Source organism: Nelumbo lutea, chromosome 1 (genome assembly GCF_056320005.1).
Source record: "Nelumbo lutea isolate HS-2025 chromosome 1, American lotus-T2T, whole genome shotgun sequence".
Classification (NCBI taxonomy): domain Eukaryota; kingdom Viridiplantae; phylum Streptophyta; class Magnoliopsida; order Proteales; family Nelumbonaceae; genus Nelumbo; species Nelumbo lutea.
In genome coordinates, this window is record NC_142684.1 from 197,658,011 (window position 1) to 197,730,099 (window position 72,089).

At 38.8% G+C, this 72,089-nt stretch overlaps 3 protein-coding genes across 3 annotated transcripts; 1 reads left to right on the top strand and 2 right to left on the bottom strand.

Moving 5' to 3' along the window:
* Positions 1 to 512: 512 nt before the first annotated feature.
* Positions 513 to 3,203, bottom strand: LOC148880238 (Tetratricopeptide repeat (TPR)-like superfamily protein). Its single transcript, XM_088962102.1, has one exon. The coding sequence runs from the start codon at positions 2,863 to 2,865 to the stop codon at positions 1,144 to 1,146; it is 1,722 nt and encodes a 573-aa protein (XP_088818228.1). The 5' UTR covers positions 2,866 to 3,203; the 3' UTR covers positions 513 to 1,143.
* An 8,343-nt stretch (positions 3,204 to 11,546) lies between these two features.
* LOC148880239 (methylsterol monooxygenase 1-1-like) lies at positions 11,547 to 19,487 on the top strand. Its single transcript, XM_088962104.1, has 6 exons — positions 11,547 to 12,267; positions 12,375 to 12,697; positions 18,005 to 18,152; positions 18,243 to 18,275; positions 19,043 to 19,121; positions 19,299 to 19,487. The coding sequence occupies exons 1-5, from the start codon at positions 11,938 to 11,940 to the stop codon at positions 19,100 to 19,102; spliced, it is 894 nt and encodes a 297-aa protein (XP_088818230.1). The 5' UTR covers positions 11,547 to 11,937; the 3' UTR covers positions 19,103 to 19,121; positions 19,299 to 19,487.
* A 44-nt stretch (positions 19,488 to 19,531) lies between these two features.
* LOC148880240 (protein RESPONSE TO ABA AND SALT 1-like) lies at positions 19,532 to 22,154 on the bottom strand. Its single transcript, XM_088962105.1, has 2 exons — positions 20,982 to 22,154; positions 19,532 to 19,753 (listed from the first exon to the last, which is right to left on the bottom strand). Exons 1-2 carry the CDS (start codon positions 21,689 to 21,691, stop codon positions 19,729 to 19,731), a joined length of 735 nt encoding a protein of 244 aa, XP_088818231.1. The 5' UTR covers positions 21,692 to 22,154; the 3' UTR covers positions 19,532 to 19,728.
* Between the last annotated feature and the right edge of the window lie 49,935 nt (positions 22,155 to 72,089).

Genomic DNA, 72,089 nt, shown 5'->3' on the forward strand with positions numbered 1-72,089 from the left:
TGTTGGAAATTCACCAAAGCTTAAATTTTTTATCCTTTTCTTTCAAGAATCCGTTCAAAGGTATTTATGAAGAAAATGGTTTCCATTTCTAAAAATCCTTTTAAAAATAATCAATGATTTGTATTGGGAAGGGATAAATGCCGATGCCTACCTGGGGTGTAGTGTTAGTGTTAGTAGATTAGAAAGAATTCACTGCTGCTGGATTGGATCTTAAGCCCATTCCTACTAGTTTTATCTAGTAAAGCCGCACCCAGAGCTTTTGGCACCAGTACAATAGCATCGTTCTGAAAATGATGGATGATCAATAGACGAAAGATATGACTAGAGCAAAAATTAACAGGTTAGAGAATGATGGTAAGTAAATCAGATCCTGAAGAATCAAATGAAACTGTACGCATAGATTTTGATGGTTCAGTGAATGAGCTACCTCAACATTGGATGTTTATGGGTTAATTTTAACCACTGATAACGTCTAAATTTGAGCACAATATTATTTAGTGAAGCAACAGAGATCAGGCAATCAATGGTTGCACATTCAGGAATAGTTAAGTAGACTAAGTAGTCTTACAATTGAAATGTACATGGACCAGTATTTGAGCAGCGAGCAGACGAGCAAACCCTGCTTCTAATGCCACGAATAAATAAATTGAGCCTTGTGGTTAGTTTCTTTCAGTTAGCACGTTCTTGATGGAGGTTGGACAAGGGTTATGTTACACGTGACTGCACAATTAATTGCTTCAGATGGTTCGAGGTATTCGCCATGTCACCCACTTCCAATGTGATTTCTAGATGCAGATGCTACTGTGGAGAAACTCCTATTTCTAGGGGGCCAACAAAACAGAATGATGAATTAACTTCTATACTTCAATAGTGCCCCAAGCTGACAAGAATACCTTGTTTAATATGCCAAAATACCAACTCTTACATTGAATCTTATTGCAGTTTCACCGCTGAGACATAGATTTAGCAGAGCTTCTCCCATAAAGATTGGTGTTCATACAACCAAATCTAAGGAGATACTATCAGCAGAAACAAAGGGAGCATTTTAGGGCCAGGGCATGCCACCTTGGTCCCAGTTTTACATGACTGAAACCTGAACTTTCTCAATTTAATCTGTACCACAGATTCTTGTTTCCTGTATAGTCAAGATGATTCTGTCCAACTGCATCCAGGTATCTTGGTCAATCTCTTCTCCTCCATCACCTTTCTCAATCTCTTGGCATCATCCCACCTCCCAACAGAAGCATATATATTTGCTAGAAGAGAGTAGTATCCACTTGTATCAGGCTCCAGCTCAAAGCAATGTTGAGCTGCAATCTCCCCAAGTTCAATATTGCAATGTAACCCGCAAGCTAGAAGCAATGCTCCCCACACCCCTGCATGTGGTTGCATAGGCATACTACTTATTATCAAAAGTGCCTCTTGCAATCGTCCTGCCCGTCCAAGAAGATCAACCATAATTCCATAGTGATCAGATGATGGTAAAATTCCATGCTCACTTGTCATGGAGTTGAAACACTGATAGCCTTCCTCTACTAAGCCAGCATGGTTGTAAGCAGTTAGAAGTCCAGTGAATGTGACTGCATTTGGATGGATATTATCAGCCAACATCTCTTTAAACAACCTAATTGCTTCAGGGGCTCTCCCATTAATGCCACAGCCTAAAATCATCGCACTATAAGCAACCAAATCCTTCTTCCTCAAGCTACAAAACAGTTTATATGCCTTGTCAATGCTACCACACTTTGCATACAAGTCAATAAGAGCTGTAAGAAGATGATCGTCTGGTTTAATCCCAAGCTTTCTCATATATGATTCAATCCACAACCCAAACCTCAAGTCCCCCAACTGAGAACAAGCAGATATAACGCTAGCCAATGTCATCTCATCAGGCTGTACACCTACATTGGATTTCCGCATCTTATTAAATAAATGAAGGGCCTCTTTTGGTTGGCTGTTTTGAGCATAGCAAGAAATCATGGCATTCCATGAGGGCAGATCCTTGTCACCCATCTGATCAAAGAGATAACGAGCAGAATCAACGTCTCCACATTTTGAGTAGCCAGCAATCATGGTAATCCATGAAACATTGCTTCTTTGGGGCATGTCATTGAAAAATCTCCGTGCAGCTTCGATGTTCCCGCAATCCACATAGCCACCAATCATTGCATTCCAAGAAGCAGAGTTTCTCTCTGGCATCTGCTGAAACAAAGAAGTTGCGTTCTCCATATCCCCTGCTTTTGCGTACCCGGAAACCATTGAGTTCCAAGAAACAACATCTTTCATTGGAATCTCATCGAAAATCCTCCGAGCCATAGTTAATTCCCCAGCTTTCAAATATCCAGATAGAATAGAGTTCCACGATACCACGTTTCTTTCCGCCATATTATCAAACAGTAATTGTGCCATCCTCATATCACCCAACTTGGAATAGATATCAACAAGGGCAGTTTGTACGTAAACATCATTGCTGTATCCATATTTGTGAACCTGCGCATGAATTGCGGTCCCTCCCATAGTATGCGCAATCCGAGCACATGCCTTGAGAGCCGATGAAACAGCAAAGGTGCTCGGACATGGCACCAGTCTGTGCATTCGGACATAGAGAGCAATGGCGTCTTTGAACCGGCCATGCTGGGAGAAGTAGCGAATGGTAAAGGCCCACGAGAAGACATCTGGGTTAGGCAAATGAAATAGGATTAATTTGACGTACTCAGTGAAATCGCAGGCTGAGAGGAGAATTTGATGAAGCAGGAGTGGGTGGAGTTGGTAAAGACCGTTGGTGAGGATTTGAGCGTGGATTTGCTTTGCATGATTAGCGTTTTCGCATTTCTTTAACAAGGACGTCAGTTTGGAAGTAAGCATCAGGGGTCGCTGGTGAAGACTGAAGAGACTATCCCTATCCCTGTCGTTTGGTAGTTGAATCCGTTGGGCCTCCCGCCTCCTTGGATGTATCTTCAGATTTTCATGTGGAGCATATGATACTCTCTATTTTCTGTAATTGTGCTTCATAAATCGGTGCCTTGCATTATAGATGAATGCCATATTTCGTACAAAACTTTTAACTCTGTACTCGGCTGCGTTTGTTTTCGGTGTAAATGCGGTGCGGATCGACGTAAAACTTAATGGTTTGCGGGTATTTGTTAAAGAACAACAGATGTTCTCCATCCATGTGTGAGTGCAATGTTTGCACATATTTTATGATAAGCAGATCCAGATTCATGAAATTTACATACATATACCGTAGATCATGGTTTTTAAAAACGAACCGGTGAGAGATCCGGTTACTGGTTTGAACGGTCTGAACATTTGATCCGAATGGCTAATTCGTTCTAACAAAAAATTAAAAAATTAAAAAATTGAAAAACGGTTAAAACCGTTTGAATGGTTAATCAGCTGGTTCAACGGTTTACTGACCAAAATTATCGGTTTTGGGGAAAAAACAGTTTTGGAAGAAAACGGAACCGATCAATTGATCAGTTTCCAGTTTTTTTGGTCCAATTTTGAAAACATTGCGGTAGACATTCTCAATGTAGGATTGATGCCATGCTTTGAGACTAGAATTTTCTTATACTTTTTGGTGATAGTGATACCTAGGTTCTCAAACTTTTATTTGTCACATATAAATTAGGGAGAATACGCAGGGTCAAAATTTATAGGCACAAAGTAAAATTGGGGTAGTTGTGGGTTCGAAATTGATGCCAATAGGCCTGTCCGTAGTTCTCCCTATAAATTACCTTTTACTTTTTCCAGAACTTTGCTCCAGGTGTGAACATCTCATTAATTTTTACTTTTATGAGACCAGTTTGCCCTCCTCTTTCTAGTTACTTAACAATAATCCCACTTCTCTCTCTCTCCATTGTGCAGGAACTCCATTGAAAGTTTTTGGGAACTTCAACTTGTTTGTTGAGGTTCTTTGCCTAAACCCTGTAAAGTTTAGCTTGCCCCATCCAAACTATTGATGAGAGGAGTAAAACCAACCAAGAAAAAAAAAACAATTGTTTTTAGAAAATCATCTTTGAAGGGCTCGCTGTTTGAACTGATCTCCGCCATTACAATCGGATTTGGAGCCTTTGATTCCCGAGTTATTAGACGGGAATGCCGAGCAGTCTTCTCCGCCTCCCTACCCTTATCGTATACCGGTTCATCTTCAACTTCTCTCATTATGTGGACTCCTTACAATAATAGTGTAATGGTACTTTTTATGTTTTGATTATTCAATGGTGGAGAATAGGGGATGCCAATGATAGGTTTAGATATGGTGAAAAAAGACATATATGGCAAAATTGGATTTTCAAAATATTATAATAATCACGTGATATGACATGTGAATAGAATGTGATGGAGAACTAATTAATGAGAGGTGATCTGACCTTCCAATCATATAGCACTACATGGTAAGTCCTAACCGTTTAATAACACCTTGGTGCCATATAGAGGTAGGTCGCACTTGGTTAGATTGGCCCAAACTGACCAGCCTGACATGCATCTTGACTGATGTAAGACCAATGGGTTGCTCCACAGCATAACGAAGCACATCACCTTGGGAGAGCAAAGCCAATGACTTTGGATGCCAACTTGACCTTTCTGACCTGGGCAGCCAATGACTTGAGTAGCCAGCCAACCCCTCTATGTGGCGGGCTGTCATTATCTGGTTAATGCACCTATCAGTTCTGAAACAGACAGCGACACATTGTTCACCTGGCAGGGATGATCCTAGTTCCACACACTTTGAAGGGATTGGATGAGGATCATCACCAACGCCGATAGAACGTGCCCCAAAGATAATGGGCCGATAAGGCCTATTGCTCCCAGATATCTTGGACACAACTCTTGGACCCCGAGGCCTATAAAAAGGCACCTCCACGCCTTCATGATGTATGCACGATTTAATGTGTACAAGCTCTCTAGCTCTCTAAATCTCCCTTCGCTTTCTTGCTCGTTAAGGTCAACTAACATAAGCATCAAAGTGTCTAGCCCAAATCTAAACCCTCGGGTACTATGATCTATTGGTTCTTGTAGATTAGTCCACCGACCTCAACATTTGTTCATCTAAACTATCCTCCAACATGGAAGTTGAGCGATTCAGCCTCTATCAATACCAATGAGAGATATTTGTCCTATTCCCAAAAAAACTTAGATTGTTTTAAGTCATTGTTTTCAAAAAACTTAGAGGTAGTTTAAATTTTTAATCCTATGTTAAATGAATTAGATGTGCCACAAAGAGACTATAGTTCCATAAGACTAAACCTGATGCATGGCAATGGGATTCCTTACAAGTAAAAAACCCTACACACACTCCACAAGCATGGGGATCCACATTTGCAAACTAGATGAAAGTGAAGCCTAGTCTTTTTCTTTTCTCTTGCACAGTACACACACTTGCTATACATTGTTTGATGACGAGGTGCATGATTTCATGTAGCAATCTAGCAGGACCAGTACCTTCCCAGTTTCCCTGCTAATTTCAGTCTTCGCTTTCTTATTTGAAATTTCCAAAGTCCAAACCCCTAATTTCAATCATTGTTCTCACTTCTCCCATTAGATAGGGAAAAGTACGGAAACACATGATGCAGAATTCTGAATTCCAGCCCCCCTACAACTAGCCTTGTCCCCCCCTATAAATCACATCCTGCCCATGAATTTGGCATCAATTCACGGTCAAGATGCATTCCCCCTCTACTTTGGGCCTAGTAAATTCTGAGCTGGGCTGATTTGTACTTATCCCTAGATATTACCATATTAGTACCACCACCTCAATGTCAGTGCCGCCCCTTTGACCAATCCCCTTGTTTTTGTCTTAGTTTCTTTGTACCTGGTTTGGACAGCTATTCTATTGAATCTTTTTAGCTTCGATGAATTTCAATCCATGTTTCACAAAAAAGAAAAAAAAAATTCAAGACATATAAAGATAAAAACTACTTGTGGAAAATTAAAAAAAAAAAAAGCTAAAAAGCAATGTTTAGTAAACAATACCGATAGTCAAGTGATAGTTTACATTCAAGCTCTTCTTTTTTTTTTTAACCAAAAAAAAGACAATATTTTTCTTAAGCTTTTTTTAAGCCTACATTTAGACTATTTCCCAATGTTTTAAAAACCGATCCAGAGGTTGAACCATTTTTGCCTCCGGGTCACAGGTTACCGGTTTGACTAGTTGGGTTAAATAGTTCAGACCATTATACATACATATATATATATAGTGTGTGTGTGTGTGTGTGTGTGTGTGTGTGTGTGTGTGTGTGTGTGTGTGTGTGTGTGTGTGTATGTATAAATATATTTTATTAATAAATAATGTATAAAAATGTTTTACATATGTTATATGTATTTTTATATTTAATTTATATTTTAATTCTATTTTTAATTTTTATTTATAAAAAATATTAAAATTTGCAATTTGAGGCCAAAGAAGGGATTTTTTTACGAAAATAGCGGGGTAAGGCACCTACGGCTTCTTGGTACATATAGATCTTAAAAATTTACCCAAAATAAAAAGAAATACCCCAATTGGACATCGAAGTACAAAGTTATAGCTTTCGAAAATTTGCATATATACATTAAGTGTGCAACCCACGACCCTGTGATCAGGTTGAATGGGTCAACAGTTGAACCGACTGGGTCAAGTGGTTCTTGACCAAGCAATGGTTTTTGACCTCTAATGGGTCTTGACTAAACCAGACCTGAAATCTTGGTCAGATGACAGTTCGAATGGTTCAACAGGCCAAATCAACGGTAGGTTGGAAGCAATGCTATTTCCTAGTGTTTCTCCCCTTTAAAACATTTTTCATATAGGACATAAGTATTACTTTCATTCTTACTAAATGCAATTGCTCTAATGCCATTATTATTTTTTACTTGTAGGACCATTTTCCCCTTCTCACATTTTTGTATAATTGTATAAATTCATTATTTATGTTTCTTTCTTCCTCTTTTTTCGCTTAAATGGGCAGAAGGAGATCATATAAATTGTCATACCCATTTTCCTCATTTTGAAATGTCATCCTATCCATATGATTATGAGTCTTGAAAAGGTTTTATTTAAATTTGTGTGTATAGGAACAAAGCCCAGCCCGCCCAGCCTAGTCTGTGCAGACCTGGCCTTGAGCTATAGCCCTTGTTTAAGTGCTTAGCCCAGGCCATGATCACCCCTAACTGCCATTCCTTAACTCTCATCTTGCCATTGTGAAGCAGCTCAAGCCCTTGCTGATCTGCTAGTAACAAAACAACACCAGACACAATATCTTAATGTGCCAAGCATTCCTTTTGAACCCTTAAATAGTAGAATTATGCCCTTAACATTTTAAAAATCCGATCTATGGTCAAGAGAGTGCCTTACACCAAAAGTCTCAAGAGACTGCTTCTTAGTTTTTGAGAAGCTTTTGGGTCAAAAGATTAATTTTTCAAAATCTAAAGTCTCTTTTAATAAAAATAAAAGTAATTAGGGCTGTAAATGGATTGGATCCAGCTGCATCCGCATATGCATCCGATTTTATTATCTTGGATTTTGGATTGGATTTAGTTTAAATTTATAATCATCTTATTGTGTTTAAAATGACCAAAAAAATTAAAAAGTTAAAAGACTAATTATTTTTAAAGTGTATCTGTATAATAAACATTTATAAATATAAAATATTAAATTTATAAATTATAAATTTTATATAATTATACATAATATCTATATGAATGCATAATTATACTATATATACATAAAATAAGTTTTTTTATCAGACATGAATTTTAATCAGATCGAATAGGGGTTAAATCTATATATAATCCAATTATTAATCAAATGCAAGTTCTAACATCCAAATATGAAATAATCAAATTCAAAGTCGGAATAAGAAATAGACTTTTGGAGTTCATTTACATTTTACAGCCCTATATGGACATCATCAATGAATACTCTTGAGGAGTCCACATATTCCACTAATGAGCTGCCATGACATATTTTAAGGGCCAAATTGTTGATAAAACAAAACAATTCATCTTCTTATCATGACTTGCTTGAAAGCATTGGACTGAGAGTAAGCTCATAAACTCATGAAAGCTAATCTCAGAAGCAGGACTAAGGGTGCAAATGGATTAGATCATGATCCAATCCGATTTGATCTTATTTTGTCTGATTTAGATATATTCTTGTTGGATTTTTAGATCGGATAATAGGATCTGATTGAAAATCAAGTTGAATTCGAAGCACCCCATCCAATTCAAAAATATCTAATTCGATATGGTATTATATTATATTTATGTTGTTCATTTATTTATATATATTTATATTGCATTTTTGTAATTTTTATATTATTTATTTTTTATAAAATACATGTATATATAATAAATATAATTGAAGAAAATACTTGTATTTTTTGTTATTTATATAAACTGTTATATTTTTAATTTTTTTTTTCAGAAATTAAACCAAATAAGATCATATATGAATATCTGACATTATTAAAAGATTCAAATTCAAATCCATATTTATAAGATTCGATCGGATCTACTATTTGTACTATCAGCTTGGCCGAGTTAGCCCCATATGTAAATTAAGCCCCTCTTATACTAGATGCCAAGACCAAGGCCGGTCCTTGGTCACCCCAAATGCATGGAAGCATGTATGGTATTCTTGCTTTCCTACTTGATTGTTAAATAATTAATCAAGGGTATATTTGTCTCTATATAATTTGGCATGGCATAGTGAGAATGATTCTCATTACAATATTAGGGTAAATTTTTTAAATCATCATACTGTTTAGTTAACTGACTAATATAAAAGAAATTGTGAATGTGCGTTCTCGAATGCTCTTCTCATGGATTATATAGTAATCTGAATCTCAACCCTCAAAGGCATCACTGTCCTGCATTTATATATCATATAAATGCAGATACAGGAACTAGTTATATATATGTACGCAAATACGCACACATCAAGACAAAAGGGCACGACATTAGAGAGAGAGAGAGAAAGAGTTGTTCTTCACCTAGAAATTGAAAGTATAATTAGAAGAAAGTAAAGAAACCTGATAATCGTGGTGGGTACTCACTACTCACTACCATCCGAACAGACAAAAAACAACAGAGTACCATTACGTACATGTTGGATTTTAATCTCATAAGAGATTAAATCTAATGGGTTTGATTGGTTAATTACATGAGAAATTGCACCTATATACTTGTTTGGAAAATTAACTTTTCTTTTACAAAACCCAGTTTTGATACCACGTAACACGCGTGTGCGTGTGTGCGGCACAATGAGGCGCTTTAAAGGCGCACTTTGCTCGCACCCACGTGGCTTACGAATGACTATTTTGGTTTTGGTGTGATGCTGACCGTTGATCACTGTTGATGAGATCAATAGTCACGATTTAATCGGGTGTGATCAAGAGGCACAATTGAAAGTTAACAGTCATTAACTGTTAACTACCTTTTAAACAATCACAATGTTTGAAATTGTGAATATTCAAGGTGCATTCTCTGAACTAGCACCTACCTTTTCTTCATACCTCTTCATAAACTATTTAATGAGCATGAATCAGACATAAAAAACACATTTTCGAAATCCACTTTCTCTCTCTCAGTCAGGTCTGTTATAGTCTCACAAAAGGTTTCTTCGGAAATTCTTCAACTTTGCTGGTTGCAGATTCTCGCCCAAGGCTTTGTTGTATCTTGGGAACGAATTTGTCTATAACCCAACAACAAAATCAATGAAACTGAGTGGGAGCAAATAACATTCTAAATACAGTGTCTTCAAATGCTCCTCAGAGCTTGTGAAGGTAACTTTTGGTGGTCCCCAATAAAAAAAATAACCAAATGAAGTTATAGGCTTTCTGGTTCTGGATTAATCGATCATGCCCACCAATCAGCAGCAGGGTATCCATCAATCCCACTTCCATCTCATAATGTTGATACTCACCAACACCAATGCAACCTATAACCATCATACCCTGTAACTCTGTAATAAGAAAGTGGAAATCACAAGAGCAAAAAGTATTTACCCCCCCTCCCCCCCTTTCTGATCCAGACCTTTTCAACCATGCTTTGAACTTATTTCATCTATATATGAAACCCCATTAAAGATTGACCCCCCATTGTACTAATTAGTAGTTAATTACTGAGCATCGATAATGTGGTCACCCAGTCTCTCTCTCTCACTCACTCACACATACACTCAGAGGATAGAAGATAATTAAGTAATTAAGAAACATAAGAAATTAGGTAGTAGTGCAAGCAAGTAGAAGAGTCTCACTCCATGCTCTTCTGCGCATGCATGTTCAAGAGAAAAAGATATATAATCAGCCACTGCCACTGGTATGTTGAAAAGTCAAAACTGATTTTGAAACCAAATCAATATTGTTTATGGAAATCTATGGGCAAATTACCAGCAAAGTGCGTCGGTAGTTCATTCTTCAATGGAATAATTTTGATATACTTTATGTTTCATTAAGCAATTTGGCAGTTATGGATTAGAATATTGCTCCCACACACACAAAACTACATTATAATCTTTTGCAACGTGGCAAAAGGGGTAAATGAAGAAAACAAATCAGAGCTAGCTAGCTGCAAAGCCAGAGCATCACCCAGTTGGATTGTTGGGTAAAAATATAAGAACGAATCTCCCAAAGCCAAAACGAAGCAGGAGGGACACTTGAGTGATTGACACCAGTTAATTAGGATGCCCTATAAACTAGACCACGTAGAGCATTCTGCATTCCCCTCATCCTCATAGCATCAGCTATGAGCTATGTCCTATGTGCATGTGGCCAAAGCTTTTTTTTTTCTCATTCATTTGTCTGTCTTTGTTTCGGATTCCCCCACTCACATATAAATGATTTCTATACAGACCCAAAAAAATAATATGCCACTGTTAACAACCTTAAAAATGATGTCAATTTCAGCTTTATTAAAAGTTTATATATTTGAGTCAAAATTTGAGCTCGGTTCAGGACCATCCTTTGTGCATGCGTGTCCCATCTCTGGGTTTTTGTTTCTGTTTGGAGGATCCCAATGCATAGAATCTTTGCTTCAACGTCGAAAATGCAGCCATGAGACCACCAAATCACATTACTTATCAACAAAGGTCTTTACGACCAAAAAGAGGGGAATATACCTATGTATGCCCCGGTCCCATTGTTGAGATTTATCGTATCCTGCACATGCAATGCTTGATTTTCTTCTCCTCTTCTCTCCACCTGTAGGTCCCACCACCTTTCATTCTTTAATTAAAACAAAATTTATATAATGTTTATATATTATATTAGAAAAAAAAAAGGAAAGAAACCATGATATGATCCTTACCTGATTATCAAAGAAAGATACTGTCTCAAATTGTGAGACGACCCCCTGCGTGTGGGACCGGCGTATCATGGTAGGCCCATCTCAAACTGCTGATGACTGATGAGAGATGGACGGTGGATTTTTAATTTAACTGCTTTGCTTTTGCCCAGCTTTCTCGGCACTTTTCTAAGACCGATCAACCAGCGGCAAAACACGGATTTGGCTTGGTGGGACACGATACATAAGAAGATAAAATACTCCCCCAACTCCCAAGTCTGGATGTTACTCATGTCCATTGCCACGTACGGCATATATTGTTCACTCTTTTTTTTTTCTTTTAATTTATTTCAAAAAAAAAAAGAGAGAGACGGAACAAATCGTCTTCCTCCCCGTCCCCCCAAGCCCCCCAAGCAGCACACAGCCTGTTTTTACAACTAATTCTTTTATTTTTTTTGGTTTTATTCACATCCTATTTTCTTGGCCTAAATGGGGAATGCTCTGTTGGCCACCTTTTTTTTCTCTTCTCAATCGGTCCACTCTCTCTCTCTCTCTCTCTCTCTCTCTGTTAATTTAACCAAACCCTAACAAATCCAAATCACTAGTTCTTGTATTTGTTCATTGTGTAATCTTGATCTTCTGCTCTGCAACAGCAAGAGCGAGAGAGTTTGCCAGATGCTGCCGTACCAGAGCTTGCAAGAAGCAGAGTTGGCTCTCGGAAGGGAGCTGACTCTGGCCGAGAAACTCTGGTTCAATTACTCTGCGCAGAAGTCGGATTACTATCTCTACTGCCACAACCTTCTCTTCCTATTCTGTGTCTTCTCTTTCGTTCCTCTTCCCTTGGTTTTCATAGAGCTAAAACTATCTAAGAACATAAGCAAGTACAAGCTGCAGCCTAAGATCAGGTTGTCTTTCCAAGAGATGTTGAGATGCTATAAAGATGTAATGTGGATGTTTTTCGTCGTCGTTGGTCCTCTACAACTCGTTTCCTACCCCACTATCAAGGTAATGTTTCTTTTCTTTCTGTTACTATGTTGGGGCTTCCTACATGGAATTTACTCGTTCTTTTTGTAAAAGCATTTTTGTTGTTCTTATTTGTTGGCTCTTTGCAGTGGATTGGGATTCGGACGGGTCTGCCATTGCCATCCGCGTGGGAGATTGTTCTGCAGCTGTTCGTGTATTTTCTTGTTGAGGATTTCGGAAATTACTGGATCCATAGATTCCTGCATAACAAATGGGGATATGAGAAGATCCATCGTGTCCATCATGAGTATACGGCGCCGATTGGGTTCGCAGCTCCATACGCTCACTGGGCTGAGATTTTGATCCTTGGTATTCCGTCCTTTCTTGGACCCGCGATGGTCCCCGGGCATATGATCACCTTCTGGTTGTGGATCATTCTTCGTCAGGTCGAGGCTATTGAGACACATAGCGGGTACTGTTTTTCTCTCCTCGTCTCTCTATTTTCCTTTTACTTTGAGTTAAATTCAGTTCAGCGGTAGACGTCTAGTGATGGGTCAGTATGGATATCTTTATTTTTGGTTTTTTATTGGTTGGGTAGGTGAGCGCTAAGGATGCCAATGTATTAAGATGTTAAGCTAACAGTAAAATGGACTGAGTCATGTTAATATCCATCACTTGATGCACTTAGAGCAGTTCGCGTCACTAGCAATGCATTTTTGACATGTCTTGCCACAATCTCTATGCTATAAACTCTTTTATTTATGGATCTTTGGATTTTGGATTTATAATTATTGTTGAATACTGAATTAGTGGTTTTACTCTATACAGAAACAGAATGACATGTTTGAGAGACAAAGATTTAAAAATTACCATGAACCTTCCCACTAGGAAAACTTACAAGTACCCTTTCTACATTGTTGTTATAGTTAGAAACATGGTTGTCAAAGCAACGCCTAGACGCCTAGGTGACAAGGTGCCCTTGGAGGCTTGCCTCACCTAATCGCAAGCATTTTTGTACATTGTGTTATAAAATGCTTTATATTCTTAATTTTTTGACATTATAATTATAAAATAGACATTATTTAACTAAAGTATTCTTTTTGTCTGTTTATATACTAATTCCTTTTTATTATTTTCTTATTTGTTAAGGTTTAATCAACACAAACATTGCTAAATGCTGCATTTTCTTCTTCTTCTTTCCTAATACAAAATAGGGGTTCAGCCCCCATATTTTTTGAATTTTAACATGAAGTTTATACTTTTCTTATGAAAATTATGGATAATTATTAGGGAAAATTGTTTTTACTTGAAAAAACCCATAACCTAGTTCAGAGCCTAGGTGACTAGGAGACAAGGTGCTCCCCTGTCACCTAACCTCGCTTTTGTGCCTTGAAAACTATGGTTAGAAATAAATTTTATGTAGCTTTCACTACCTTTGGCTTGTGGTGCTTGCATGTCATTTGTGCTTGTCACCAATTTTTCTGTTCAATGGTTTTTTTAATGTGCAACTTAATAGTATAGCTTGGTTCCTCTTAGCGGCACTTGGAAAATTAAGTAGCGTTATCATTAGCTAGAGATGGTATTTGGTCATGGTTTTTACGAAACTTGATCAGTCTAGCATGGTTACCAATGGATTTCCTAGTTAATTGAAGGTGGCCAATTTTCCTTTCAGTTGGTTTATTTCAATTTCCTTGGACATTGCATTGATTTTAACATGTACATATGCATTTCATGCAAATAAGATTCTATTACTATAAACTTCTATGCTAAGGTAAAAATGTGGTGACAATTTTGGTTTATTTGACAAAAATGGATTTATCTTAATCGTAATTGATTACATTGTTCATTGTCCAACTCAAAATGCTTTGATGGGTTTTAAATTTCAATTTGTCAACAAAGATAGAGAAATAGGGTCCATTTGGTTCATGGTATTGGAATACAAATTATTTAGATGAGCCTACAGAAATAGGAAGAAGTTGAACCCCAATTCTAATTCTTTTCATTTGGATGCCTACATTACAATTCATTGATTTCCACATTCTTGTTAGGAGAAAACTGAAATTGATATAAGGAATTCAATCGCTAGAACTTCAGATCATCATCCATGTGCAACTCGTCTTGGATAAGAATTTTATGCTATGGTGGCATCTAATTAGATGATTAGATTGGGGAACACTGATGTATATTGATAACATAGTAAACTTTGCAGACTCAATTTTTGTAAAGAACCCTTACAAAAACCATTAAATAAAGAATTGGTAGAATTTTGTGGCAAGGTCTAGAATAGATTTGCACGAGTGTCAAGATCCCTTTGTTCTTTTCTTTTATTTCTTCCTTTTTCTTCTGAATTGCCCAACTTCAAAGTTATATACAATGTGGCATGTCAGTATGAGGTTGAGATGGGCCAATTGTGGAGTTTGGTGAACCTTGCAAGCCATTGAGACATGAGTGATCGGAAATACCATGCTTAATCACAATAATGTACATTAAAATAGTATAGATTATCATGACATTATATTGCTGATAATAAATAGTCATGTTTGTTATGTGATCATTTCTTTTCTTTATTCAAGAAGCAGCAATGGGTTACTCCACCCAACATAGCAGTGCTGTTATCTTCTTGGAGATGGGGGTTTTCTGCTCATGGTAAAATCTTGCGGAATCTTTTGCCTTTAGCTGGGTGTTGGGCTTTTTGAAAGTCTCTCTCTCTCTCTCTCTCTCTCTCTCTCTCTCTCTCTCTCTCTCAGCCAAAGCTTCTTCATCTATTCAGATTATGGGTAGATAGAATGGACCCTTTGGAGGTGGGTGGGTGTGTTTAAGATTTTTGAGGGCATCATGGACAGTATGTTTATAAATCATTGGGATATCATTATATATGGAGGCTGCTAACTTTTTGTGGATATCGTGTACATGTCATAGTTACAGATACTTCTTTTTGTAAGTACTTCATGAGGGAACCTATCCGTCTTTTTGTATTAATTCAAATTTGTTTCCATTAGCCTATAAAAAACAGTATCATTTGGTCTGAACTTTTAGCTGTCCTCTGTAAATATGGCAAAGGGATGTATCATCATCCAGATTAAAGAAAAGTAGCTGTTCTTTGCATAATTACTGTGACTTGTTATTCCTTGTGAAATCTGTAGTATTTGTCCTATAGAAGTATGGAACCTTTAATTAGTTTTACCAATTGTGATAAACTGGGGCCTTCTAGCACTGAAATTTCTGATTACTTTGTTTAATGTTATGATAATCTATTTTGATGTAAATGCAATTTGAATGGAACTTATACATGCATTTTAAATTGCTGATGCATCGATAGTCAGTCAAAAGACTCAAAACTTGTTGATGCTTTCTTTGTCATTCCCTTAATAGGTTTCCACTTAATCTTCCTGATGCTCCTCTGCTATTCTACCATCACCTAGGTGTTAACAAAAAGCATCTTTTTTTTTTTGATAAGTAGGTGTAGCAAGAAATACTATGCATATTTGATTGTGTTGTTCAGGTCACAGGATTTGTTTGGTTCCTTTTATACTTATTTGATTAATTCTGTAATTTGCAACCACAAAGGCTCCTATAACAACCTCCCCAAACTTCCTGCCACCTGTGTCAGTAGCAAAAGCAATCTACCCTGTATTGCTTGGTTTGGATGGCAATACATTTTTAAGAGGTGCAGCCCAATCCAGTAGATATTATCAAACTGGTCACCGTGGAAAAAATATCTCATGGAACACAACCCTAGGATATAATATCTACTAATAGTGGTTGATTGAAAGTGGTATTGACAGTTAGGCAACTTTACATGGTAAACTCCAACCTAGTGATTTAAAAGCCACTCCTTGGGCGTGCCTACGCACAGGCAAGGTGCATTTTAGGGTATGCGCCTCGTCTAGGCTCCAAGTGCATCACTTTCAAAAGGCATATGCCTGGTGCACCTTGTGCTTCAGCTTAGGCTAAGCTGGTGCACCTTTTGGAAATTTGTACACAATTTTCTGTTTTTTTTTTTTTTTTTTTTTTTTTTTTTTTTTTTTTATGTCAAGTGGCTAAGCTGGGGGCTCTGCCCCTGGACCTCTGACAAAAGCTTCAGCTTAGGCTAAGCTGGTGCACGTTTTGAAAATTTGTACACAATTTTCTGTTTTCTTTTTTTTTTTTTTTTTTTATGTCAAGTGGCTAAGCTGGGGGCTCTGCCCCTGGACCTCTGACCAAGCCTCTTGAGGCAATGCCAAACAAGTCCATATCAGAGTCTTAAATTCTTAATCCCTATTGTCTTCTAGAAATATCTTTTACTGGGATGAATGAATGAGCAACATTATAAAAAATCTTGGTACAAAGGCCGCTCATAGAATTAGGAATGCATAGTGTTTAACATCACCATCAGCTATTTGAAGTAATGCAGTTGGGAATAAAAATAAAGAGATTGAGAGTTTTACATGCTTGAATATGTTTTATATGTTACACTTGATTTTGTTTTTAAATTTTCATTTTAAATATGTTTTATATGTTATGTTTATGTATTTTAATTTGAGATAATAGGTTTTTTAGAACATTTATCTTATAACTTAAGTTAATATTTTTAATTAATATTATGTTTAACATTTTTTTTTGCATATTTTAAGTTTTTTTTGGAATTTTTTAGTTTTTTTTAGCGTTTTTGCACCTTGCTTCGAAAAGGTGTGTGCCTCACGCCTTGGGTGTAAAATGCCCCTTCTGCTTTTAAAACACTGCTCCAACCTTGAAACTCCATATATTAAGGAAAAGATGAAGGTCTTATTGTGTCTAAAAGTTGTGGAATGCAAAAGGGAAACAAGGTTATCTCAAGTATTCCTGGATTATTAGTGGCTGATTAGCTTGTGGAATCAGTTTAAAACAATCTATCTACTAGCTTGTTGACTCTACCTCATAAATACATATTCTGATGCCCATATCATATTTCATATAGCTTTTGCACTAGTGACTGAATCAGTGCAGAGTTGAACATGGTAGGTATTCTTGTAAAGTTATTAATTAGCCTTCCAACTGGTTGAAGGTTTTGCAAATTGGAAAAAAAAAAAAGAACTTCATGCACGAAAAGGATGAATAGGATGTACGCATATGATGCAAAATGATTTTGTTTGAATCTTTTCCATTAAGAGTATGTTTAGGTTTTTATTTTCTTGAAAGAGAAGTTGGTTTGTCATTCTAGTGGTGTGGCTTGTGAAAAATGTCTTTGATATCATTAAATTGGATTCTGTTTTTTCTTTCTTTTTTCCCTAGGAATGCAATTCCTCTTCATCCTCGTAAGTGAACAAAGTCTTTGATATCATTGAGAGTATGTTTTGAATATGCTGACTTTTAGTGGATGTGATGGGATCTATTAAATGTTTAGTCCTGATTGTTGGTTACATTATCCATTTATGGTCTGTCACTATAAAAGTTTCCCATTTAAGCTTATGCTGTTTGCAATTGCACTCTATAGTTTGATTAAAGATCAGAGTTCATACTGTATGAATATGTCATAGAGCATTTTTAATTCTTAAATTTAGGTTAATATTTTCTTATTATAGTTAATAATTTCTGCTACAATTAATCTTATTGTTTATGAATCACTCACAAGTGACTAAACTAAGCTGATGCAAGTGTTCACATGATAGAACTTTTTTCTGATGCAATTTAATACTAGTAAGATAAGATTGGGAACCTCCTCATTTTTCTTTTTCACGGGCTACACTTTGGTAGCTTTCAGTCATTCAAATGCAGCTATTAGGGTCTCACACCAACTTTTTAATTTTTCACTGTTGTACAGGTATGACTTCCCCTGGAGTCCCACAAAGTATATTCCTTTCTATGGAGGAGCAGAGTACCATGATTACCATCATTTCGTCGGGGGTCAAAGTCAAAGCAACTTTGCTTCAGTGTTCACCTACTGTGATTACATTTATGGCACTGACAAGGTTAGTCAAAAGCAATCTTCAAAATTTAGTCACATTGGTACGAGTCTGATGGAAAATCTAACATCTTATTGCTTCAATTCATTTGATCAGGGTTACCGTTACCAGAAGGAGCACCTTAAAAAGGTAAACCTGCTTCCATCCTTGTGAACTACCCCCGGTTGGTTTTTTTATGGGGTGAGGGCCGGGGCCTCCCTTTGTTTCTATATGTTGGAAGTTCATTTTTGGTTGAGTGTACTTTATATTTTGGGGTGGAAGGCCGTCTGTCCAGTGTCGACACCCTTTTTTCTTCTCCATGCAGGGGTTAAGGATCCACTACTTGTTTCTTGATGCAGAGAGTGTGGAAAATCTTCAAAGGAGATTTCGTGCCTGTTTGGGAGGGCTATCAGGTGGCAGGTCTTAGCTTTGCTAGGTGGGCCCTACCTGGAAAGCCTGGAAGCAATGTTTGGTGGAAATTCCGGAAAGACCATGCTTGCTTTGGTTCAGCCAAAAAAAGGCTGAGAAACCCGGAAAGCCATGAAGCTATATTTGGTAAAAATCCGGGAAGCCGAAAATAGGCTTACATGAGCCAATAAAAAAAGGACTTTCCAGTAAATCAATATCTTAGTTGCCTTCTCTGAAAGGGGCTCAGTCAATGCAGAAACCCTCCCAAACTGGCCCTAGTAGCTTCTCTAAAGCAGCAGTTCAATCAAAGCTTCAACCCTCCCAAAAGGGCCCTCTCCTAGGTCAAATGTAGCCAGTGGTGGATCCCAAACCCTCTTTATTATTGGGCATGCTATTATTAGATATTACATTTGTCAATTTGGTATGAGACAGTCTCACATGTTGGAATTCATTTATTACGCTGTTTGGTTCCTTTCTGATTGTTTCCTTTTCATTGTAACCAATTGAAGGACTGGGGAGGCAGCCGTGAACAAAATGGAAATGGATACCACATCTCAAACCAAGAGTAGCTGTGGAACTGTTGAAGAGGTATTTGTAAAACTTCCCTTCCTGTGTGCTTCTTCTCACCATGGAAGAGTGGACTCTCAACTATCCTTGGTTTCCTAGTTGGCATCATCCATCGTTCTTATGATTGGTAGTAGTAGAAACCTGAAATTTTCCAGTGTGGTGGGTGGGGACTAACATGCTACTTTCATATTCATGTAGTTTACGGGAAGCTTTTGTAATCACTGGGGAGTAGTCTAGCTTCAGAACCGAATTTCTTATGACCTTATTTTCTGCATGAGAATTTCTGTGAATCAGGATCATGAGCTTGTATCATGTTTAAAGTTTGAACCAGCTTCTGTTTTCCTTGTCTTTCTCGGGTAAGTATGTAAATTGAAGGTATTTTAGTAATCCTAAGGTCTTCTTGTCTTGTAGTCAATACAACAAAGAAAATATCCTTTACACCTAAGTCATCAAATGTCCCAAATTCAACTGCATGAAACCCTTTGTTGGATAGCCAAATGTACAAACTGGGAGTTTAAGCTTGAACTTGTACCTAGAAATTCAAATCCTTTCAAGCTCCTCAAAACCTCTGAAGCTACCTGATGGCTTTGTCAGAAGAGGCCATGTTTCAATTCATCTTCTCAAGTCTTTATATTATCAGTGTCAAAATTGTTCTGCATAAAAAGGATTGATGGTTAGTCACGTAGTGTTAATGATGGAAGAGGAGAGGTAAGAGATAATGTATTAGAAAATTTGTACGGTACCTAAGAGAGTTTAACCAATCAGAATCCCTAGGTGAGTGAGTAAAATTCTAATTCCTTGTTTATAATAATAATCAGTTTAACCTCTTACCTCAGTATTGAATGTTTTTATAAGAAAAGATATTTTTTTTTCAAGAATGAGAGGTATTATTTGAATACATAAATTGGTTTAACGCTATGCTAAGAGAGTGAGAGCCATGCCATTTGCGCATTAGCTCTCCACTGACTACACATAGCCGCCTAAGAGTAGGTCTGGGTGTCAAGGATTTAAAAACCGACCTGGAACTGGAACTGTTTTTGCCACCTATTTTCGGATTGATGGTTTGAATGAAAGTTTCATTTCATCTTAAAAAATAAAAAATAAAAAAAAAAGGCCAGAAACCAAAAATGGCCAAGAACCATTGATTAGTGGATCGCTGACCAAATCGCTGACCAAATCAACAGTTTTTGGCCAAAGAGAACAGTTAGATGATTTTCAGGCCAAATGGTTTGATTGTCTAGATAATCGACCCGAGTGATCGAACCGTTGAATCGGTTTTTGATCGTTTTTTATTAGTTTTTATTTTTTAATTCAGAATGGTCCATCCATTTGTACTGGACAATTGGATGGTTCAAACTGGGAACCGGTCCAAAGTGGTTCCATCTCCAATCCGGTTTTGACTGCAACGGGTTGCATTGTTATAAATTTTGTAGTATGATATATTTGGCATTTTGATGTATTCTTCAAGTAGACTCTCAACAACTAAACGTGCTCTTTGAGGGGTGGTGGATGCCTACCCTCAACATACTTATACCTTGTGAGATGGCCCCGATTAATGGTTAAATGGCTATCAAAGTTCTTTATGAGTTGCATCTTATTCTCAAGGGGAGAGGTTGGTCATTTTGGTGCCCCATCCCCATGTCTAGCCGGATCTAACTATCCCTATGGAGCCATCAAGGTCTACAAACGCTTACAACACAAAAAATTTGTCCCGGCTCAAACACCACACGGGTTAGTGGGTTACACACAAGACAGAGGACTTCGCCGGTTATAGATGTAGTGAATGAAGTGTAACTGTGCAACTGTGTGTTGTGAGAAAGAATACTCTGCCGGTTAGAGAGAGAGAGAGAGAGAGAGAGGGTATTAGCGGTTTCTATTTACCTTCTCGCTCGGCATCTCTTTGAAAACCCAACCTTCGAATCCTGAGCTGAAACTGCGCTGCGGCTGCTAAAAAGCTCAGTCTGAACAGGGCTTAGTATCTGAATCATTTTGGTTGCTGTGTTTGCTCGTAACATGTCTGCACTCCCCAGCAAAATCTCGAACTCAGTTATCATGCTTTTAAGCACGGGATTGACATTCCCCTCCTCCCCGTTCACCGCCCTCCCTCCCCGCCTCAGAAGTTCAGACAGGGGTGGCGCCACAACTCTCTCCTGTACCCTCGCCAGTTCCTCCTCCAACTGCCGCTCCTCCGCACTTGTCTCAGCCCTCAGCGTTTCCATCCTCTGCACTTGGTCCTGCGACAGGTCCCCAACGGAATTGGCAACGAGCCGGAACACCAGTCCGGGTCTGAACCCGCCAATCCAGAACAAGGCCCGCTCTAAGGAGCTGAACCAGGGGGGCGACAACACGAGGAACACGTCCCTGTGAGCCGCTCTGGATTTCTCCCCCAAGTACTGTTGGTAGTGTGACAGGACCCGCGCGATGAGATCTCTAAGGTCCTGCTCGCGTGAATCGTCGTGGCAGAAGCGTTTTGCATAGACAATCTCGTCGAGGAATTGTTGTTGACGGACAAGCCAGCCTTCAAGAAAGGCATGGAAGGAGTTTCCATTGCTGTTGTTGTTGTTGTGTCTTACTGCTGAACCATATATCATCGTTTTCGTCTGTCCTGGCCTTCTCCTCCTAGCCGAGCTGAGAACCGAAACTGAATAGCTAATTGGGGTTTCTTGTTCGTGGGTTCGTTCAGGATTTTGCTTCGTGGGTTAGATCAATTGATACTCCATTACTCCTCCGAGCCGACTTAAAGAAACAGATCACAGAACACACGTTGGCATAAATCGTCGGACTTGGCGGGAAGCCATTGGAGGGAAAGGCGGTGAATTGACCCACAAAATTTTAACACTTGATTTTATCATTACTGGAGCGATCTCTCCATCCTCTCCCTCCACCTCCACCTCCAGGCTCCACCTCTACGCTCCAGCTGCACCTCCACCGCTTCAACCTTCCATATCAAATCAAACGTGCATTTTGTATAAATAAAACAAAAAAACAACGTTAATTGGTTATACCTCCCCTGTAATTTCCGACAATTGCACTTTAGTATTCAGCTTTATGCTAATGTCATATCATGCTTCTCCCTAAATTTTCTGACATTGTTTTATCTACACCCCTTCATAAAATGGATAAAATTATCAAAATACCCAGCTTTGACCGTTTGAATGGTAAATTGAATTCTAAATTTGTCAGTGACCATAAAATTCATAAAATGTGTGTTTCTGTATAATTTGTCAAAATTATATTTATTTTTTAAAATTTAAAATTTTATTTTATTTTTGTAAATTTTGCCTTTTTTTACTCGATATATATATATATATATATATATATATATATATATTGTAATTTTGATTTTTTGGCAAAAATATATTTTCGAAAACCACATTTTTTCATTTGAGGGCAATCCTAACATCTAAAAATATTGAGATTATGACATCTGCAAATTTGATTAACAATCTAATGTTAGTTAATGGAGGGGGAGTAGATATAACAATGTCACAAAGTTTAGGGAAGGACAGTTCTATTAACGTAAAGTGGGGTATTGAACCACACAATTGTTAAAAAGTATAGGACAAATTTAAGCAATTTACCCTAAAAATTTGTAGTTATTCTTTATTTTTAATAATTAAAAAAAGAAAATGTTTTTACCTTCGGTATATTTTATGACACATATTTGGGTGGGGTCAACTGAAGTTCAAAAAGAGCATGAATTTCATGTATACTTTCAAGCTTTTCAATCCTATAGATCCCAATAAAATTAAATGAAAACATATATGAGTGTGGGATTAATTTTTGCATTTTATTTAGAATTTAAAGTTTAAACTAATTGACTTTTGGACTCGATATATAAAGAGTCCGTTTGTGGAAGGCTTCTGCAAAGATTGAATTACACAATTGAACCACTTTGAAGAAGCTACTTACGATAACTTCAATGGAAAATCAATTTCTGAGCCCATATAAGCCTATTTTCAGCTTTCTGGATTTTCACTTTTCGGATTTCTTAGCTAATATGATGCCACAAGTAGGTATGTGAAAATCCTCCCCAACCGACACAAAAGGCCTCCGTGAGCAACAACTTGGGGCCCACTAAAACCTGTCCTAGGATTGAGATTTATTGAATCATTCAAAAAGTCAATTTATTTGAGTTTCAATGTTTTTTTTTTTTTTTTTTTTTTCGTGGAGCGAACAAATACCTAAGTTGGGGTTTGGGTTAAATCTCCCATATTAACATTTAGCATAAACACTATACTCAGGCAATTTAAAGAGAGTGTCCACTTTGCCCATTCATAACAAAGGCATAATAATAATTTCAATGTCTCTAAAAAAAGGATACTTTGCATATTTATTTGAAAAGTGAAGGAAGATTGTGGAGCAAAATAACATACTGAGCGATATGTTGCATAATTCACACTTGATATCTGCTGGTTAAAAGCGGCAAGCGGGATCTATGGTCTGATCCCCCAACGAGGATTGAGGAGTAGCAACAAGGCGGGGTAAGATGTGGAGATTCTATGATTTGATGTATCTTGTTAGTATAGTCTCTATTGTATATTATATTATTTATATTATTTATTTTTTTTCTCTCTTTCAGTTTTGTATGCGCATTCTTATAATTCTATATATTTTTTAATATGTAAGAAATTCTTTGAGGTGAGGGTCAATTATTCTAGACACCTCTTAAGATTATTCTTGTTCTTTTATTTATTTATTTGTTTATTTATTTTTGGACCAAGAGTGTTGACATGGTATCAAAGTAGGTTTAATATGGAAATTAGTTTGGTTAACAAAGGAAGACCGACAATCGAGTTACTGTTCATGGTTACTATTCACGTTACTGTTCATGCGTCCAGTTCATGTGAGAACTATTCACACGAGGTTCATTCTATTTGGATGTGAGATTTGGAGTTGATTTGCTACGGTTTTGATCCCTTCCTTTGTTTGTTTGTCTAACAGCCTTGCCTTTTTTTGGACTATCGACTCTGTGTTCTTAATTGCTGAAGTTGTTTGTGGTATTTTTTGGAGTCCTTTGACTTCCTCTAGTACTGGAATACTTCTCTTTTCCCCTGGACTACAATGGATTGTTGCTGGATTTGGTTTTCTCTAATATTCTTGTGTTTGGACTGTTGTTTCCTTGCTGGTAGAGTTGACATTATTCTTGTGAAACTGGATGGATCAACCAATGGGATTGACACTGTTGTTGTAGCACGTGGGAGTAAGAAATCTTCTATTGGTGGTGGTTCTTTTGTTAAAGGTGATTCTCTAGCATCTATGGTTGAGGAAAACATTTGACAACTGGTAACATATGCTATTTTTTATGCCTTTTCTGCTATTGGCTTATTTGATCAATTCTCCAGTTATTATTCTTTTCCTTCTTATGTTTGGACCATTAACTCTGGATCTACCAATCATATGGCAAGAGCCTACCCTAACCAATCAAGTAACTTTACTGAAATCCATCACAAACACATTGTTACTACCAATGGTGAAAAGTTAAACATCATTGATAGTAGTGATAGGTCTCTTAAGCTTTTGCCCACTGCATCTTTCCCTCTTACAAAAAACTTGTCTTGTTCCTGATCTCACTACAAATTTGATTTTTGTTGGCTAGTTAGTTGATGAAGGGGCGCAAGTTGGGCTGTCTATTTGCATTGGAGTTTGAGCAGCCTCAAACAACAACATCATTAGCTTATTTTAGTTCCTCCACTTTTAGTTCCTTTCTAAGTCACAGGGACTTATGGCATAAACATTTGGGTCATATACATGCTGAAAAATTAAAATTTTTGTTTGATTTAGGTCTTATTAAGAATAGAGTTCCTTCCTTGCAAATCTTTGATACATCTTGTGTTTCTTGTTGTTTAAGTAAGAGTCGTACTTTACCTTTTCCTCACATGTCTAAGCATGCTACCTCTCCCTTTGAGCTTATACATAATGATGTCTAGACTGCATTTGTCACTTTTCGACTTGGATACAAATATTTTGCATCGTTCATTAATGATTGTACTAGGTGCACATGGATATAATTTCTTTGCCACAAGTCAGAGGTGTTCCCAACAATTAGGTTGTTCCATGCTATGGTACGGGTTCAGTTTCAATCACAAGTGCATATTCTCCATTTAGATTTAGGAGGTGAATACATTGATGGAGACTTTTTATCCTATTTGAAGAATCATGGAATATAGGTACAACGAAGTTATCTAGATACTCTTCAGCAGAATGGTGTGGTCGAGCGCAATAGTGGACATATCCTTAGTGTCATAAGGACATTACTACATGAGTCCCATGCTCCATCTTCTTTTTGGGTAGAGACAACCAGTACAACTATGTTTTTGATCAACTATATATTCTTTCCTTTGTTCTTGTCAATATGTCTCCCTTTCAAAAGTTGTTTGGTCGTTCTTCGGATTTATCTATGCTTCATATTTTTGGATGTGTGTATTTTGTTCATCTTCCTTCTCATGAACGTTCTAAATTGTTTGTACAGTTTGTCATGCCTGCCTTTGTGGGCTACAATCTTGACGACAAAAGATTTCTTTGCTATTATCCCTATATTCATCGTATTCGTATCTTACGTAATGTTATTTTCCTTGAGCACATTTCCTTTTTGCTAGAATTGTTAGACTATTTGCATTGTCTGTTTCTATATTACCAAACTTTGATTCATAGGATGCTTCACCTCTTTCTGCTAAGAAGGACCTTATCATCTTCTCTTGCAAGTGGTTACATGCTCCAGCCCCTGTGCCTGCAACTCCTCTTCCTCTCGGTTCAGATCGTCATCTCACCACTGCTCCTATAAGTAACACCACTATTTCAGATACCCCTCTTACCTCTATTCCTCTTCGTCGTTCTATTTGTATATCTAGACCTCCTGATAGCTATGGTTTTCCTTTAACCCATAGTTCTTTGTCTGTTGTCTTATCTTCTATAGATATTCCTCGCTCCTATCAAGAAGCCAATAGTATCACTTATTGAAAGGAAGCCATGGATGTAGAGATTCATGCTTTACATGTGGTGAGGGATAATTTGGTCCTCCGAATGATATCATGACACGTGCCATTCAAGTGACACCTCGGCATTGAGTAAGAAGATCACCTCTGCAAGTTAATTGGTAGCACCTTGCTAGGCTGACATAAAAGTACCTCGGCCTGGTCGACCTAAAGGACCTCCAAGCAAGGAGCGACCTACCTTAGGGACCGGCTGAGGTATGAAAGTACTACCAGCGACTTGCGAGGCATGCTAGCTAACCTGTCACATAGATCCGTTGCTAGACTAAGTTCTCTGGAATATTAATGGGTTAATTGTTAGGTCGACCTACCTGCATCACGCGCATCAGTGCCAATCGTACGGACCTTAGCCCACTGCGTAGATTACGTAACTGGTGTCATTACTATCTTGACTTAACGAAAATGGCTCTACGAGAACCTAAGAACCATTACAAGAAGGTCTTTAAGCACCCATACCTATATAAAGGACTCATTTTTACTTGAAGAGGAACGCGCGATTAAGCTCTCGCATTCTTTAATCACTTAAAGAATTATAAGAAACCCTTATTGACTTAAGCATTGGAGTGCCCATCCCGGGTAAAATAGCCCAGGCACTCTAACACTCTCCTTTGTAGAACTATACAGTTTGACCATCTCAGCTTAGTCATCGACCGCAAATATCTGATTTGACGTCCGAGTCATCTGCTACGTGAGATTCGTCAGATCACGCAACATCAATTGGCGCCGTCTATGGGAAATTCGCTACAAAAAGCTAAGTTCTCACATTTTTAATATTTTATAATACTCATGGCATCATCAAGCAACCAACCCTCCAATAACAACAATAACCAAGTCACAGGGGGCTACAAACAACTCGGAGTGATCCCAGAAGTGTCCTCCGTGACCATCGAACATATTGAAGTACCTTTGACTCCACCAGGCATCCCACCCACTATGAACCCGACCATTGCACCTTCTCATGTGAACGTGCCTCCTCCTGTGGTTGAGCCCTCTGTGGCTCCCACTGGGGTCAATGTGCGCCAATTCTTTGACCTTGTACAATGCATCCAAGGAATGAGCAATCAAATGAGAGACAAGGAGGACAAATTCACCACCCTAATAGGGGGCAACATCAGCCACAATAGCAGCAAACACAACCACAACAACATCAGAGACACCGAGTATAGCAATAACGGAATGCTGGGCTAAACCAAAACCTAGCTCCTGCTCAGGTTCCCAGTCAAATCCCCAACCAAATCTCTAATCGGGTTCCTAATCAGAACCTCAACTAGCCCTCAGTAGAGAAATGAGTTCCCGACCAGAAACGAAATCAACTCCCAGTAGAAATCTGAGCTATTGCTCCCATAGGAATTGAAGCCGCAAGTTTCTCAGAAGGTTCCAAAAGAAGGCGCCACAGACGTGCTCACCACACCTCAAAGAAAAGTTAGCTTGCTCTATCTGTAAGCATGATGGACAAAAAAGAAGAAAGTAAAGCAACTTGTTAGGTTGACACCTTCTTAGGGCGGCCTATATCTCGCACATCATCGTTGGCCCCCGAGATACTTACGGCCCCACATCCAAAGAACTTCTGGGCTGCCAACCTTGAATCGTATAATGGAATTGCCTTTCCAACAACTCTCCGAGAATAACTCGGATATGGTATTTTGGATTGGCCCCCAACTCCATAAAAAGATGGAATCAGCTAATGAATCTATTCATCACTCATTTCACCACCAGTAAGAGGCACCCCAAATCTGTGACTTGTCTGCTAAATGTCGTTTAGGGACCTAACGAGACACTCCGCGAATACATCAAGCGGTTCAACTTGGAGCGTTTCCAAATTCCTAACCTTGACTTAGTCATACAACTCACTACAGTAACAAATGGTGTCCACCACCCTGATTTGCATTGGGAGATCGAGTTGAATTCTTTGACTTCTATAGAGAAATTCCTAGCCGAATCTAACAAATTCATCAAGGCGGAAGAGGTGTCGGGATCCCGGTCAGAGTTGTCTAGAAAGAGAAACCGAGTAGTGGAGGAAGCATGAAGCAGGAAGTCGTGGTGAAGGAGCAAGTTGCCCAAAAGGAGCCAATCACCCCAAAGTTGGTGAAGTAAGTCACCTGGATGGAAGAGCAAGTCTCCTCATCGGAGTTTAGGATTAAGCCGACGATCTGGAACCCCACCTTTGAATAATAAAACTTATACCGCCATAAATGCAATAAGGGGCAAAATTTTAATGCACATAAAAGATATGTAAAGTGGTCACACAAGATGAAGGGTGACCCAACAAACAAAAATCCAAATAAGTACTGTCACCTCCACCGTTACATTAGTCACAACATAGAGAATTGTAGGAACCTCAAAGATGAGACCAAAGAACTTATCCACGGAGGATACCTGAGACAGTTCATCAAGAGAGAAGAAGCAAGTCGACCTGTTGAGCAACTTAGGGAGCTAGCCCAAACCAACAGGGAGCAATAGAGAGACCAAGCTCCCTGAGACCAACAACAACCAGAACGACTCGTTCGCGGGGTCATCAACATAATCACCAGTAAGTCGATTGTGGCAGGGCGTACTATCTCGGTGGGAAAAAATTCAGTTTGAGACCTTGAGCATGACACAAATAACCTACCAAAGCGCCCTCTCCTCAAGAAGAGGTAATCTACTTTACCAAAGATGACACACGTGGTATACAATACCTGTACGATGATGCTCTAGTAGTAAAATTGATGATAAATGACTTTGGAGTCAAAAGAATTTTGGTCAACTCGGGAAGCTTGACTAACATTATATTCCAAGAAGCATTCGAGCAGATGGAGCTCGAAAAGAAAGACCTACAGTGAGATGACATGCCCTTAGTTGGCTTCACCGGAGAGGTGGTCCGACCCCTTGGTTGGGTGAGGGTGCTGGTTGTAGCAGGCTTGGCCCCCAACTAGGTCCGGTTTGATCACGACTTCCTTGTGGTCGCCACACTCTCCCCGTATAATGCCATCCTAGGCCAACCTATTGCACGCCCTCCGAGCGGTAGTGTCAACATACCACCTGGTTGTGAAATTCCCGACTGTTGGAGGCATCAGAGTCATGCGGGGCAATAACTCGAATCTCACAAATGTTATGTGGTAGCATTGAAAGCCAAAGGCAAAGTAGCCATCAACGTTAACTTGGAGCCGCTCCTATAGAGATTGATGAGCAGGCTCATCCAATGGAAGAAACTGTCCTAGTGCCGGCCTCAAAGGCCGAACTAGATGAGATGGTGCAAATAGGAGCTCACCTAACTGAACCAGTGCACTCCAACTTGGTAAATTTTCTACTCGACAACTTAGATGTTTTCGCTTGGTTGGCCACAAAAATGCCCGACATAGACCCCAAAATAATAACTCATAAATTAAATGTTGACTCCACAGTCAGACCAATTCGGTAGAGGAAAAGGAACCTCGCCCTGGAAAGATGGAAGATAATAGACGGAGAAGTAGGGAATATACTTATAATAGACTTTGTTAGAGAGGTCTAATATCCGAATTGGATTGCAAACCTAGTACTCGTGAAGAAAGCCAATGGCAAGTGGATGCATACTCTGGTTTGTGAAGAAAGCCATGTGCATCAACTATACAGACCTTAACATAGCCTGCTCGAAGGATAGCTTCCCTCTCTCAAGAATTGACTGCGTAGTAGATGTGACCTCAAGGTTCAAGCTGTTGAGTTTCATGGATTTATACTCTAGCTACAACCAGATCTCGATGGATCTGACCGATGAAGAAAAACCTCTTTTGTAACTAGAAAGGGCTTGTACTGATACAAAGTCATGCGCTTTGGACTAAAAAACACTAGAGCGACCTTCTAGCGCCTTGTAAACAATGTTTTCTCAAATTTAATTGGCAACAAAGTGGAGTGTTATGTAGATGATATGGTTGTAAAAGCTAAGTTTTCTATCTCTCTAATTTCTGACCTAGATTGTATTTTCAATGTATTAAGAAAATACAACATGAAACTCAACCTGAACAAGTGTGTCTTTGGTGTTACGTAAGGAAAGTTCCTCGGATATATATTTAGTTGACATGGCATCAAAGCTAATCCAGAAAAAAAATCTAGGCAATTTTAGATGTGCGACCTCACAAGACCGTAAAAGAAGTACAAAAATTAACTGGCCAAATAGCCATCCTGAACCAATTTATGTTTAAGTCAATTGGGTGGTGTCTATCATTTTTCAAGGCTATTAAAAAAACCAAGATTTTGAGTGGACCGAAGAGTGCCAGCTCGCCTTTGATGAACTCAAAAGTTATTTAAGTTTACTGCCTTTGTTTACCAAACCCGAGCCTGGGGATGAGCTCAAGCTCTACCTCTTTACAAGCGACAAGGTAGTCAACTTGGTCCTTATTAGGGAAGTAGAAAAGGTACAACGACTATTGTATTATGTAAGTAAAGTCTCGCGCTTTGTTGAGACTAAGTATCTGGACATTGAAAAACTAGCCTTTGCCTTAGTATTAGTAGCCTGAAAGCTAAGACCTTACTTTCAGGTCCACACTATTGTGGTCTTAACCGACCAACCTCTGAGGCAAATCCTTCAGAAGCCCAAGATCTTAGGGAGACTTACGTAGTGGGCAGTCGAACTTAGTGAGTATGATATCTAGTTTGAACCGCGACTAGCAATCAAGGCACATGTCCTAGAAGATTTCGTTGCTGAGTGCACCTTCAACTTGCCGACCCCTGAAGTGGCCAAGCTAGTAACAACTTCGAAGGCACTAACCAGTGCAGCATCTACCCAGGTCAGGGAAGTTACAGCCTGGGATTAGGAGCCCTGGATACTTCATGTGGATGACTTGTCCAATCAATGCGGAAGCGGAGTTGGGCTAATTCTCTACGAGCCAAGCGAGGTGAAGTTGGATTAAGCCCTTTAGTTAGTATTCCGAGCTTCGAACAATGAGGCTGAATATGAGGCACTTATTACCGGGCTATTACTTGCAAAGGAAGTCGGGGCAAAGCATCTCATGGTGTGCAACGACTCATAGTTAGTCGTCAGCCAAGTGAATGGACAGTATGAGGCTTGGGAGTCTGCCATGTCGGCCTACCTGGCCAAGGTAAGGGAGCTCTTGCCCAACTTCCACTATTGGCATATCTAACAAATCCTAAGATCAGAGACACCGAAGTCAATGCACTTTCAAAATTGTCTAGTGCAATCGACTCTATAAAAAGGGTGGAAAAAGGGTTTGCCCTTGTGATGATAGTAGAGCCAAGCTAGATGAATCCATTCATTGACTATCTTCGCCATGGGACCCTACCAAAAGTGCGTAATGCGGCCCGGAGGGTAGAGCGGCAAGCAGCTCGCTACGTAATTGTGGGGGAGTGGCTGTGTAGGAGATCATTCACGCTCCCCTACCTGTGTTGCTTACGCTGAGCTGAAGTGGACCAAGTATTGTGGGAGATTCACGGACTCTATAGAGGACACTTGGGGGGCAGAGCCCTCACCCAAAAAGCACTATGATAGGGCTATTATTGGCCTACTTTAAAAGTAGACACCATTGAATTAGTGCAGAAATGTGACAAATGCCAGTGATACGCCAACATCCTGCATCAACCTGTTGCTGATTTAAAATATATCACCAGCCCTTAGCCTTTTGCATAGCGGGAATCGACATACTGGGCCCCTTCCCACCAACAATCGGACAGAGGAAATTTCTAGCCATAGCAATTGATTATTTCACAAAGTGGTCAGAGGATGAATTACTAGCAACTATTACAACTCAGAATGTACAAAATTTCTTCCAGAGAAAATTTGTATGCAGATTTGGGCTACCAAGGGTAATGATCTCAGACAATTACAAACAATTTGAAGACATTAAGTTTCAGAATTAGTGTGCAGAGATGGGCATACAACAGAACTTCACCTCGACCACTCATCCTTAAGCGAGCGGTTAGGCCGAGGTAACAAACAGGGTGATCCTCCACAGACTCAAAGCTTGGCTTTCCTAAGCTAAAGGTTTGTGAGTGGATGAGCTGCCCAGCATGTTATGGGCCTACCGAACAACTATCGAGACAACGACCAATGAAACACCTTTCAACCTGACGTACGGAATTGAAGCTGTGATCAACAGAAATTGAAGTGTCGACCTTGCAATCTGAGACTTATGATGAAGAAACCAATGAGGATGACCTACGGGCTAGCCTTGACTTGATAGAAGAAGTTCGTGATCTTGCCTACATTTGGATTGTGGCATACTAACAATAAGTGGCTTAGTACTATAACACTTGAGTCAAGAGATGCCAAATTAGAGTTGGCGACCTAGTACTCAGGAAGGTTATGGTACTTGAGCCCGGTGTAGGAAAGCTAAGTCCGAATTGGGAAGGCCCTTACAGAGTCTTCAGAGTAATTGGAAAAAATGCATACGAACTCGAAACGTTGGAAGGGAAACTGGTACCACGCACATGGAATATAGACAATTTAAGAAAATATTACCTGTGAAAGGAAATTTTCCAAGTTATGTCCGCGAATTTGAAATTTTACTAAGTGTGAAAAAGAAGTCTAAGGGATGTTAAATCGCTTTTAGCACTAAGGCACCCAGGCTGACCTCCTAGAAGCTCGGCCAATAGAAGCCTAAGGGAGGTCAAATTGCTTTCAGCACTTAGGCACCCAGGCTGAACTCTTAACAACTTGGCTCAAAAGAAGCCTAAGGAATTCCAAATTGCTTTCAGAACTAAGGCATCCAGGCCGACCTTGCAGTAGCTCGGCCAAATACCTAGGCCGACCTCCTAGCAGCTCGATAAAATTGTGCGGCATAATGCCTTAGCATTTTTCATTGAAAAATGAATCATGTATGGAAACAAAGCAAATTTCATTAAGTTTTTTCAACTAGAAACAAAAAAAAAGGAGAAGAGAAAAAGAGAGGAGAACCCTCAAGTTACAAGTTCTATAAAAATGGGCACGCATGCCCAAGAAGCATTATATTATAAGAGCACAAAGGCTCCCGAAAACATCATCAGAAAAAAGAAAAAAAACACCAGACACCAAGGCCAACCTACTCTTCGTCACTTATACCCCTCGGCCGATTTCCAAAGGAGGTCACTCCTTAAGTAGAAGTCAAAATCAGGGTGCAAAGTCTTCAAGTAGCAGCGACAAAGTTTAATCTCAGCTTGGCGGATATCCTCGGTGTACTTTCTCTTGGGCGTACTTGGGGGAATGATGGAAATGTTCGAGAGCTATAATCTCAGCTTGGCAGATATTCTTGGTGTACTTCATCCACCTCTCCTTCAATTGGCATTCTTGGGTAGCAATGGTCTCCCTGGCCCCGTCTAGCTCGTTCAGCATCTCGCCGCTCAACCTGATGAATCGCTGGTGGTCCTCTTCTGCACCGAGTTTGATCCCTTGCATCTGAGACTACAGAGCACTAGTGTTTTCTTGCATCTCACACCTCTCTCTACGGCCCGAGGTGACCAGATCCAATAGAACCTGGCCCATAGTGTTTGCCTATTAGAAGAAGAAAAGTACAATCAATGCAAGAGTCATAGAACAAGAGAATAAAAGTTACAGAAACAAAGAAACAAACCTAGAGGATGCATCGAGTCATCCTAGCATTGACCTTAGCGGGATCCAAGATACAATAGTATTGAATGTCCTCAGGGAGGAGCATACCTCTCCCCATCCGAAGAGCCATAGGAAGATCATGAAGGCGGTCAAGCACCGAGATGTTGATGTTTGGGATGAAGTGGGATATGTCGAAAGGGTAAGGACCGACAGGATACTCCTCTTGGCTGACTTGAAATGGGGAGGCAGCAGGATCCATAGGAACTTGTTCAGTGTTCATGGGATCACCACCTACCTCAAGGTCAACGACATTTGGAGTGAATGGCGGCGACCTCATCTTGGCACTGGCCGAGGTACCCTCCACCGACAAGCGCTCAACCCTCCTCTTCTTCCAGGATGCCTTCTTCTTCGATGCATCCAAGAGAGATTCCATGCTCACCATATCTGAAAAAGATATAGGAGACGATTAGCCAAGCTAAAATCAAATTCCAAAATCAAAGTAAAGAAGGCAAGTCGGCTGACCTACCTACGTGGCTCAGGCCGGTCTAAACAAGCATATACTTGGCCAGAAAGTTTTCTACTTGAAATTTCCAGCATGCGAGGCATTGAACCTCAAGCCGCAACTCTTCATCAAATTTTACATTGAATTTCCAGCAATCCCTCCATATGGTGTTCAAATTCCAGACGGTACTATGAGAAAGGAAGAAATATTTGTTCTTCCAATCTTTTACCTTCAAGGGAAAGCCGTCCAACAACTTGCAGCCATGACGGAAGGGAAGCTGTGGTTATGGCATAAGGAAACTAAGCCTACCAATGTTCGGATTGCGTATGGATGAAGTTGACCAAAAGAGACGCCATAATAGGAAAGTACAGTAGGAATGAAAGAATGTAAGGGGATGCGGAGGCAGGTACTAGCTCCTCCTCGAAGACATAGACCTCGTCTCGGCTGTGACTCTAGGGAAAATGATCAAGGTCAGGTTGTTTGCAGTCAAACTCACTGGGAATTTGGTAAAGTGTATACAGTTCGACTATGTGCTCTCTAGGTAGCTCGGAATGACCGAAGGGAGAGCTCTCCGCTGAATCCTCCTCCTCAACCTCCGACTGAGATGATGAGGTCTTGGCTTGAGAACCCTCTCGGTCTCATGGTGAGCTCCTCCCTCTCACCCATGGAAAGTTTAAAGACCTACCCTCGGATGGACCAAAAGACATAGTTACTCACTAGTCAACGGGGATAGGAAAATTGGCACTGGCAATGAACAAACTTCGACAGATGAACAAACAGAAACATCTCGATCGAGCTCTCCTCTGATCAGTCACCTTCCCCCTCTGAGAAAACTCCAAACACAGTGCTAGTAGGTCCTCAGTGAGGACCCCTTATTTATAGTCTACTGGGAAGAAATATCAATGGTTGAGACGCGCTATCAACGAATCGATAGTCGAGAAAGTGCCACTATGCACGGGCTATTTTGAATTTTAGATCTTGTGCACCCAATTAGCGTTCCCCTTTTTAAAATTTAAAATTCGAATTCATTCATGGTCCTACCTATTCTCGAATGGGATTGGGTGAATGAGCTGAATGACCTACGAACCAGCCAGACCTATTACCATTTTAAGAGCTACTCCCTTCGCTAAGATGACGTCGGCTCGGGAGTGGGGGGCAATTGATGAAAGGTAAGTTGGTCCTCCGAATGATATCATGGCACTTGGCATTCAAGTGGCACCTCGGTGCGGAGTAAGCATATCACCTCGGTTAGTTAACTAGTAGCACCTTGCTAGGCCAACTTAAAAGTACCTCGGCCTAGCCGACCTAAAGGACCTCCAAGCAAGGAGTGACCTACCTTAGGGACTAGCTAAGGTACGAAAGTGCTATCGGCAACCTGTGTGGCATGCTCGCTGACATGTCACATAGATTCGTTGGCAGACCGAATTCTTCGGAATATTAATGAGTCGACCTTTAGGCCAGCCTACCCGCATCACACGCATCAGTGCCAATTAGACAAACCTTAGCCCACTACGCAGATTGCGTAACTGGCGTCATTACTCTCCCGACTTAATTGAAATGATTTAGTTAGAACCTAAGACCCATTACAAGAAGGTCTCTAAGCACCCACACCTATATAAATGACTCATTTTTACCTGAAGAGGTACGTGCGATTAAGCTCTTGCATTGTTTAATCACTTAACGCATTCTAAGAAACCCTCGCTGACTTAAGCATCGAAGTGCCCACCCTAGGTAAAACAACCCAAGCACTCTAACACTCTCCTTTGTAGAACTATACAACTCGGCCATCTTGGCTCGACCACCAACCACAAGTATCCGACTTGGCGTCCGAGTCATCTGCTATGTGAGAGCTGCCATATCGTGTAACATCAACATGAGAATGACACATGGGACCTTGTGCCCGCTCCTTCAAATGCCTCCATTGTTGGGAGTTAGGTTTACAACATTATGCTAAAATCTGATGGATCTCTTGATCGATACGAGACTCTTTTAGTTGCCCAAGGATATAGTTAGGAGTATGGCATCGATTATGAAGAAACCTTTGCTCCTGTTGCAAAGATCACCACAATTTGTGCTCTCTTAGGATTATGTTGCCTAATCTTGGAACATATGCGAAGAATGTCTTTCTTCATGGCCAACTGAATGAGACAATCTACATGAAACCTCCTCTTGGATACTGTAGTGGTTCTTCCTTAATATGTTGCCTAAAAAAATCTCTATATGGTGTAAAACAGGCTACTCGGGTATGGTTTAAACACTTTCGGGATGTTGTAGTTGATGCTGGGTATAGCTAGAGTTCCTTTGATCACTATCTCTTTTTAGGTGACGACCTAAGGGTATTGCCATTTTCCTATTGTATGTTGATGATATTTTGTTGACTGGGAATGATGATGAAGGTATTCGTGAATTGAAGTCATTACTTCGTAATTCGTTTCACATGAAGGATTTGGGCCCTCTTACCTATTTCCAAGGATTGGAAGTTCATTGTAGTAATTGAGGGTATTTTGTTTGTCAACAGAAATATGCCTTTGACCATGTAAAACTTTCTAGTATTACTGATGAGAAGCATTTTGATACACCTATAGAGCTGAATATTAAGTTATCTAAATCTGAAGGTCCATTGCTTCCTAATGCTACTTTGAATCACTAGCTTGTGGGGTCTCTCATTTATCTCAGTACAACTCGACCTAATATTTCTCATGTTGTTCAGGTTGTTAGTCAATTCGTTTTTGTTCCTCGTCAGCCTCATATGATTGTTGTTCATTGCATCATTCGATATGTTAGAGGAACAACTTCTCAGGGACTATTCTCCTCCTCCTCCTCCTCCTCCCCTATTCAGTTGAGAGCATATGTTGATGCAGAATGGGCTAGTTGTCCTAACACCTGTAGGCCTACTTCTGGGTGGTGTGTCTTTATTGGTGATTCACTCTTCTCTTTGAAGTGTAAGAAACAACAAATAGTCTCCAAGTCTTCTACTGAAGTAGAGTATAAGGCAATGTCTTTTGTTTGTAGTGAGATTGTTTGGTTACAATCTCTCTATGCAGACAATACGAGTGCTATCAAGATTCCATCTAACCCTGTCTTCCATGAGAGGACCAAGTACATCGAAGTGGATTATCGCTTTATCTGAGATCTTTTCATTGCTCGATCTATATTGCTTCCTTATGTAGCCTCGGAAATGCAGGTCACTAATATCTTCACCAAGGCTATGATTAGAGCCTGGCACCTCTTTCTTATAAGCAAGCTGATGCTTATGCCTATGCATCAGTTTGAGGGGGAGTGTGGAGATTCTGTGACTTATTGTATCTTATTAGTATAGTCCCTATTGTATATTGCATTATTTGCATTCTTTATTCTTATCTCTGTTTCAACCCTATATAGACATTCTTGTAATTGTACATATCTTTTTGACCAATAGTGTTGACACCTCTTTGAGGTGGGGGTTGATTATTTTGGACACCTCTATGATTATTCTTGTTCTCTTCTTTTTGACTAAGAGTGTTGACACAAGGATGGGGAACCACTCCCTATCCCCACAGGGATTCCCACTCCATGTGATTTTTTGTAATGTCAACCATTTTATTTTTGTTTTCTATTTTATTTAAAAATTAAAAATAAAATAGTTAAAATAAAATTCTATTAAAAAAGATTCAAATATATTCAACCATATTTTTAACATGCATATATACATAGATATATACATATATATTAGTGGGGATCCCCACAAAGCGGAGAATGCTTTCACTATCTACACCAATGGGGATAAAAATTTTCCCATCCCTAGGAATTGAGGAAATGGAGAAAATTACCATCCTACTAAGGAGACACACCTTTGAGTTTATAATCACAAATAGCCATGTGAATACAATGCGTGGTCTATATTTACATGTTCTTTTTCTCATAGATATGTAGGTTTAGCAATTTCGAACTCTTAGGCCCTGTTCGCTTTTTGGTAATTTACTTACCTGTGTAAATGCAATTACTTGGGTAAGTTTTTCCTGGGAAACACTTACCCAAGTAAGTGTATTTACCCATGTTCTTTTATTTTTCAAGTAAAAAAGGAAATGACCATTTTAACCATAAAAAATCATTATTAAAAGGGGTATTTTTGTCCCATTAAAGTGTTGAAAACTTTCGCCCAAGTGGGAAAGTTTTTTACCCACCTAGAAAAATAAACTTTCCCTAGTCCCCACATTAATCTGAAAAAAATAACATGGGATTCTTGGTCCATGGGAACCAAAATCCCATTGACCAGATTTCCCCTCTCTCAAAATCCGAAAAAAGAATGTCCCCTTAAATTCATATAATGGCTCCATCAATGGCTTGGGTCAATTGGGCAGACACAAAGCTTTGATTGACTCTTGATTATCAATTAGGTTTGGGTCCATCCACCCCCAATTAGCAGGGTCTGAATCCACGGAAGAAATTTGGGGTGGCCCAGTTAGCACTTTAGCCTGCCCAAGTTGCACCCTTCCACCCGCAAAGATGGGTCTATCTTGATGCCACGTATTTAAGATCAGAAAAGAATTAGGTTCAATTTCATATCCCGCTAGCAAGAAAACTTTATAGGAGGGGTAAAAAAGCAAATCACTTTTCTAGTATTCATTTTCTAACTGTTTACATGCAATAAGTTTAGACTTTGGTGTTTTTCTTTTTTAATTAAGAGCCCATTTGGGAGGGCTTCTGCATTGGAGGCGAGATGTGTTGATTCAGTAGTGGTGGTTGAACACTTGTGTTCCAGCGAAGTTTTTAGGTAGGTGTTTGGCATCGATGCTGGGAACATCACATTGTTTTCTCATAAAAATGGTGCTTAATATGTGGAATTGTAAGCACTTATTTTTTTGTTGGACAGTTTTGTATGCCCTTAGCTTCAATTTGAATTGATGTACTTTTGATATTTAGTTTAAATAAATAAAGTGCATGTTTGATTTATGTTGTTTGGTATAATTTTATGTAAGACCCTAAAATTGGACACTTATTGAGACTCGTGTTAGTTTTAAATGTTCACAGCCATTGGATGAGTCTGGGGAGATTCATCCTGCCAAGGTTGATACTAGTGTGCCACCAAGTGTTGGGATGGCTTGTCTTGGCCACCAGGGTAAGACCCAAGGCACATGCAGTATGGGATTACTCAAATCCTTGAACTGGACCAGATTTCTAGTATTGCCCTAGACCTTGGAGACAGAAGGGCAAAACTGGAAAGTTGCACCTGACCCCTAGACTCGATTATGATACTTCACTAGGTGTCGAATCGGGCTGCCTTTGATATGCCAATTAGTGAGATCCTTAGTGGGGGTCAAAACTTGGGCATGTTGGGGCAGTCTGAGAATTCATCTGAGTGGGTGATCATAGTGACAGGATCAACCCCTTTGTCGGACAAAAGTAATGATCGGGAATGCACTCTCTCTGATGGAAACCAAACTGCCGGCAGTTGATTTCAATCGTTGAAATTTTGTTTTGCAAAATTAATATATATATGTACGGTTTCAAAATGTTTGCAAATGGTTTTAATTCTCGGGATCCATGTGAGTGGAGAGTGCAACACTGTTCCTTGCAGTAGAGGGAGAGGTCCTCTCTTGTCGGGCAGGGCTTGATCATTAAGGGCTCAGAGGTTAAGTGTAAGGCCATTTGAGATAGTACCTGATGGGATAATCTTGCACCTACCCACAGTCCCTGGGTTTTTATAAGACGGCTTGGCCCAGGGACTACTTATTGTAAGTGTTGGGCCCATAGGGACCATGTGATGGGCTCAGGGGTTCCCTGAGTTTTTCAATGAATTCAACTGGGCCTTGTAATAGAGGTTGGGCCAAACCATGTGGCTGGTGTGTAGATCAATGCTTGGGTCTCGCGCCATACAAAGAATCCCAATTGGGCAGCTGATTGGAAACTAGTTAAACACTGAACACTTAATGGGCCAAAAGCCCATTTCGAGCTAGGCTGATATGATCACCCATCTATGGGGCGGATCCGGGATTAAAGTTAGCAAAATGATTGAGCCTTTAACCGTATCCACTCTAGGAGACCAAATTCAAATTAGATTTGAATCTGGTAACCTCCTGATAAGATCAGGAGTAAGCTAACCTAATCTGTAGATAGGATTAAGATCATCCCCTATGCAGATACTGATTTGGATTGGGATAACTCCTAATTAGGAGGTTTCTTAATTAAGAAGAAAAGAGGAGGAACCCTAAGAGAGAAAAATCAGAATTCGAACCTAAGGGATTGGATCTCATACACACTCTAGAGAGAAGAGAAGAGAAGCGTTTTCAGCCATCATCATCTCAGGAGTTCTCCTCCAGCTGTCGCCATTCTTTCTGACAAGATTCGATCTTTGAAGAAGAAAGAAATCAAGAAATCAGTTCTTGACATCAATTTTGTAGAAAAGACTGAAAAGATTTGGTGCTCACAGTTTCTAGAGGGTTCTTGCGAAGGATTCAGTGTGTAGGACGCACTCTGTTGGTTCCGTTCCCCCCATTGCTGTCATCTTCAGCAGGAGCGGATCTTGGTGTCCTCTTTGGGCATGAACACCAACTTTGGGAGATACTGTTTCTCTGTATCAGGTATAATCCCTCCCTTGTCTTTGGTTTAGATTTGGTTCGATTATGGTTCAAGTAGGATCATTGAATACTGTAATCTAAATTTAAGGGCCCAAACTATGCCGATTGGTACAGAAAACTTATGCTGGTCCTAACTTCCGAAAAGTTAGATAAGGTAGTGAAAAATCCTGCCCCGGAGCATCCGGGTGATAGGGCTTCAAGGTAAGATGACTAAGCAGCCATTTGACGGTAAGCCTGAAAGATGTGTAGGCACACTTGGCCTAATACATACAGATGTGTGTGATCGCCTAAGTGTTAGGACACGGAACCAACACGTGTATTTCATCACCTTTACAGATGATTTTTCATGATATGGTTACGTGTATCTAATGAGACACAAGTCAGAATCCTTTGAAAAGTTCAAAGAGTTCAGACAAAAAGTCGAGAAACAGTTAGGGAGACAAATTAAGGCCCTTCAATTGGATCGAGGTGGTGAGTATCTCTTTGACGAATTCATGGACTACTTGAAGGTCAATGGGATACTATCACAATTAGCTCCTCCTGCTACACCTCAACTCAACGGTGTTTCAGAGAGGAGGAATAGGACCTTGTTGGACATGGTCCGGTCATTTCTCATACACTCAGAATTACCTACATCCATTTGGTAATAAGCATTAAAGACTGCTATCTATGTGCTGAATCGGGTTCTAACTAAATCGGTTATGAAAACTTCATATAAACTCTAGACCGGAAGGAAGCCAAGTGTAAGACACTTGAAAATTTGTGGTTGTCCTACGCACATTAAAAGAACGATTGCAGACAAGTTGGAATCCAAAACCCGCCGTTGCCTATTTATAGGCTACCTAAAAGATTCGGTGGGTTATCTATTCTATGAACCAAGTGAGTAGAAAGTGTTCTACAGTCGAAACGCCCAATTCTTAGAAACCAAATACATCATAGTCACTCATCGTCAGGAAGTAGTTCTTGATGAGGAGAGCTCAGGAACAGTGGGAGATGTCCCACAAGTTCCAGGTAGTGACCAACCTAGAAGATCCACTCGGGTATCCAGGCCACCAGTCCAATATGGTTATGACCAGGATAGTTACCTGGTGGAAGCCTTGACTAGTGAGGAGGATCCCGTAACTTACACAGAAGCTATGTTAGATATAGATTCCAAGAAGTGGATGTAGGCCATGAGAGCTGAGATGGACTCGATGGAAACCAATGGAGTCTGGACTCTAGTAGATCCGCCCTCTAGGGTAAAAGCAATTGGTTGCAAATGGATCTACAAGAGGAAGAAGCACCCCGTTGGTAGGATTGAGACCTATAAAGCTCGTTTGGTGGCGAAAGGTATACTCAGAAAGAAGGCATCGATTATGATGAAACCTTCTCGCTCGTGGCCATGCTTAAATCCATTAGGATCCTGCTAGCTGTAGCAGCATACCATGACTACGAGATTTGGCAGATGGATGTCAAAACCACGTTCCTGAATGGAGATCTTAGTGAAGATATCTACATGCAGCAGCCGCAAGGCTTCATTGCTGCTGGTCAGGAACAAATGGTATGTAAACTTAATAGATCCATATATGGACTTAAGCAGACTTCTAGGAGTTGGAACATCTGTTTTGATTCTACCGTCAAAACATTTGACTTTGAGCAGAATCTGGATGAGCCCTGTGTTTACAGGAAGTCCAGTGGGGATAAGATCACCTTCTTGGTGTTGTACATAGATGATATCCTACTCATTGGGAATGATGTAGGAATGTTCACTTCGGTCAAGGTATGGCTATCACAGCAGTTCTCCATGAAAGATCTTAGAGAAACTTCATATATACTGGGTCTTTGACTCTATAGAGATAGATCAAAGCGGATAATTGGATTACCCCAGGCTGCTTACATTGACAAATTTGTCAAAAGATACAGCATGGAGAACTCTAAGAAAGGAAACGTTTCAAGTACAGAGTCACTCTCTCTAAGAAGATGTCTCCCAAGATTACTGAGGAGATTGAGGGCATGAGAGACGTTCCGTATGCCTCAACTATAGGGAGCATCATGTATGCCATACTGTGCACTCGCCCAGACATTGCTCAGGCGGTGAGTGTGGTAAGCAGATTCCAGGCCTACCCAAGGCAGGGGCATTGGACTGCTATGAAGAACATACTTAAATACATTCGAAGGACAAAAGAGTTTTGTCTGGTATTCGATGGTAGTTCACTACAAGTTCTAGGGTATACTGTTGCCAATTTCCAATCGGATCCAGATGATAGAAAGTCTACATCTGGGTATGTTTTCACAATAGGATCGTGCGTTGTTTGCTGAAAAAGCAGTAAACAAGGGTCCACTACAGATTCCACAACTGAGGCCGAGTACATTGCCGCAAGTGAAGCTTCCAAGGAAGTCGTGTGGATGAAGACATTCATACACGAATTGGGAGTGATTCCATTCAGCACATCACCCATCCCGTTGTTGTGTGACAACAATGGAGCGATCGCCCAAGCTAAAGAGCCTCGGGCCCACTCGAAGTCAAAGCACATTGAGAGGAAGTACCACATACTACGGGAGATCGTTGGTAGATGGGACATCCTACTTCAAAAGGTAGTATCAGTGGATAATGTGGCAGACCCATTGACTAAGCCACTGACACAGAAGGTGTTTGAGGAACACGTGAAAAGTATGGGACTTCGGTTTGTACCAGATTGGACCTAAGTGCAAGTGGGAGCTGTTGGATAGTTTTGTATTTCCTTAGCTTTAATCTGAATTGATGTACTTTTGATATTTAGTGTAAATAAATAAAGTGCATGTTTAATTCATGTTGTTTGGTATAATTCTGTATAAAACCCTAAAATTGGACACTTATTGAGACTCGTGTTAGTTTTAAATGTTCACAGCCATTGGATGAGTCTAGGGAGATTCATCCTGCCAAGGCTGATACTGGTGCGCTACCAAGTGTTGGGATGGCCTGTCTTGGCCAACAGGGTAAGACCCAAGGCACATGTAGTATGGGATTACTCGAATCCTTGAACTGAACCAGATTTCCAGTATTGCCCTGGACCTTGGAGACAAATGTGCAAAACTGGAAAGTTGCACTTGACCCCTAGACTCGATTATGATATTTCACTAGGTGCTGGATTGGGCTGCCTTTGATATGCCAATCAGTGAGATCCTTAGCGGGGGTCAAAACCTTGGCATGTTAGGGTAGTTTGAGAATTCATCTGAGTGGGTGATCATAGTGACAGGATCAGCCCCTTTGTCAGACAAATGTAATGATCGGGAATGCACTCTCTCTAATGGAAGTCAAACTTCCGGTAGTTGATTTCAATCGTTGGAATTTTGTTTTGCAAAATTAATATATATATATATATATATATATATATGTACAGTTTCAAAATGTTTGGAAATGGTTTTAATTCCCGGGATCCATGTGAGTGGAGAGTGCAGCACTGTTCCTTGCAGCCAAGGGAGAGGTCCTTTCTTGTTAGGCAGTGCTTGATCATTTAGGGCTTAGAGGTTAAGTGTAAGGCCATTTGGGATAGTACCTGATGGGCTAATCTTGCACCTGCCCACAGTCCCTGGGTTTTTATAAAATGGTTTGGCCCAGGGACCACTTAATGTAAGTGTTGGGCCCATAGGGTCCATGTGATGGGCTCAGGGGTTCATTGAGTTTTTCTGTGAATTTGGCTGGGCCGAACCCATGTGGCTGGTGTGTAGATCAGTGCTTGGGTCCCACACCATACAAAGAATCCCAACTGGGTAGCTGATTGGAAACTAGTTAAGCATTGAACACTTAATGGGCCAAAAGCCCATTTCGAGTTGGACTGATATGATCACCCATCTATGGGGCGGATCTGGGATTAAAGTTAGCAAAAGGATTGAGCCTTTAACCTTATCCACTCTGGGAGACCAAATTCAAATTAGATTTGAATCTGGTAATATCCTGATAAGATCAGGAGTAAGCTAACCTAATCTGCATATAGGATTAAGATCATCCCCTATCCAGATACTGATTTGGATTGGGATAACTCCTAATTATGAGGTTTCTTAATTGAGAAGAAAAGAGGAGGAACCCTAAGAGAGAACAATCAGAATTCGAGCCTAGGGTTTTGTGCAACAGAACATCCTGCGAATTGGGATTGGATCTCATACACACTCCAGAGAGAAGAGAAGGGTTTTCAGCCATCATCATCTCAGGAGTTCTCCTCCAGTCGCTGCCATTCTTTCTGACAAGATTCGATCTTTGAAGAAGAAAGAAATCAAGAAATCAGTTCTTGACATCAGTTTTGTAGAAAAGACTGAAAAGATTTGGTGCTCAGAGTTTCCAGAGGGTTCTTGTGAAGGATTCAGTGTGTAGGACGCACTCTGTTGGTTCCGTTCCACCCATTGTTGTGTCATCTTTAGCAGGAGCGGATTTTGGTGTTTTTTTTGGGCGTGAACACCAACTTTGGGAGATACTACTTCTCTGGATCAGGTATAATCTCTCGCTTGTCTTTGGTTTAGATCTGGTTCGATTATGGTTCAAGTAGGATTATTGAATACTGTATTCTAAATTTAGGGAATATGATTCCTATTTAGAAGAAGGTAAGAAAATTTTTGAAATTCGCCCACCCATTCCACAACCTTTTTGGCGTCCATACGATGGATCCTACCATCCTTTCATTCTGCATTGGAGGCGAGATGTGTTGATTTAGTAGTGGTGGTTGAACACTTGTGTTCCAGCGAAGATTTTAGGTAGGTGTTTGGCATCAGTGCTGGGAACATCACGTTGTTTTCTCATAAAAATGGTGCTTAATATGTGGAATTGTGAGCACTTATTTTTTTGTTTGGAACCGGTGCTGCCACATAGGCATTTTTTGAGAAAACAACACTAGTTTTGTTTGGTACCAGTGCTGATAGCAACGTTTTCAACATTAACATATATTATCCAATGTCCAAGATGATGCCACATCATTGCATCACTGGCAGTAACACTCCGTTTTCTTAGAAAACATTGGATTTGGAGCAACGTTTTTTCGGTACCAAATAAAATGACATTGTTTGAAGCACCGCTTTCTCTAATGTGGTGCCTATGTGGTACCATTTTCTCCATAAACGGAACCAATGCCAAACACCCACTAGAATAGCTTCTTATTTCAGCTGCGTTCCTTGCATCCAGAATGCGTGATCGACTTTCTGGATTTTTACTAAACTTCTGACGTTTTTATATAGGGCCCAGTTTTGAACATCGGAAGTGGCATCATGAAAGCCCTTCCAGACGAGCACTAATTTTTGTCAACCCGATTCCTTGGAGCTCACTCCCATGCCCGAAGTCCAACCCAATTCAATCCAACCCGAGCTTTGACATGTATTGGGCCTAATTTTGGGCTTCGTAATGGGCTGAAATGTCTAGACGATGTTTCTCATTTTGTTCCCATCAATCCGATCCAACCCATTTAGAATCTTGTTTCTTACCAACAATTCTAGCGAATCTAGTCTAAGGAGGACAACCTTGCCAGTCCACCAAAGGATGAGTCATTAAGGATATGTTTGGTTTGACGGAAAAAGTAGGGAAAGGTAGAGAAACCTTTACAAACTTTGTATAGATTTCCCTACCTTTCCCTACTTTTTTCCTTCAAACCAAACACAACCTAAAATGCTTAATTTTATTTTAGGCAATATAAAGAGAGGAGTGAGTTGAAAGTAAATCCTTCAACTGAGATTGATTTATTCATAATACAAGTGGAAAATGAATGATTTCCTTGGAAAATTATATTCAATACAAAAACAAAAGAAGTCTTCTTCTAATTTATTGGGCTGTTTGGACTTTGATTGAGGTAGAAGCAAGAAAGGATTCGTGATTTATACTTCACCATAGGTTCCAACTAAGGAGAAAAGAGAAACACAAAGAAGAAGAATGTGATTTTTAGTCTACTCTAAGGGCCTATTTGGTTTGTGGGAATGGTTGGATGGAATCGGAATTCCATTCTCATTCTTGGTGGAATGGCATTCCCCTATTTGAGGGAATAGTCATTTCCTCCCCTCCCTTGGGAATGACATTTCATTCCAACTTATTCTAATTCTTATTCTGATTTTTTCCTTTAATCAAACAGACTATGGGAATAGACTATTCTGATTTCGATTCTGCCAGACTTTCATCCCAATTTTAATTCCCATTCTGAGAATGGACCAAACGGACCCTAAGAGATGTGTACTGCTGTTGCTGCTCCACTTTGGCTCCACAATCTAAACACAGCCTTGATGCTTGGCTAAACTTGGAAAAGAAACCTGAAAGGTTAAGCAGAATGGGCATCAGCAGATCTGAATCAATGGGACCAACCATCTTTCTAGAAAACGACTTGTGAAAAAAAAAATTATATTATTAGAATGAATGTCATTCTCCTACCATTACTAGTCACTTTTTTGGAACATGGCCATATATCTTTTCTGTGAATAGCTCATACATTTTTAGTTAGAACTATATATATATATATATATATCTGGCCTTGTTTTACTTTTTCTGTTTTTTCAAAGGTCCCCTCAACCCTCTTTGAATCTGGTTCACTTACTGTCTACCATTATCTCTCCCTCTCCTATGGGATTTTGATTTATTTTAGTCCAATTCCAGATCTCAGGTTGTTGGAACATTTAAATCAATGCTGACTTTAATCGGATAAAAATTTGATCCAATAGAAAACTAGGTGCAGTAAGGGGATGGGAAGGAAAAAAAATGAAATGGATTTGAAGAAAATGGGTTTTCCTAGGTGGGACTGAGGAAAATGAGGCATGACAGGATGAGCATAATAATGCTGCATATGGACCAGAGCAAGGGAATTCCGTGAATTCCATATAGTGGGTTCATTTCGTGGTAGAGAGGAATTCAACATTATATTGATAATTTAGTTAAAGGGAACCAAAGTGAAGATGAAACTAAAATCTCAATTTCCAATCCATTCCCACCATCCAATTGTTTGCTTTTAGATATTCTAGCGTGAAGTACGTGTAATGGGCCTGGGATATGTTGAATTATTGGTCTCAGAGTGAGGATGAGTATTATGGGCCTGTAGGGATATGTGGGGATTGGGGAAGAGAGAGAGAGAGAGAAAAGCAGGGATTCACGTAGTGGAGCCCAAGAAAAGGAGTGAACGAAAAAGGGAATTACGGGGTCCAACTCGATTCAGCCTTCTTAGCAGTTCACTACGAGGACTGTTTGAAGAAGAAGAAGATAAGCAGGTGAAGAGGATTCCCAATTCCCCAACTCCCCAAATTATGATTTGAACTCACATAAGATTCATGATTCATCTCGGTTCATGGGCCCACCCAGCCAGTAAGCTACCTAGGTTTGCGTACTTTTGTGCTGCCTCTGCCTGCCGGCCTTGGTACTTTAAATTTGAAGCCTGCAATATTTCTGTGGATTTACTAATTAGTCACGTGGCAAGAATCCCTCTGCAGTCTGAACAAGCCATGGATTTTCTTACTTTGTCTAATTTGCTCATTTGTTTTTATTACACTGTCCAGCTCAATCACCAATGGTGAGCTTTATACATTCTCTCTCTTTGCCACGTGGCATATGAGAATGGAGCTCAACATGAACATGGACATGCATGAGCTCCTATTTTGGTGTTTACTCTCATAATTCAGATAGCCACGTGGCAAATCAAGAATTTCAGATATCTTTTTTCTTTCTGAAATTTTGGCTAATACTCATTCACCCATTTGTATTGCATGTCGCTGACTGCGTCCAAGACCCAAGCTTAGCACAATTCATTCACCGACACTTACAGTTCAAACCAACCATGGCTTCAATTAATTTTTCAGAGGAGAGAGCAGACAACCTACAATTTCCTTTTCCAAAATAACTCAACAAAGTCTACCAAAGACAGTCGGGAGATTTAGGTGGCTTGTAAAATATAAAATATAGGTATTCTTGTTCCAACCACCAAATTATTATTAATAAGTAAATAGAGAAAAATTTTATTTCCAATCTACGGATGAATCAAGGACAAATCCTAGTGCTGTAGAAACTCCTACCATACTTTATGGAATAATTAAATAAAATATATTATCATAATAACTATAATTAATAAAGATTCTTTTTATTATTAATCTAGATTCCAGGAGATCCAACTCTAATTTTGAAATTAATACACATTATATATGCTTAAGATAAGATGGTATCCTCCCATATTTGAGTATTCAAAATTCCTATATTTTGTAATCCGTGCCTCACGATCTTCTTTTTTTTTTTAATTTAAAATAAATTAACAAATAAACTTTGTTTAATTGTAATTGGACAATTAATGTGAACAAGAATGAAGGTGAGGTGCGCTTTATATCTGAGTTTTAGAGTAAAGCGGGTTACATCTTTTCCTTTATTAATTTTTTCTCTTTTTGATAATGGTTAATTAATTAAATCTAAGTTGACCATTTCTCTTGGAATAAACTTACCTTGTGTTTGGTTTGAAGGAAAAAGTAGAGAAAGGAAGAGAAAGATAGGGAAACCTTGTCTCAGGGAAATTGTCTAAAACTCACCATGTCACTAACTTGACGTTAAACAAACTAATGGGTGTTAATATATTACCATTTTAACCTTCATAGAAAAATATAAAATATATACAAAATAAATTAACAGTATTATATATTACCATTTTAATATTTAGACATGAAAAAAAGGAAAAGTCCAAAAAAATATTTTCAAATATAAAATACATAAAACATAGAAATTACAAAAAATATAAAAATTATAGAAATTGCAAGCAAAATAAAAAATTAATTTCAAATTATAGAAACTATAGAAATTGTAAAACAAAATCAGAAAATAAAAATTGTAGAAAAAACACCAAAAATTATAGAAAAACATAGAGATCGTAAATAAATAACAAAAATACAAGGAAATTTATAGATTGTAGAAAATAGAAAAATGTCTAAAAAACAGAAATGATAAAAAACATTGGAAATTTTATCAAAACACTAAAATGCAAAAAAAAAAGGAAAATTGAAAGCTGAAAAAGACCAATTTTCCTCTAACTCACCATTCAAGGGTAATTTTGTTATGAAAATTGTTATTTATGCTGATATGGACGCCTTTATTAAGAAGCATTAACGGTGCACTAATGGAAGGTGAATTTTAAAAAATAAAAACTTATTTACACATTTTAAAAAGTTATGGTAAGTTTAAGAGAAATGTTAAAAACTTATGGTGAGCTTTAGACAATTTCCCATAAACTTAAAAGGTCTTAAAAAATTAATTTCACAAAAAGAAAAATTTTTCATTTTTATGGAATGGTGTTAAAAAAAAAATTGAATGTTGAGACAGCTGTTAGCGTTATCTGGCTGCCAAATAGAAATGGATAAAATAGTACTGTGTGAATGCATAGGATAAGGTGACTTCCGAGCTGTGTGGGGAAAGAAGCAGCAACAGTAGTAAAAGCTGGACCACTGTGCATGTAGACTGGGAGTTCACACTGTGCTCCACATGCACATCTCAACCTATATAACGTATATGAAACATCTTCCGTATTTTTCATTAGAAAAAGTTCCCAATACGTGGTTGGGATGCGCCCGTGGGATACACTCTATGGGACGCACAGGTGGCGTCAGCCCAACGACTAAGACAGGCCCGTTGCACACTTTGGGCCCAAAGTTAAAAAACGCCCAATTTCCAACTTGTTAGACGGTTAGATCTCTCTCTTTAATATCTTGTGGGAATGCATTGGTTTTATTTGATAGAAAAAATAAAAAAGAGAGAGAAAAAGAAAGTGCAGAAAAAGTATTAAGGAATTTCAGAAAATCGGTAAGAATTTTCCTCCAATTTTCTATTTCTCTCTTAGTTCATGTCAAACTAAACATAAGATGGCAGTATTATCGTGTAAATGTTAGACCACAAGCTTTCGGGAGTTTAATTATTTTGCATATGTTTTGAGATGTAGCCAAGACAAGAGATGTCATGTCCAAAACAAAAATAATACAGAAATAAGTAGACCATTCCATCCAAGTTTTGTTTAGACCTGTAGCTTTTGATAATTGAATACCAAAATAATTAAAGGGAAAATTCCTGATCGCCCTATATTTTAGGTGTTCTGTCAAGTCAGTCTTCGAACGTGTTTTTGGAGGATCCTGCACTTTTAAATTGTGTCTAATATGTTCTTATTCGTTAAGAGATGTTAGTGGATAACTGAATAGATAAAAACACCCATCAGTTGTCATCTAATTCTCTTTATTTATTACTTTTACATAAACCAGTTCAAAAGCTGAGTAGCTTGAAATGGTAATATTTCAGATGCGGCAATTGGCAAAGAATAAGGGAGCAGGAGTTTGAACAGGGGAGTGGGAGTTTCAAGAGTTGATTGGTGTCCAGTTTTATAACTCTTCTTCCCTTTTGTTTCTTTTAATACTAAGATGAAATGGGTAAAATGGCCAGAAAATACTACAAAGGGTAATTTTGTTATTTTAAAATTATTTAATGCACACCTAATGTCATATGAAAGTATTGATTGACGACCAACTAACGGTAGAGCCTTATTAGACACAATTTGAAAGTTCAAGATACTGCATAAATACATTTTGAAGTTCGGGCTCAGTTTGTAAGGAGTATAAATACAAATATATACAATATAAATACATATAAAATAATACAAAATGCAAGGTTTTAAACTCTATATATTTGTATTTGTACTCCTTTCAAACTGAGCCTTGGGGGATGACTTGACACAACCAAGGTTCAAAATTTCGTCACGTATCGGCCCATATCGATTAATACGTATCGTTCTAGCAAGTTTTCGGCATGGTACATGGTACCAAATTGAATGTGCCATATCTATTCGTCGTATCGAGGCCGTATCGTGCCTGTATCGTACCCATATCGTTGAGTATCGGTGTGTTTCGGCATTGTATCGGCCAATATGCTATCGTATCAGCCGATACAATACGATTTTACTGTGGTGGAAATGCAAATAAAACTCTCTTCGAAAGAGGGTTTCTACCCATTTCAGAAGGTCTCTTTCTTTCCCAAACCCTTCAAAAAGTTTTTTAACTTTTTTAAAGACTCAAATCTTGTAAAAATTTGTCAAAATATCTATAAATTTGCAAGATTCATCAAGTTTTTCAAGGTTGTGAAAAAATGAGTGAAACTAAATATGTTTTTTCAAATTTCTTTTACATTTTCAGACAATGTTAAAAAAGATAAGGGGAAAGAAAGTGGTTTACCCCCTAACCTTCGGCTAGGGGGCTTCGCCCGCTTCGACAAGACCTCCCTTTTAACAACTATTATGCATTTTTATTTTTCTTAATATAAAAGTTTTATTAAAGATAAAGAAAAAAATGAAATCACCCTTCCTCCTTCCTCCTCTTAAGGAAGCTTACACCTCTTGCATTCTGAACTATGCTTCACACCCTAGGTAGTGGAATGCCTCTGTGTTTTAAAACATTGATATTTATTTATTTTTTTAACTTTTAGAGTAAAATATGCAAAATAATTATTTCATCTATTATGTCCATAAATCCATTCATTTTTTTGTTACATATTTACTTTTCTTAATTTTAATTTAATTTTTAGAATAAAATATGTCAAATAATAATTTGAATAAAAATAAATAATTATTTAGTTTTTAGAAAATTAGAATAAAACATGCAAAATAATTACTTGATCTATTATGTCCATAATTAGATAGTATGTTTTTATTCCCAACTTCTCAAATATTGATTATAATATGTTTTTTCATAAAACCCAATAAAATGTGTTATTTTTATGCATAAATAGCTCATTTATGTCTTATATTTAGTGATATTGATGTTTATTTATGATTTATTAGAGTATTTATATCATTTCCATGTGTTTCCATGCATATCTTAATTTTTCGTCTATATCCATGTGTATCCCGATTACGTCTCTTAAATTTGCCTTTCCAATATGCATAGCGTTTCCGATACTTTGAACCTTGGATGCAACCCCAAAAGTTCTAGATATTGTTTAGGAATTTTTCCCATAATTAAAAGAGGCCAAGACTGAAAACACAGTTATAACAGTTAAAGGCAACCCAAAATCCGTAAACTTTATTAGTATTATTTCTTATTATCTATTGAATTATTTTTCTTGAAAGCAGCTATCTTATATCGAGTCTATTTCTCCTGAGATCCTAGCCTTCCCAGGTAGTTGGGACAAGCATTGTTTATTGCATGGTTTTTAAAACCAAACCGGCCAGGGGTCTGGTTATTGGTTCGAACGGTCCGGTTGTTCGACCCAAACAGTCAGCCCGTTTTGACAAAAAAATAAAAATAAATAAATAATTAAAATATTTGAAAAATGGTCGAAACAGTTTGAATGGTTAACCGGCCGGTTCAGCGATTTGCTGACCAAAATCAACGGTTTTGGGGAAAAAATTGGGTTTGGAGAAAAACGGAGAACCGGTTCCTAGTTTTTCCGGTCCAATTTTAAAAACCATGGTTTATTGGACTACTTGTTCATAGAATTACGTTTCTATCTTTCATTGTGTCAATAGTTGCTTTTTGTTCTGTTAATTTGTGATTTGGGTAGGCAATTATTGCCTTGGGCACTTGAAAAGTTTGAAGTTTTGGAATTTTGTTATGCTGAATACAAAATGCTGGCCATATCATATGTACAAGACACCAAAACCATATATTGGGAACATCTTCTTATTAATAACAATAAATGTATAAGATATGCTTATGGTGAATAGAGCCCAGATTTCCTACTCACTTTTTCTACCCACTCTCTACCCACCCTGAATTACAGCCACACATCTCTCAATTCATAATAGAGACGTGTGGCTCCAATTCACAGCGGGTAGAGAGTGGGTAGGAAAAGTGAGTAGGAAATCCCAACTGGTGCAAATGTAGGGTGGTGTACATACACTGTTTTGTGGTTAGAAGATTTGGACTCAATCTTCACTCCCAATCCGAGACCGGATCTGCTCCTTACATAGGGGCGCCTCACATGCACATCCTATCATGCACTGAGAACATCTCCCGCACTTGTAAGTTATTATTCAGGGAGATGTTCCCAATGCACGGTGGATGTGCCTGTGAGGCGCCCCTGTGTGAGGAGCAGATCCCGTCTCTCCCAATCCATGTCTCACCTATCCTCACATCGATTCACAACACTTGTATTCGTGCATTGAGAACATCTAATCTCTATATGTATATATTTTCAATTATGGGAAGATGTTTCCAATGTACAATTGAAAGATTATGAGGATGGTATAAGTAACATGAGTTGTGCTCAGACTTGAGTTTTGCCAAAATTTTAAGCGAGAATGACAGTTCAACCCCGGGTCAGAATTCATAGGCACAAAGTACGGTTGGGGTAGGTGTCAGCTTGGAATTGATGCCAATTCACGAGTGGGCATCAGTGCATAGGTTGGGGGGTAATTGACCTTTTAAAATGTTGTAGACCTACAATGAAAATCAAAATTCTGCAATGGGTCTGTCTGTACTTCTCTGAAATTTTAATGGGCCTAACCCGAAGCTCGAGCCCGAAAAGTGTAAAGCTGAACTTGAAACGTGGCCTTGAAGTCCAAATTCACACTACACCCACCTAAGGTGTTAGTGGACCGGTTTTGGATTGGACCCCATCTAAACCAAAATCTATTTGGACAAATCAAGACATATTGAATTGGACTAATCCATACTTAATGGTCCAGAGTATTTATTGGATTGGACATGGTCCATCCATAATGAATTTATATTGGATTAGTGTTAACATCCAATTTTTCCTCGGTCCTTTCACCCTACCTCTTTGTACTTTCCTTTTAGACCCAAAGCTTGGAAGCATAATCAGATGAAATTGGAATTTTACAAAGCCAAAAACATCCTCTTTGGACACAATCAAGGACCAAAATTTTGTCGCGTATCGGACCCTTCCCGATATGCACATACAGAGGGTGCTTTGGGTTGGAGAGTGGTTCAGAGGGTAGACCGACCTTAAACCGGCCCATCTGAACTAGTTTTGAGGATACACCCTATCAGTGTATTGGCCTGTATTGATATTTTGAACCTTGGACACAATCTACAGGACAAATGAAAACATCGATATCAAAATTGATGTCCAATCAAATATATCCTACAAACTTAGAAAACTATAAATTAGTCACACATCTACCGTTCATCACACCAACTTCTTTTCTAATGGCCCTGATCCAACACATCCATCGCCTTAAGATCACTAAGATACAATTCTATTGCAAGTCCACAATGATCAACCTCAAAAGTGCCAAGATCTCATTCTAACGACCCTGCACAACTAAAATTAGAAAACCTAGATTAACCATTTCTTTTGTAGATCAAAACCATCCAATTGACTTATCACCTTAATCCATACCTACCTACTAAATTTCAGCGCAAATTTCCTATGTATAACCTCCCATCAAGCCAAATCCTAATTTCAATAAATCTCATCGATTAGAGCTTATCATTCATCATCCCAGCTTCATTTGACCGATTATATCTCACCACTATGTTCAAATTTTGAAAAAAAACTCAACATGTCAAATTTTACGACCAAACTCCTCCACTTGACTGTTAAAAAAGTGAGATTCCACTCCGAGTCATCTTATTAACTGATAAATCATTGACCCAAATCAAATCTATCAATCTACACCAATGATCAAAGACCCATTACTTCCATCAGATTCAGGATGTTCAAAAGTGCCTATCCACCAAATTTCATCACAAAATTCCCCTATTTGACCCTTTATCAAATAAAGATTCTATTTTAACAAATTTTATTAATCTAAACTTGTTAACCATATTATCTCCGTCATCCTAGCCCTATTTGGCCAATCATACCTCACCATTGTATTTAGAGACCCAAAAAACCCAACACATCAAATTTCACAATCAGGTTCGCTCGTTTGATCGTTAAACTAAAAAAATGCCATTTTAATGTGCTAGATTGAATCACCACCTCAATGTCCCAATCTAAAACCTCAAAAGTGTGATGCTTAATGTCAGACCCATTCTTGACCTGTTCAAATACTTGGACCAGTGAAGTTGAACTTAATAGACCCAAAAAGCCCAAAAAACCAAAGATACCCCCATTGAAAATTAAGTAAAGACAAAACCATTTTTAAAAGTTCATCAAATTTATGTTTTTTGTCACTAATACTCCAAATATGAGACTACCGTGACATGCACACCCCAAGCTTTCATTGGACACACACAAAACCCATGAAAACCACCCCCAAATTGAAGAAAACCTTTCACCAAAGATGAATGCTTGGTTGGGTACCATTTTCTTTGAAAAACCTTTGTTTATTTATGTAACCATTGAATCCTAAGCACTGGAGCTGAACGAGTTTTAGACCTCTTCCTCTCCCTTCCTCTATAAATACAAACCCAACTCAAGTTTTGGAGAGAGGAAACCTGATGGAGGAAACCTAAGGGAGCTTTCGAGAGAACTTTGGGTGCGTATCTAAAGAAGAGGGATCTTAGAAGCACTCCCAACCTCTATAAAACTTCCTTTTGTGAGAAACCCTTAGATATCTAAATCTTAAACTTCAAAACACCATCTGTGTTTCAAATTTGAATTTTTCCTGAAATCTCCAAGCATTCATCCATATCAAACCTCTATTGAGCCCATTCAACTACTCTTTTGATTAATTTGATTGCTAGAATTTCGCTATTGAAGCCATATACAAGAGGTAAGCCTCTCACCCTATCTGTAACTCAAGTTTGTTTTTTCTATGCTGCTTGAAGTTTTGAGACATTGGAGAATCACTGTTCTCGACTTCTTCTAGACTGAGAACAGAGGTAGAGAGGTGAGGGTCTTAGGAAAGTCAGTACCTAAGACCCGATAGCATCACCCCAAAATCGGTTTTAGGAGAAGTTGAGAGTATGTTTCTCCAGATTTCAGAAATTCCAACAACTACTTCTATTTCTTTTCGTGTGAAATAAAGCCTAGACAACTCTCATATTGGGCTACTACAACAGCTTGAAGAGAATGGTGCCTAACACTTTCCCTCTCCCAATCCTTTTGGATTTAGAATTTCTCAATTGTGTGTCTTTTCCTGTGGAGAACGGAGTCACTATCAAAGACATAAATTGACTTTTCAAATTTAAAAATGAGGGCCCATTTCCTTTAAAACATGACTAGTAACTCCATTTCTTTGAACCAGAGCTTTTTGAAACTCACAAATGGATTAGATTAAGCCAATATTTAGCCTATTGATAATAGACAAGAATATAGGTGTTAATGGACTAAGGTTTGGTTTAGAATTAATTTAAATTAAAACAAATTTGAACAAATTGGACGGTTCAACATTAAATTAGACTGGTCCAAAATGATCTAAAATATTCATTGGATTGAACTGACCTGGTCTATTTGTAACGGATTCACATTAGGGTGGACCGGATTGGACCAAATCATCCAATTGACACCCCTACACCCACCTTGTTGGATGGCTTTTTTCACCAAAATGCCAAATGTAGTGGAAAGTCCGGTAGCGCCGCTTAGTTTTTGTGACAAATTGATTGAAAATACAATAGCACCCCTATATTTGTTGAACAATGCAAAGGGTCATTTTTAAGTGAACAAAATATCAATTAACACCTTACTCTAGTTACTTTTTGTGAAAAAGCTGATTTCTTGTTTTCGGACATTTCAAGAAATCCCAAGATCCTAGCATCCTTTTATCTTCTACAAAAACACTTCTATCGTAAGAAAATTTTAAGCTGATTCAGCACTCTCTCCAAAGCTCTTTAGATTGATAGTGAGATCATTTTGGTTTTTTTGCACCATTAGAGTAATGGGGGGTTGTCTCATGAAAAAAGCATTAAACGGAATGCCTGTTTGGGAGGGTTTCGCTTTTGGCTTTATGACTTACAGTGTTGTAAGACTCGAATTGGGCGGACGGTTGGGTGGTAAAAATTGGGAATTGGTGGCCCTTTTTGGGTTTTGGTTAGAAGACAGTTTTCACGATTTTCAATAAAAACCGAAAAACAAATTCCATCGAACCTTGAAGCAATTAAGCAACTCAATCAAAACTTTAGCTCTCTTTGGTTGGATTAGCTGAATAAGATGACTGTTCAGTTAGCTGTGGAATCAATGATAATATTCCATCAGTAATAAATTCATGGATTACACGTATGAAAGATGTGAGTCTCATATATTTGATTATTGGTATAATTGGTTTCACAGTTTGCTGAACAGTCATCGCATTCAACTAATACTTGCAAAAATTGAATGAATACTGTACCGCTTACATATCTACTTAAGCTGTGTTTGGTTGGAATTCATTAGCCCCCAAAATAGGCCCAAAATACTGATAAAAAGGGTGGAATTTCTGGTAATTGTGGGGTAGTTGAGGGGGAAGTTCAGGTATATCTCGCAATTATATTAGCTCTCCAAGGTTTATACATTTCAAATTGCAAAAGAAAAACCCATACAGATGGGCCTAACTTAGAAACAATATACCAATAGCTTTTTAGCTTAAATTTACCCAATGAATTGAGGCCAAAGAGGGGGACCAAGGCCAATATTAGAGGCCTTTTGTGCCCAACCACATATGATACATGCTACCATGTGAGAGTTGTCCATTCATGAAGCTTTGGCCTAAGAGAGAATTTGAATTTTAGTAAAGTCTAAAGCCTATAATATACCCAGCATGTTATAAGTAATTACCCTAGAAAGCAAAATAAAGCAAGGATTGAGAGGAAATTAGGTGGTCAAATTAAGCCAATCTCACCTTAAATTCACTAAACTACACTGAGGACTAGGTAGAGAGGTAGGGTATGACATGGTTATGGTCATTCGTCAAGGATAACGACGGCCACTAACCAAACATCTAAACTAATCCAAAATGAACTTACATCGGCCTGGCTTTAATCCACGGTGGGCCTCAACTTTTGTACATATGATTCTGTGATTCTAATACACAATACGTTTGAGACCCGGAGAAAGGAATCTCTACCAAGGAAGTGAACAACACCTTGAAAACTTTGATTATACGCATTATTAGCTTTAGTTGATGTTTCCATCACTTCAGCTCCAAACAAAGACACCTTTAACTTTTTCTTTAATCAATCAAGGCTCAAGGGTCCTACACAGTACTTGAATTCTTGTGTAAAGAAGAACAAATTTTGTAGGTTTTTGCTATGGTCGTTGGTTAAGTTTGTTCTATCCTTGTATCACTATGTTTATATATATATACACTACCTTAGCTCATCTCATCAAATCATCAATAATTCAAGCTTTTTGTTCTTAGACTTGTGTCGTCGGTAAGACCTTTTTTTCTTTCTGCTATCTTCTTACTTGTAAATACAAATTTGAATTTTGATGAACTTTTGCTCATAGGCGAATTAAAATGAAAAAAAAAATCTATAAAATAATTGCAAGGTCAGCAATATTGTATGGATGGGGTGCTGGGCAGTCAAAAAATGATATAAAAAAATGTGCATGGCAAAAATGCATATACTGCAATTGATGAATGTAACAACTAGAAAGGATAATGATAGAAATGGAGTGTTTGACAACATGGTTGGTTTTGTTTTGAAAACAAAAACAACTATCACATCGGCAAAGTTATACTCATTTTGCTGATGTGCCAAGCTTTTGTTTTTAAAAACAAAACCAACCATACTGTTGAACACCCTCAAAGTCATTTGAAAGAAACTTATAGTAACTTAAATAGGTGATAAAATGAGAGAAAGCAAGCTCACCCATGTGCATAGCATACCACCTAGAACACCTATAAGGAAAAGTGATCCTTTACATGTTGAAAGGGCTAGAAGGACTAGGGACAAACCATAAAGGACATGAGTTGACAATTGAAATTGTAAGAAATGATTTAGGTTCTCATAATTTAACAATAGATATGGCATTAAAAAGAACAGAATGAAAAAAAAGAGTTTATATAATCGACCCCATATAGTTGGGACAGGCTTAAATGATGATGATGATGATGATGATGAATTTTTCCTCCCACTTAATCTTCTTTAGATCTCTATTTCTTGATTCTCCTTACTCAAAGATATTTATAATTAGAAAAATCAGACCCAAAAATGAAACGGGGACAAGGACTGGATTGGGCATAGGTCCTATTTGAGTCCAGTTTTATTTGATTTACAGAAACAGATTGGACAGGCTGAAGCATGTATGTCTGTTAATTCAATCAAAATCGGTCCTCCCAAGTCAGTTGGTCTGTCAAGTCTATCCGTTTTAAAGCAAGGGTGCTTCTGGAGCAAGCATAATATAATCCAAATTAAACAGAGCAGGACCTGATCACAATTACTGCAGAGAAGCCAACCACTGTAATAATGAATATCCGAGTTAACTCTAGCTGATTAAAGCGATGACCAATGGGGAGATCATAATGCCTAGAATCTCTATTAAATTTATTCCATATTATCAACAAATACTAAATACTACTAATTAGGTCTCTCATGATTTGGAGCTTGAACAGGCTTCCAACTAAAGTGCCTAGGCATGGTATTGAATATTTTTCAGCGGTGCATCGGGAATATCTTTGTATTTTTATCTTTTTATACATAGAAAATGTTCTTAATGCACGGCTAAAAAAGACTGTATAAACAGTGTGAGCACAATTTTGTCAGCACCAAATCCGATTTCAGATGGATACGAACCTAATAAAACCAAGCAGCTAGTGAGAATTGAAACCTCTTTTTTTTTTTCCCATATTCCAAAGTCTTTATTTCTCTATAAAGTGTTGGTTATTGTCTAAAACTGGTAAGAACTATTAAGGATATTCACTTCAACATCCAACGACTGGAGTCTGATTGCTGTCAATATCTGCATAAACATGCCGCAAATTAACTGGATTTGTTGGTAATATTGTGGGATTTTCTTTTTTGGAGAAGAAATTTCATTAAATTATCATCTAAGTATTGCCTTAAATGTATGAGCCAGGGCCGCTACATGAATCCTGTTTTGCCATTTCTTTCTATTTAGTGTCATATCCATCATTAAATTATGGGCACCTAAATCATTTCTTATTACCTTTAACCAACTCCTTTTCACTTTGCCTATATCACTTTCAACTTATTAACTGATCATTTTTTTTTCTAAGTGTTGTAAATGGTCTTTTATGCATAGTATTAAAATATTTGATACACTATCAGATGTTTCAATATGACTGATATTCACCCCTTTTCTACGTTTTTTTTTTATTTAACAATGGTTAGGGAGTTGGGAAAGAGACCTATGACCTTTTAAATATTTTTAAAACTTGTGTATTAATGTATTTAAGCGAATTTTGATACATTGATACCGATATGATACACCCCGATATAAACATATCATATTTGCTTCTATGTACAAAACCAAACCATTTCAATAAATTTAACAAAAACAAAAGCAAACAATTATATTTTCACCAACAGCAAAGATATGGATAATATAACAGATAGAATCAAATAAAATGATAAAAGAAAAAAATATACATCTGAGAAATGGAAGGGACTGTAGAGATATTGATTCTGCCATCTATCTAGTCATAAGCTGTTGCTATTTACAAGAGATAATGTCTCATTGAAAGACACCCAATTCACAATGAGTTAGAAAAAAGGCCCATGTCTTTCTCCACCAAAAGACAGAAACAAAGATAGAATTTGAAACACTAGAAACACAAAAATCCAAATACTAGCTTGCCAAAAACCCATGAGACAGACAGCTTGTTCTAATATCATCAAGCTCTGGAGTGTGGACACAAAGACAGTTTAATTGGTCGGGGACCCCTGGACACAACAAATTACAGCATTTTCTTGGTGGTTTCATCAGTTTTACAATTTGATGTACGTAGGCCGTAGGCTGTAGAATTGCCGTGGACGATTTCTAGGCGTATGTGCATCATAACTTTCGTCATCTATCTAATTTGAAGCAGCTGTGGTCTGTAAGTCTGTTGAGGCCATTTTCCCTCATCTTCTTCGTCTCTGGCTGCCATTTTGTGCCTTTTCTTTCTAATGTTAACTCATCTGGATTGGGTTCTGTACAATCTATTTTAAGGGTTTTGTAAAATCAAACCTAATGATTTTGTTTTTATTTGTAAATCAAAAAAAAATCTAATTTGGAATTGAAATTGAATTCCATTAAGAATGATTCGAATTTGATCAGTTAATAATTTGGATTGAATAATATGGACGCCCCTTTCTGATTTCTTTTCAGATTTAACTTAATTTTTTATTACATTTATCAACAAAGTTGTTTAAGTGTTGCATTTTTGCCATATTATCATGGGTTCAAGTTTAATACAAATTATTATGTTGATGAAATAATATTTTTACCTCATTTTATTAATAATATATAACATTTTGATATTTTTAATACTACTTAATATCTAAAATTGAATTGAATGTTATATATATATAAATGGGATGGAGGAGATCCCATTCAAATTCAAATATAAACGAATCAATAAATTTGGATCTTTCTATGCCCGATTTGATTCGGTGGGGGATTGCAGTACAAAAAGGAAGTAGCTTTTGGTTTCATAAAATGTGAACTTTATTAGGACACTATGTCTCTGGCACTGCAATGAATGAATGAATATGACTACTGCACCGAGGGTTGCTTTGCTTTGCTTTATTAATATTGATAAGATGTTGTGTTGTGGCTTTGATTCTTGAATTCAAGTATTGTAGGGAGGGTGAGCAGGAAATAAAAGAAAAGAAGGCATCATTTCCATACCTTTTAGAAGTGAAATGTTAACACCGAATTTCTAATATTCTCAACCCAAATATAAAATGAAATAAGAAATATCCCCCAAGCCACCGAAAGTAATGAAAAGAAGTTTGTGTTTCTGGTGGTTTGAGTCGTTTCAATCAAGTTGACCATTGACCAAAGAAAGAGATCTCTATCGATCAGGTTGATTCTAGAAACCCAAAAGGCATCCCCCTCTCTCTCTCTCTTATGTAATCGAAATCCCTACTAACAAAACAAAACAATGGCAACTTTCATAATTCAGATTCTTTGACACCAACGACTTTGCATCAAATGACATTTCCTAGGTGGCTGGCTAGCAACCTTCATCCCTATTCGCGACAATCCTCTTTTTGTTATATTACTAGATAATGAGGGCAGATTTGGCCCTCCAACAAACTTCGTAAGTTTGTGACGCACCCGGGCACTAGTCTGGCCGGTTTGGCGTGACATGTACGCGGCCTGACGCGACCTGTGCGCGGCACATGCGACCTGCGTGAACTGTGCACGGCACACGCGACCTGTGCGGCGCGCGCGGCCTGTGCGAACTGCGCGCGGCCTGAACCAGCCTAGCGCATGATCCGGCCAAGCTGCCATAAGACGCCCACCGACAAACCTGGCCTAGACATTGACCCGCCGACTGACACAGGCGCCAGCTTGACGACCTGGTCTAGACACTGACCCGCCGACTGACACAGGCGCCGACCTGACGACCCGGCCTAGACACTGACCCGCCAACTGACGCAGCGCCCCCCTGACAACCCGGCCCAGGCGCCGACCTGGCCGCCTGACACAAGCTCCAGTCTGACGACCTCGAGGAGTTCACCACCGTACCCCGGTTCTGATAGGATGTGACGAGTCTTACCGTTTGGAGGCTTTTCACCCACCTAACCCGCGAGGACTCCGGTATATAAAGACCTCACCCCCTAAAGGGGAGGGGGATGAAAAAAGGGAAGTAACCCTGCTCTCTAGCTCTCTCATATTATCTTCAAAGTTCTCTACAATAAGAGTGCTAACTTAAGCGTCGGAGAGCCCCCCACCGGGAAAATACCCCCGGGACCTCTGATTCAGTTCTCGCAGGTCCTTCAGCTCCTGCCGCCTATGAAGAGGAGGAAAAGATGGAGTTCTCGCAGATCCCTCAGCTCCCGCCACCTACAAAGAGGAGGAAAAGATGGAGTTCTCACGGGTCCCTCAGCTCCCACCACCTACAAAGAGGAGGAAAAGATGAAGTTCTCGTAGGTCCCTCAGCTCTCGCTGCCTACAAAGGAAAGAAGACCACCTCATGCCGAGGGCAGTTGGATTGCGCCGCACCAGGGAGCTCCAGCATTCTCTAAGTCACCGGCCACCTAGTAGGCAGTTCGCTACCAGGCAGTTTGCCACCGGGCAATTTGCCACCAAGCAGTTCGCCACCAGGCAATTCGCCACCAGGCAGTTCACCACCGAGCAGCTCACCACCGGGCAATTTGCCACCAGGCAGTTCGCCACCGAGCAGCTCACCACTGGGCAATTCGCCACCAGGCAGTTCGCCACTAGGCAGTTCGCCACCAAGCAGTTCGCCACCAGGCAGTTCACCACCAAGGAGCTCGCCACCAGACAGTTCGCCACCAGGCAGTTCACCCCCAGGCAGTTCTCCATCGAGTAGTTCGCCAGTAGGCAGTTCACCACCAAGTAGCTCATCACTAAGGCATGCCACTACCGGGTCAAATAACGAGGTACTTAGACAAAAAATTTTACATCACAAAACATTGGTACATGGCCGAAAATGGTTACATCAATTGGCGCCGTCTATGGGATCACGCTACGAAAAGCTAAGTTCTCATCCTACAAAAGCTAAGTTCTCATCTTGCCAAAACTAAGTCCTCACTTTTTAGAAATTGAAGCTATCGCTTTATAGTTTACATTTTTTATGAACTCAGAGACTATGCAGGGAGCTAACGGACTAAGTAGCTCTACCAACCTTACTTTCAATTCAGATAATGCCACATCAGTCCTCTCCGCAAGGTCCCCCCTACAAAGATGAGCTCTTCGTGGCTTCCACGGGAGTTGGCGGCCAACTGACTACATAGGTGCCCTTACCGGTCGTGCCTTCCAAGGCTCCCGTGTGAGCTAGCAACCTAAAGTTAGTAGTGCTGCCCCCGAAGGTCGAGCCCCTAGTAGCTTCTTGTAGGAGTAGGTGGCTGGCATTACGAAGCTGATGCAGGCCAAGCCTACGGACCACATTACTACTTAAGACCCGGTCGCCTCTCCGGCACAAGCAAAGTCAAAAAAGAGTAAACCACTAGTCACTCCAAAGCCTACGGGCCACATTACTACTTAAGACCCGATCTCCTCTCCAGCACGGGCAAAGTAAAAAATGAGTAGACCACTAGTAATTCCAAAGCCTACGGGCCACATTACTACTTAAGACCCGATCGCCTCTCCGGCACGGGCAAAGTAAAAAAAGAGTAGACCACTAGTCACTCCAAAGCCTATGGGCCACATTACTACTTAAGACTCGGTCGCCTCTCCGACACGGGCAAAATAAAAAAAGAGTAGGCCACTAGTCACTCCAAAGCCTACGGGCCACATTACTACCTAAGACCCGGTCGCCTCTCTGGCACGGGCAAAGTCAGAAAAGAGTAGACCACTAGTCACTCCAAAGCCTATGGGCCACATTACTACTTAAGACCCGGTCGCCTCTCCGGCATGGGCAAAGTTAGAAAAGAGTAGACCACTAGTCACTCCAAAGCCTACGGGCCACATTACTACTTAAGACCCGGTCGCCTCTCCGGCATGGGCAAAATCAAAAAAGAGTAGACCACTAGTCACTCCAAAGCCTACGGGCCACATTACTACCTAAAACCCGATCGCCTCTCCGACACGGGCAAAGTCAGAAAAGAGTAGACCACTAGTCACTCCAAAGCCTATGGGCCACATTACTACTTAAGACCCAGTCGCCCCTCCGGCACGGGCAAAGTTAGAAAAGAGTAGACCACTAGTCACTCCCAAAGCCTACCAGCCACATTACTACTTAAGACCCGGTCGCCTCTCCGGCACGGGCAAAGTTAGAAAAGAGTAGACCACTGGTCACTCCCAAAGCCTATGGGCCACATTACTACTAAAGACCCGGTTGCCTCTCCGGCATGGGCAAAAGTCAAAGAAGATTAGACTACAAGTCGCTCCCAAAGCCTATGGGCCACACTAGTAATTGGATCAGCACTTACTAGCTCATCGAGTTACAGGCCAAAAGAAATATATTCCCTTCGCTGAGTTACTATCACCTCGGGAGTGGGGGGCTATTGATGAGGGCAGATTTGGCCCTCCAGTGAAATTATGACATGTGACACCTCGTGACAACTAGGAAAACACCCAGCCAACAAACTTACGAAGTTGGTGACCCACCCGGGCACTAGTCTAGCCGGCCTGGCGCAACCTGCGCGCGGCCTGACGTGCGCCTGCGCAACCTGCACGCGGCACACGCGACCTACGCGAACTGCGCGTGGAACGCGCGACCTGGGCCGTGCGTGCACGGCCTGCGCGACCTGGTCGACCTGAACCAGCCTAGCGCATGATCCGGCCAAGCCGCCATAAGGTCCCACCGACAAACCTGGCCTAGACACTGACCCGCCGACTAACACAGGCGCCAGCTTGACGACCTGGTCTAGACATTGACCCGCCGACTAACACAGGCGCTGACCTGACGACCCAGCCTAGACACTGACCCGTCAACTGACGCAGGCGCCCCCTGACAACCCGGCCCAGGCGCCGACCTGGCCGCCTAACACAAGCGCTAGCCTGACGACCTCGAGGAGTTCACCACCTAACCCGCGAGGTCTCCGGTATATAAAGACCTCACCCCCAAAGGGGAGGGGGGATGAAAAAAGGGAAGTAACCCTGCTCTCTAGCTCTCTCATATTATCTTCAAAGCTCTCTACAATAAGAGTGCTAACTTAAGCGTCGAAGAGCCCCCCACCGAGAAAATACCCCCGGGACCTCTGATTCAGTTCTCGCAGGTCCTTCAGCTCCCGCTGCCTACGAAGAGGAGGAAAAGATGGAGTTCTCGGAGGTCCCTCAGCTCCCGCCACCTACAAAGAGGAGGAAAAGATAGAGTTCTCACGGGTCCCTCAGCTCTCGCCACCTACAAAGAGGAGGAAAATATGAAGTTCTCGCAGGTCCCTCAGCTCCCGCCACCTACAAAGAGGAGGAAAAGATGAAGTTCTCGCAGGTCCCTCAGCTCTCGCTGCCTACAAAGGAAAGAAGACCACCTCATGCTGAGGGCAATCGGATTGCACCGCACCAGGGAGCTCTAGCATTCTCTAAGTCACCGGCCACCTAATAGGCAGTTCGCTACTAGGCAGTTCGCCACCAGGTAATTTGCCACCAAGCAGTTTGCCACCAGGCAGTTCGCCACCAGGCAATTTGCCACCAGCCAGTTTGCCACCGAGCAGCTCGCCACCAGGCAGTTCGCCACCAAGCAGTTCGCCACCAAGCAGTTCGCCACCAGGCAATTTGCCACCAGGCAGTTCGCCACCGAGCAGCTCACCACCAGGCAGTTCGCCACCAAGCAGTTCACCACCAGGCAGTTCGCCACCAAGCAGTTCGCCACCAGGCAGTTCGCCACCAAGGAGCTCACTACCAGGCAGTTCGCCACCAGACAGGTCGCCACTGGGCAGTTCGCCACCAGGCAGTTCGCCCCCAGGCAGTTCTCCACCGAGCAGTTCGCTAGTACGCAGTTCACCACCAAGTAGCTCATCACTAAGGCACGCCACCACCGGGTCAAATAACGAGGTACTTAGCCAAAAAATTTTACATCACAAAACATTGGTACATGGCCGAAAACGGTTACATCACTAGATATGATGGATGGATAGAAATAGAAATGTTTCTGTGTTATGTGTTGGATGGAACATTATTCACCTCCTGTTGTAGATTTGTTATATTCTTGATTCTAGAAAATACCTTTCATCTTTTTATTTTTGTGGTGGTGGTGGTGGTTTACGTGACTCTGGATCTTCTGCCCACAAGAATCCTACTCACAACACGCTATCCCATTTATTGGGAATATCTTCCTGTGCATAATATTATGTAGGAGAATGAGATGTTTTGCATGTGTGGCTGTGACGTTATGTGAGAAGACGTGGGCAGAGTTCTTGTGGGCAGGAAATCTAGGCTCGGTTTACATAAACTTAGTCATCTAGATTTATGCATTTGGTTCTATGGACATTTATAGATGAGTGTTTTTTAGATAAATATTTTTATTGAAAAACTTCACTTATTTTTATTATTATTATTATTTTTGTTAATTGGTTGGATGTTTCAAATAACACCCCATAAAGCCATCTACCCATTTCAGCTTACAATAAAGCAATTTTTGTTTTTTGTTTTTTTTTTTATGTTATTTGTTGTTTGGTTGGGGCATTTCAACCCATACCCTGTTTAGCTATGTTGGAGTGGTATTATGCTCATCTAACGGTCTAGAGTATTCATACATGTATTTAATGGCTGAAATTGAGATCCAACAGCTCATTTCAATAAACATTCAGTGTTGGGAAAAATCAGATTTTGAAGTTTCCCTCAATGGCTAATGCACACAAGTCCAAGTGTTTGTGTTTTTTAACATTTACCAGTAATTAAGCACATGTGTTGTACGTGAGAAATTTTTCTTCATATTAATTACTTGAACTTTAGATATATCATAATTAAGATAAAAATTGAAGATTAGCAAAAGTAATATATGATTAAAAATAAACATAAATGCTTGTAGCAAATAATAATAATAATAATAATTATTATTATTATTATTAAATTTTGTATTCCATTTCTATCATAAATAAAAAGAACTTTTATATTTAATATGATGAATATAACATTAGAAATGTTCTCAAATGTTTTTTACAAAATTATGTACATTTTCATTTTTAGTGTTCAATCTTTTTTTAAATATTTAATATTTAATTATGACATCATGGGTTTCTTTGAAAAGTTGGATCATTGACCCATCATCTAGATAAGAAACTAGCTTTACTTTTGTATTAGTTTTAAATTAGGAAAATTATAGTTAGAGTTGGCTGTACATTTAAAAATTATGTTATAGGTTGGTCCAAAAACCAATAAAACTCTAATAACTAGTTTTACATTTCAAATTATCAAAGCCCCCACAATGTCATTGAAGGCTTATGTGGTTGTTGCCAACATGGGACTCTTAATCCATGTTGGACACAACAAAAAGATTATACCAAAATTACCCTTTAATGTTGGATGATTGAAAAATAAAAAGAAGGTTTTTAGTTTATCTCACACTCCCTCCCTCTCTCTCTCTCTCTCTCTTGTTCTCATAGTCGTCTCTCTCTACTCAACGACTGTGTGATTTGAAAATAAATAAAAATGTTTTTTGGTTTTTGTATTTATATTCTTTCTATCAATTTCTCTTATTCTCTTTCTACCTATCGTTCTCCCTCAATCTCTTTCATTCTCTTTCTCTCCCACTCCCTCTCTTAATGTTTTTTTTTTTCTTACACACTAATATTATATTAATCAAATCATATAAAAGAACATGAGACCAATTTGGTATGATTCATAAACCATTACACCAATTTGATAAAAATTCACAAGAAACTTTTGGCTATGAAATTTACACCAATTTGATAGAAATTTATAACTTAATTGTACAAGTGAAAGAGGGAACGGGAGAAAGACTAAGGGAGAACAATAGATTGAGAGAGAGAGAGAGGTTTTGATAGAGAATGGGAGAGATAGAGTCAACTATGAGAGTGTGAGAGAAGGGAGGGAGATCAAGAGACAGAGGGAGTGGGAGAGAAATTGAAAACCTATTTTCAATATAGGTTTTTTGCTATGTCCAACATGGATTAAGAGTCCCATGTTGGCAATAGCCACATAAGCCTTCGATGACATTGTAGGGGTTTTTAATTTATAATTTGAAATGTAGAGCCGATTGTCAAAGTTTTGTTGGTTTCTGGACCAACAACCTACAACCTAGTTTTAAATGTACACCCGACTTTGATTATAATTTTCTCTTTAAATTATATATTTCATTTACATTATATAAAATAATCTTTGCTTATCACACTTAATTTTTGTTTGTCCATGATATCATTTGACCCAAACCACTGACCCACCACCCAAAAACAAAAATAATTTGATTTATAAGTTAACATTAAATTTTGTATTACATTTCCATCATTGATAAAATTATTTCTTATGTATACTACTTATTTTTGTTCAATATCATGAATGCATAATATTAGAGATGTACCCAATATTTTATTTTTGATGTATCCAATATTTTATTTTTTATAAGTATTTAACATTCGATATGAGACCAAATTTTTCTCTATCTTTTTTTTTTTTGTGATTCTTTGCATTTTCTATTTTTAAAAATTTTATTGTTTGACTATGGCAACATTTCATTTTTAGGTAGATTTTAAATTTGTCATTCCATTTTCATCATTAATAAAAATAATTCTTACATTTCATACTTATTTATTTTATTTTTTGTTATTTAATTATGACATTATTTATTAATTCATTTGATCCCAAATGGTAGAATTGCTTGCCCACCACCAAGAGGAAAGAAAATGGTTTTGTTTTCAAAATAATTTTCAAAATATTTATTTTTATACTATTAAAATTAATATTGTGGATTTAATTACAAGAATTTAATGATGAGAAAAATATATTTTAAATATAGGTTTTAATGAAAGAGAGCAAGAAAATATTTTTATTTCCAATTGGTTTTAAATTTTACATTCCATTTCCATCATTAATAAAAAAATCATTTCTTATTGTTTAATACGTATTTTAAAAATGTTCCCAATTTTTTTAATTTCTATTTTTTTTTCATTTTATCCATTTTTGAACTTTATTATTTAATCGTGGCAATAATATTCCATTTCCGTCATTAATAAAAAATATTTCTTATTTATCATACTTATTATTGTATGTTAAAAATGCTCCCAATTTTTTTTTTAGTTTCTAATTAATCGTGGCAACGTGGATTGACCCATTTGACCCAAAATGGTTTAATTTCTTACCACCACCTAGATGAAAACGCTATTTTTCTAGGTAGATTTTAAAAATATAAGCTTTTATTTTATTTAAATTATTAATTTATTTAAGTATGGATTTAATTAATAGAACTTAATGATGGGAAAAAACAAAAATGGCTTAATTATATGATTTAATGAACATGAATGCAAGTTAATAACTTAAATGTTGGATTTAATGAGTGGGAATTGAATGCACTGAATATCTTAAAATTACCTATTTTCAATTCATTTAATATCAATAGCTAATTACCTAATTTTCCCTCATTTTTATCAATAAATTTAAATATAGAGGAGTAAATTTTGTCCTCAAAAAATTTCAAAAATATTCTTGAGGCCATTCATGCTTTTTAAAGTAGTATAGATTTAATAAACATTGGGACCAAACAGTGGTTTCATGCTCAATAAACGCCAAAGCCAAACTTGTGCAAATGCGGCGGCATTTTTTCTAAAAAAGCACCCACAGAACCAAACACCCTCTTAATGGTATTGCTCATAGGCTTGCCCAGTTGGCTAATCGTATCCCATTTATCCAAATAAAACTTTGGATTATCATTGTATTGTTCATAATAGATGTTTTTGTAACACCGCATTTTGATTGATGAAATGTAATTAGCCTACTGTTATTGATGAAAAAAATGTAATTAGCCTATTGAATTCCAGAATGGATGGACAATGGATTGCTAAATTATAATGTTTTTATTTTTATTTTTGTTTCCTTTTGTTTTGTTTTGTTTTGTGTTTTTTTTTTCTTGATAAATTATGATGGTTTAGTGTCATGTACTTGACCTATACATTAAAAGTCCTGTAAGACTGTTAGAACTATGGTTTTAAAACCGTTGTTGATCAATAAGATTGATCCGTTTGATTCACTTGGTCATCTATTCAGTCCCATTTTTTATTTGGCTTGGATTTCCAAAAAAAAAACAGTTGAATCAATCAATGAACCATTGACCCTGATAGTTGAACTGTTAAATTGTTCAGCAGGGCTAGTGGATTTTAAATTTTTTTTCTTTTTTATTTTTCAAAAATGTCACGACAATTTAATCCAAAAACTAGTGGCCAAATCAATTTCATTTTTAAGTTAGTTTTTAAAACATTAATTATAACATGTTAAATCAAGCCATTTAGGGGTTTGACAACATGTTGGTATAGCAATTATTTTTGTTTTCAAAAACAAGACCAACCACATTGTATAGCACCCCTTAACCATGGTGTTGAGTACCATGGTAGAACTTTGTTTTAATTGATTCTGAAATACATTATAATGAAAGTTATGGTGTGCTTTGAAAACACAAAATATCTGAATTTTGAAACACAATTTTTTTCATCCTTAACACACACCACACCACAATACTTTGATTTAATACTTATTTTAAATGCAGGAACATAATTAATAGATAAATAAAACACTTTTTTAAGTGGTGACTTCTAGAACAAACCACACAACATGTAAAACACCACCAACAATGCAATGATTTTTGTAATACACCACACCTACCCACATGATAGCACATCGTCCATCTAACATCTCCCAATTTGGAATCTGGAATGGATGGTTTAAGTTTTTGTTGCAACCAGTTTGGATTTCTTCTTTCCTGAATCCTCATCACACCCAACTCACAGTATGTTGTAACTGCATATCTTGTACTTGTACGTTTTTGATAGATACAGTTAAAATCAACCACTGGTTAGAAGTTGCCAAGTGGTAGCAGGCTAGGGGGACAAAATCGTTAGTTGGCCTAACATTACCTTATAATGCTGAATCGATCCAAGTGCAGCTAA

Excerpts from the sequence above, each read along its gene's own strand:
- LOC148880238 (XM_088962102.1), bottom strand. The coding sequence starts at position 2,865 with ATGCTTACTTCCAAACTGACGTCCTTGTTAAAGAAATGCGAAAACGCT.
- LOC148880239 (XM_088962104.1), top strand. The coding sequence starts at position 11,938 with ATGCTGCCGTACCAGAGCTTGCAAGAAGCAGAGTTGGCTCTCGGAAGG. Across the intron at positions 12,698-18,004 it reads GCTATTGAGACACATAGCGG|GTATGACTTCCCCTGGAGTC; the intron begins GTACTGTTTTTC and ends ACTGTTGTACAG. Across the intron at positions 18,153-18,242 it reads ACATTTATGGCACTGACAAG|GGTTACCGTTACCAGAAGGA; the intron begins GTTAGTCAAAAG and ends TCATTTGATCAG.
- LOC148880240 (XM_088962105.1), bottom strand. The coding sequence starts at position 21,691 with ATGATATATGGTTCAGCAGTAAGACACAACAACAACAACAGCAATGGA. Across the intron at positions 19,754-20,981 it reads AAGAGATGCCGAGCGAGAAG|AACAATTTTGACACTGATAA; the intron begins GTAAATAGAAAC and ends CTTTTTATGCAG.